Genomic DNA, 72,089 nt, shown 5'->3' with positions numbered 1-72,089 from the left:
GCCCGGCTCTGTGTGATCTCTGTGTGCTTGCCCGGCTCTAAAATGGTTCTAAATGCTGCTGTTTACTTTACAGGGTTGATTACATGTGTTTATGACTGTGATGTTGGGTTTTAATGCACATAAAATATTTTAGGACACTATTTGTTTCAGAATCTTTTTTTCTTCATTTCCCTTCTCTAAAAACTGGTGCGTCTTATGGTCCGGAGCGTCTTATGGTCAGAAAAATACGGTATGTAATACTTTAAACTAGAATATATATATATATATATATATATATATATATATATATATATAATACTCGCCTTATTTTAAGCTACTAAAGTTTATTACTGAAGTACAATCTATCCAATGCTGCCTAATATAATAGCTTATTAAGGTCAAGATGGGACTTAGAATGTCAAGATATGAGACTGCAAAACAGAATGACTGGCTAAATTAAAGCATCTTCAAACATGATCCAGAAGTATATAAGATTAGACATTATGTTTCTTAAACTGGTGGGTGAAAAAGAATCAAACTCAATAGATTCTTCCAACATCTTGTTGAGTTGTGTATAATTCCTTTTCTCTCTTCACTTTGGTATCTACCATACCTTCAAACTTTGCATATTATTTTAAAATATTTAAATTTTACATTGACCACAGACTCCACTAAAATCTTAACCATACAAAGTTTAGTGGTAGATTTTAATAACTTTTATATATGTATTATTTTTAATCGAATATTAAAATACTAGACGCCTGGTGCATGAAAATTCATGCCATTGGAGGGGGAGTCCCACAGCCTGGCCTGCCCCCTCTCACAGTCCAGGACCCCTCAGGGGTGGGAAGTGACCCAGTAATCAGGGGAAGGTGATGCGCCCATCACACCTCTGCTGCTGCCACTGCCAGCAGCACAAGCTTCAGCCGGTCCTGGTTACTTGAACCTCGGGCAGTTCTGGGTGGCCAGGCAGCCAACATCCGAGGATTGCCTGTGCCTCGGGCCAGTCCTGGGCAGCTGGGGGGCTGAGGACAGGTCTAGCTGCACTGTGTGCCTTCCGCACCCCCTGGCTTGGCTGAAAAGACTGGGGGACTCCAGCAGAAGGAGGGGACTGGACACCGCCATCTTTGTGACAGCATGATGATAAATTTGCATATTCCCTCTTTATTAGATAGAATCATTTGTGTTCTTGTAGATACAGCTGCAAATTTGGCATCATTTTGTTGTTGCTACTGTCAGGGTATCAAAATAAGAAATCACAGATGTGGCTTTACTAATCTATTTAAGAGTTGCTTTTACCTAGTTATGTCATAAATACACATTATTTTAAATTGTATTTATTGCTTTATTTAGTTGTGGTATAAATATGCATCTTATAATTTTATTTGTTTCCTTATATTTGTTCAAAAAGAATATATATCTAAAGTTTCAAATGTGAACCCACTGCATATGTTTAATTTTATTTTTATCCTTTTTTATAATTCAACTAGAGGCCCAGTGCACAAATTCGTGCATGGATGGGGGTCCCAAGGAGTGTTGGGGGAGCCTCTTGGAGGGGGCGCTGAGATGCAATTGGCCTTCTGGGCAGGCCATTGGGTGCCCTTGCCTGCCCAGGGTCCAGATCTGTCTGCTGGCATTCATGCTGGTTGTCGGGAGTCGCCTGGCAGCTGCTTTCATATTGTTTCTTCCTTGTGGAGTCTTTAGGGAGGGGAAGCAGCTGCCGTGCCCAAGGCTGACTTCCAGGAGGGATCGTACCAGCGGCTGTCGGGATCATGCCAGTGACCCTGGTCTATTGGTGCCCGGCCCATTCTCTGGAGATTGGACCTGCAGGACTGCTGAGAGAGTGAGTGGCTGCCGGCGGGCTGGTGAGCTATCGGGAGGAATCTCAGCTGAGCAGCGCTCCTACTGTGGAACCCCACTGTCCACCCGGGGCAGCTCCTGTGTTGAGTGTCTGCCCCCTGGTGGTCAGTGTGTGTCATAGTGACTAGTCGTTCATATCAGTCTGGTTGTGCCAGTCATTTGGTCACTTAGGCTTTTATATATAGAGATGTGCTGATAGATACATTCTTCTGTGACTATATTCTTCACCACATAGTAGTAGTATATAGTTATCAATTATGAAATGATTAAAAAGCATAATGAGAGAACAAAGCGACTGTTTTTTTATTTCTCACTCTTGAGGACTCATTACAATATTTCCTGCCTCAAATTAAGTTTGAGGGCTTCTGAGAAGTATTCTCAGAAGATTAGAATTCTCAAAAGATTAGAATTCCAATCTTTTGGAAAGAATAATGATTCAATTAGAGTTTTATAATCAGGATGAATATTTTACAATAATGAGCTTATATGGTAAGATTTGCACTTACATTGCACTTAGATGTAGTATTTCATTTTTAGCAAATTCCAAGAACCATTCATGACTTTATTATTGTACCTGATCTTTACAAGTTCTTTACCCAAGAACCTCTTCATTGTCAATTGAAATGGAGAAGCCGTTTGATAAGTGCAGTGATAACCTGCACCATCTGAAAAACATGACGAGAGGAAGAATATCAGAACCATTTGAAAGTAAACCAGAAATCCCCATTTGTAATCTTAAGTAATCCACCTTGGAATTGATTCAGAAACCAGTCTTTCACAGGTGACCTGCAATTCCCTTGAAGCTTCACTGGAGAAATTGAGACTTTAGTAGTTCATATGATATTAAGGCATTAGTATCCTTCCACACTAGAGGGAGGAACTAAGGTTATAGTTCTAATAATATGCTGCTAGCTAAAGATGGAAACTAGCCAAAATTGCTAACTTCATTCATTCTAGTGGTAAGATATACTAAAAATAGCATTTCAAGTGAATTATTCATTAGCGTGATTATAGAAAAAAATATTTTTTAAAAAGATAACTTTAACCTTTTCTGCCATCCTCACTTAACATATTCAATTTATCAATTCAATGTTAACTTGACCAATATTTATTGAATCTGAACTGTTATAAGAATGAAACCCAAGGCACTGCATGGCAATAGAAGGCAGGTTAGGCTGTATCTCAGAGGAGCAGCACAGAACATGCTGGCTTTCGTTGCCAGGGCCAGAGAAGGCTTGGTGGCAGAGGTGAGTCTTACACTTACTCTTAACCAATAGGTGAGATTTCAGTTGGTACAGATGAGAGTAACAGACAAAATGAATGCAAGGGGGCAATATGGGGGTGAGAAAATGAATATATTGTAGCAACTTCAGATCACTTACACAAAAGGGAAGTATAAAAATAGATGTTTTTTGTCGAAACCAGTTTGGCTCAGTGGATAGAGCATCGGCCTGCTGACTCAAAAGTCCCAGGTTTTATTCCGGTCGGGGGCATGTGCCTTGGTTGTGAGCACATCCCCAGTGGGGTGTGTGCAGGAGGCAGCAGGTCAATGTTTCTCTCTCATCGATGTATCCCTCTCTCTTCCTCTCTGTAAAAAATCAATAAAATCTATTTTTTTTTTAAATGTCAGCAGAGTCAGACATTTAGTTGTTGATGATGGTGATAGTTCTTTTGGTGGGGGAGAGTGGATTTAAGTACAGTGAAGTTGTTTTCCTTTGAGAGACAAATCAAGTTCACAGAAGAAAGCAGAAAGAAATGGTATGAATAATTTAGCCTTGGTAATAAAATAAAAAAATCCTCCTTAGGGTTAGGAACCATTTCTTCCTCACTAAGAAAGAACATCTAAGGTAACAATAGCTATTGTGTGCTTCCCTACTTTCCCGCTCCTCAACCTAAAGTATCTCAGCCTCTAGAGTCTAGACCTATCTTTTCATGAATACATACATTCATTTCAGCGTTTATTGAGCACCTACTATCTGCCAGGAACTAGATGTGCTAGATGTGGTGTATACAAAGATCACTTTTGACATACCACTGCCCAAGCCTGGTGCCTGGAACATGTTGATACTCAATAAAAGTTTGCTGCTTTAAGGTAGAGATGAGGAAAAAAAGAAAAAAAGAGAAAGCATTTTTAGCTACCTGTGAATTTCTCGGTAAAGTAGGATGGTTATTATCTGGTGAGAATGGGAAGGGTAAGTAGTGAACTAGATGTGTGAGCAGAGAGACCTGAGTGCCTGCTAAGGAAAGTGTGCTAAGGAATAAATGGGAGTTCAATATCAAGATTGCAAAGCAGCAATGGCAACCCTGGAGCAGGGTAGATTGATCTTGTGGTAGGCCATAGTATACACACAGTGGAATGACTTTCTCCAAGAACAGTTTTAACAAAATTCTCAAGAGTACAAGAAAAAGATCAGGGAAACATATAGGGGTAGACTGGTGATTGATGGTGAGAACCGGCATGGCAGAAAGATGGGATTTAATAAATGCAAAGTGGAGTTTCTCATTTTGCTAACGGCAAACCCTCTCTCCCCAAAATAACTTGGTGTTACATGACAACCCTCCCCATATTCTTAACTTATAAAAAATGGATTACTAAATTCCTGTCTTATTCTAACACTGCATTTCAACATGACTACTGAAAAAATTTTATCGTTAGTAAACCTGTTTTAGAATTGTTTGTATTAGAATGTTCAGAGAAGGGTCCACTGCTGATAACCTCCTATCCTAAACTTTGACAAAACTACATAAAGGGAAAATGTAAGATGGTATGAGTTAACATTAAGTAAATAATAGTTACTTCTCTATTGTGCAATTCTGGAAGTCCTAGACTATAAACCCTATAAATTCTGTTTTTAAATAAATGGGAGACCCTTTCAGAGGACTACATTACATATATTCAAATTAAAGAACAGCCTCTTCTGATTTTGCCATCATCATGCTCATTTATGCTGTTTGTCTACTCAGAATTGACTTATCACATGTTTTTGCATATTTGAAATGACTATAAGAAAATATGGCAAAATGACATTAGTTTATTCAAGAATGATATGACTGAATACATCACAATGCTAAAACTCTGTGACAGAGTTAGCAGCACTTACCTTAAATCAATTTTCTAACCCTGGGTTTTCCTCAGTTTAGGTTGGCTCATAGTCCTAAATGGGAAGAAGCTGACCACTCTGGTTAATCTCAGTTCCTCTTTAGGAAGTCATGTAGGTGCTCAGTACAAGCTGTTACATAGTAGTCAGGAAAGTACTATTTAAGAGAGTAAGAACTGAAAAGCTCTTCAAGCATATGGACTGTCTTTTCGTTTGGGAACTCTAAATTTCTCTGGATAGGATTGATTTTACACCAGACAATCATCTACTTCTGTGCCTAGACTCCGTACGACCCAAGGATGGGTCTGTATCTGGCTTATTCACATCAGGATTTCCATTGGTACCAAAGCGTCAGACACATATTGGTGCTGAGGAGGAAGGCAGCCAGGAGGTCCAGACGTAGTTACCTTCCACTGTAAGTAACTATTGTATAATAGCATTCTCTTAGGCAGTATCTTGAAAGGGACAGGCCCTGGAAAAAAACATCTGCACTTTAACAACTGTCTTAATAATAGCACATGTTATTAAACACCAAGGAACTTTTGGAACGACTCACATTAAAAAAATTGCATTCAAATTATAGGTAATCTACATATGAAATCACTTGCAGTTAATGTGTTGCTTTAATAGGCATACATTTGTTCAGGTAAATTTTGGTATTTTCTCTGGCTTTGATTTAACTAACTCGCCTTTTAGAGAAAGTTGTTGTAAAACTGAACGTTAAATTTCAATAATTCTCTCTCTCTTCTTTAGGTAGATGCTGTTGTTGCCTGGGTATAAGGATAGGAGGTAAAAACAGATTAAAGTGTTTTGTTTATTGTAATAGTTCAAAGCAATAACAAAACAGATAATATAGTTTATTATCTTTAAAACACTTTCCAAGTGTTTGGGACCCAATTTGTATTGACAAAAATAAATTAGATGAAATTGGCCTAAAAAAAGAAAGAAAGAAAAAGAGCTCTCCATATGAGAGTTCAAAAGATGAACTATATTACCCTTCAGTGATTGATAATAACAATAATTTACCTAACTACTTTGGTTTATAGTTTACAACATGCTTTCATATACTCATCAATTGATTTGAACAATTTATAAGTTAAGTCATGCAGTTAATACTAACTCATTGATTTTTTTTTATTTCCTTGATCATTCAAGTAATTCACAGTCATTGTAGAAAAATTAAAATACAGGAAAATATACAGAGAAAGATCACTCCAAATCAATCATAGATAATATTTTGGTAAATTTCCTTTCAGTCTTTTTTCTATAAAACTATTCCAGTATTTGACTTAACACTCTACCAGTGGTTTTCAACCTTTCTAAAGCCGCAACCCTTTAACACAGTTCCTCATGTTGTGGCTCTACAGCAGCGGTTCTTAACCTGTCAATCGCGACCCACAGGTTGAGAACCACTAGCAGGGTCACCTAAGACCATCGGAAAACACAGATATTTACATCAATTCATTAACAGTAGCAAAATTACAGTTATGAAGTAGCAATGAAAATAATTTTATGGTTGGGGGTCACCACAACATGAGGAACTGTATTAAAGGGTTGTGGCATCAGAAAGGTTGAGAACTACTGCTCTGTACTGTTTATCTCACATTTTTCTTTTGACATTATAACAAGCATTTCCCACTTTCTTTGAGTCTTTAAATATTATTTTAATAACTGAATAAGATACTTACGGTTTTTAAATATATATAAACAGGAAGATATTTTGGAGATATATATATATATATATATATATATATATATATATGATCAAAACATTTTTGTGTGCATTTCAGAATATTTTTAGGGTAGATTATAAGATAATATTTACCAAATATTAGAAGGTGACACAGGATCAGAAGAGATTTGATTTCATGGTAGTCACCCTTATTGCCTTTGAGAACAATCCTACTTTTACAATCCCTAAAAATCTATAGAAAGTTTTCCTTGCATCTCTCTTAAATGTTAAAGACAGAAGCTCTTAATCACAGTTTGCACTGTCTCTTCTCATTATGTCCTCTGGTGAAGAAAAGAAATAAAACATGTAGCTTCTATTTTAACATAATAATATATTTAAAAAACATCAATTTTAATTTTAATTATCATTCTTTTTTAAAAATATGAAGATCTTAATAATAATAGTAGCAGCCGACTTTACTGAGAAATTACTATATGCATGGGTACAATGTGCTAGCAATTTACACCTGTTCCCTCAGTGAAGATAATTGCATGAATGATAAAGAGTAATCACCTCAACAACTGTAGTGAGCCAATTTATCAACACAGGAGGTAAGTACAGGCTTCCCTTAAATAAATGTAGAGTCTACATTGTAGACTATGAGGAAAAACTACTGCTAGTCAACCAGAACATATACCAAGAGATAGTTTCTAATCTGGTGTGATATTGGGGAACCTCTAGTTAGATACTATTAAAATGTGAGAGGGAAAACAATTGGGAGAAAGAGAGTGATACGGTACACTTTTCATTTCTTTCTTTTTAAAGTAATAGATGGTTGAAAAGAGAAGGGGTAATGATGGAAATATCCATCAGAATTAAAGAGAGGAATATAATCAAGTTACCTGAAAAAAGTGGTACAAATACTATGCTTATGATATGGCTAACAACCCTTCTGAGAATTTTTTTATAGTATGCAATTTCATACAACTCTATAAAGTAGGTAAAATTATCTCTGATGAAGAAAAATAGATACAGAGACAAAGAAGTATCAAACAGACTGTCAAACTTCAGCAGGAAGGTAGAGGAGGGTTGGGGGGCAGGTAATAGATCAACCAAATGAGTTATATGCATATAAGTATAACCAATGACACAGACACTAGGGGGGTGAGGGCATGTGCTGAGGGAGGCAGCAAGGAGGTTAATATGAAAAAAAGGAGACATGTTTTACTATTTGTACTACTTTAAACAATAAGTACAAATTGGTAGTTACAAGGTAGTCATGGGGATGTAAAGTATAGCATAGGGAATATAGTCAATAATATTGTAGTAACTATGTACGGTATCAAATGGTGCAAGATTTATTGGATGACCACTTAGTAAGTTGTCTAATCACTAGGTTGTACCCCTGAAACTAATACAATATTTTATGTCAACTGTAACTGAAAAATAAAAAAAAAATTATTTAAAGTAAATAACAAAACAAAACAAAACAAAAACAAAAGAAAACTCCTACTAATCTAAGAAAAAACTGACCAGCAAATGCTTGACAAACTATAAAAGCCTGGGTTAGAAATATCATATAAATACATTTAATATTTTAAAGATGTAAAGGAGGATATCAACAGCAAACAAAAACAGGTAGTGAAACAATACACATTAACTTAGTAATTAAGGAAAATAACTACTTATACATCTTATAAATAATAACTATCCTATATAACAAAAGCCTAATATGCTAAGTGTCCAGTCAGCTGATTGGCCGTTCAACCAATCAAAGCATAATATGCTAATGATATACTAAGTTTGTTCAACTGCTTCCTATGACGTGCACTGACCACCAGGGAGCAGACGATCCAACCAGTAGGTTAGCTTGCTGCTGGGGTCCGGCAGATCTGGACTGAGTGAGACGGGCCCAGAAATGCCCAGGAGCCCTCCCAGGGTCCCTCTATGGCTGGCCAACCTCCCGCATCTCTCCCTGGCCCCGATTGTGCACTTGTGGGGGTCCCCCAGCCATGCCTGTGCCCTCTCACAAGCCGGGACCCCTCGGGTGATGTCAGAGAGTCAGTTTCAGCCTGATTCTACAGGCCAGGCTGGGGGACCCCACTGGTGCACAAATTTGTGCACCTGGCCTCTAGTATTTAAAATAAAAGGCTCTGATGATGAGAAAAATCACAGACAAAATGGAGATAAAAATCAAATTCATGAGCAGGAAGATGGGACTGAGGAAATCCCTCAGCATCAAAATATAAAAAGACATAAAATATAAAAGAAATGTTAAGAGACACTTAGGACACACACATTTTCAGGAGAGAAAGAGAATGGTGCATGGGGAAAATCTTAAGAGAAAAAGACAAACATTTTGGCAGAAAAAAAAAATCTTTAAAAAAAGGTGTCTTCCGGCCAGCCAGGCGCCAGCAAGGAACCGGGCGACGGGGCCCCCAGGGGGGGGTGCCCCCGAGCCTGAGACCGCTGAGCGCGGGCAAAGGAGCTGAGGCGGGGGGCTGCTTCCTGGGAGGCGGTACCAACCCCGGCAACAGGCTGAAGCAGTGCAGGAGCCCGCGGAGAACAAAGGGGTGCCACAGGCCAACTTGCTGAGATTCCAGGACGGGGAGGAAGAAACCAAAGAAGTTCTCAATGTGAAGAAATCAAGGGAGAGCAAAAGATAGTAAAATTACTTAAGAAAGAACACAAAGAAGATCTTGAAAAATCAAAGACTAAGTCAGAACTCAACTCAGCAGCCAACATTGCAACATAACTGCGTTTTTAAAATAAAAATAATTTTTAAAAAAGCACAGAATGTTGGAACGGCGGCAGCCAGGCCTAGAGTGGTCAGGCACAAGGCAGTGGCAGCCAGGCCTGGACTAGCAACAGCCAGGCCCCAGAGCAGCAGCAGCCAGAACCAGAGCATCAACAGCCAGGCCTGGAGCAGCCAGACCTGGGGCAGTGGCAGCCAGGCCTGAGGCGGAGGTGGCCAAGCCCAGGGTGGCCAGTCCAGGAATACCCAGACCCGGAGTGGCCGGGTCGGTAGCAGCCAGGCCCAGAACAGCAGTGGCTAAGCCCGAAGCATCCAGGCCGGGAGCGGCCAGGCTCGGAGCGGCCGGGCCCGAGGCAGCCGGGCCCAGAGCAGCCGGGTCAGGTGCAGCCAGGCCCGGAGCAGCAGCTGCCAGGCTGGTAGTGGCCAGGCCCGGAGCAGCTGGGTCGGGTGCGGCCAGGCCTGGAGCAGCGGCTGCCAGGCTGGGAGCGGCCAGGCCCGGAGCAGCCGGGTTGGGTGCGGCCAGGCCCAGAGCAGCCGGGTCAGGTGTGGCCAGGCCCGGAGCAGAGGCTGCCAGGCTGGGAGCAGCCAGGCCCGGAGCAGCAGCTGCCAGGCAGGGAGCAGCCAGGCCCGGAGCAGCAGCTGCCAGCTGGGAGCAGCCAGGCCCAGAGCAGCCGGGTCAGGTGCGGCCAGGCCCGGAGCAGCGGCTGCCAGGCTGGGAGCAGCCAGGCCCAGAGTAGCAGCTGCCAGCTGGGAGCAGCCAGGCCCGGAGCAGCCGGGTCGGGTGCAGCCAGGCCCGGAGCAGCAGCAGCCAAGCCTGGAGCAACCAGGTTGGGAGCAGCAGTGGCCAGACCCGGAGCAGCTGGTTGTGGAACGGACCAGAGCAACAGAGGCCAGGCCCGGAGCAGCCAGGCCTGGAACAGCTCGCTCCTCGCCTGCCCCCGCCCCAAAGCTGCCTCTCAGACATGGCTGGAAACTTTTGCTGGAACTTGAGGGTTGGCTGAATCAAGTGATGAAGGCTTAGATCTGGATGTGTTGAGTTAGTATAGCGCTGGGGTGTTGATCTGTGAGTGCCTTGGGTGGGGCCTGGATGAGGCTGGTTGACCTATTTGGAAATGTCTTTTGTGTGAAGTGTATCTTTGAGCATGTGGAGGTATTATTGATATGAGAAAATGCTAAGTAACTGATTTACTATCTGAAAAGGGATTTACTATCGGGGAAAGGGAGGAAGAGACTGAACATAAACTGTGCACCTATGGATGAGGACAATGGGGGAGGGGAAGGGAGTGGAGAGTGGGGTGGGAACCTGGTGGAGGGGGGAAGAAATGAGGAACCTTTGTAATAATATGAACAATAAAGATTGATTTAAAAAATAAAATAAAATAAAAAAATAAAAACCAGTGTCTTCAGATATTAAACACTGATCAAATGCTGATCAAAATTAATTGGGGGGAAAAAAAACCCTCATATCTAAACTCATGATGAAATTTATGAGAAGTAAAGTAAATCAAATTTCTATAGAAAAAAAACAACACAGAGACTATTAAAAGGAATGAGAAAATGTCATTATATTGATCACCAATACTGAGGTAAAATAACAACAAAAACTTTGGGCCTAGAAATCTTTGGCAAGTCAAGTTATCACTCAAGAAGGAAAACAAAAATAAAGGTATTTTCAGACACATAAGAATACAGAAAGCTAAACACCCACAGATCTTTGCTTTAAGATGTTTAGAGAAGTGGATCTGTAGCCACTCTTTTAAATGGTGTTAAATCAAAATCAGGAAGTGAACTTTTCAGAACAGTAGAAAATGAGAGGTTGAGCCATTATCCGAACAGTGGCTTTCCCCAACACCGTCTCCCTACCCTTATGAAAATGTAGCCATGCTGGTATGAAAATATAGCCCTACTTGATTAGCAGGAATCTGGCTTTCTGAATTCTGGAGGGTGTTAGCTGTGAGAGTGTCACAATCACTGCATGACCCATAAGGTAATCAGAAGCCCAAATAAGTCTAGCAAAAGCAGTGATAGGCCTCTAGTTCTGATCAAGATAACTAGCAAGAAGGAAAACAAAACAAAACAAAACAAAAAAACTTTTGCAACTTTTGTTTCCAGGCATTGGACACAGGAAGCATCAGACTGTGATCCCTGAGAGAAAAGTAACAAATACACTGAACCCTACAATTGCAGCACTTTATGGCCTATAGACAGATTCCAGTCTGCATCACAAAAAGGTAGAATGCAAATAAAGCCTGTTGAGGAGATGGTGATAACAGCTTGCGGAGGCAAAGCAGGCATAGAGTAGTAGGGGAAAAGGAGCTCTGCAGAAAAAGAAAGTTCTGGAGACCTGCAGAGGGGCCCCGTTGAATCTTTGGTTGAGCATTGATCTGGATACATGTGAGAGGAAACTACCCAGAACTAGGAAGTAATAGGCAGAACAATTCCCATTGCTCACACTGGGATGAAAACAGTCCGTGTAGTTACCAACAAGAGTGGAAAGCTCTTGCGATGAAAGGGGCATTGATCAGAATACTCAGAATGAGTATTACCTTAGTTACTTGGATCTAAATTATGCCTTGGCCTAAGGCTGCTCTGGACATGCCAAGACAAAGCTAAAAAACAAGACTCAAAAGCATTCAACGGATTATACATAACTTAACTGCATGCCAAAATAAAAACTTATTTAAATGAATATTTCATCCAGAAACCAACAGTGTAAAATTTATAATACTTTGCAATCTGCAAAATTAGAAAAATATGACTCATAACCATTCTACCTAATAAAATAGTAATATGCAAATCAACCATCACTCTGCTCAAGTCACACCCATCAGCCACACCCACCAATCAATCAGAGCGAGTATGCAAATTAACGCCAACCAAGATGGCTGCAGCCACAGAAAACAGTTGAGAGGCTTGGGTTTCCCCAGCAACAGAAGCCAAGCTTTCCGCCTGTCCTAGTCTGCCTAGGTCTCCACTCAAGGCTACAAAGTTTCAATTATAGAAGATACATAAAACCAAACAGAAATGGCAGCAGCCCTGAGTAAGCAGGGACTTGGCTCCGCTCTAGGCTATAAAGTTTCAATTGCAGAAGGTAAATAAATTCCAGACACCAGGGCCTCCACTTGGGTCACCAGGGGTCGTGGCCAGCCTGCAAACCACCACAGGCCCCCCCATGACCCAAGGGAACCCCCACCCTGATCCAGGACACCCTTCAGGGCAAACCAGCCCGTCCCCACCTGTGCACCAGGCCTCTACCCTATCTAATAAAAGAGTAATATGCAGATCCAACACACAAGCTGGCAGCTCCCATGTGGTCAAAGATCCTGCCCCCATGTGGACACAAGATGGCCACCACAAGATGGCCAGCAGGGGAGGGCAGTTGAGAGGAACCAGGCCTGCAAGAAAGGGCAGTTGGAGGCAATCAACCATGCAGGGGAGTGCAGTTAGGGGAGACCAGGCTGGCAGAGGAGGGAAGTTGGGGGCAAACAGGCTGGCAGGGGAGCAGTTAGACATCAATCAGGCTGGCATGGGAGTGGTTAGGGAGTGATCAGACTGGCAGGCAGAAGCAGTTAGGGGCAATGAGGAAGGCAGGCAGGCGAGCAGTTGGGAGCCAGCAGTCCTGGATTGTGAGAGGGATGTCCGACTGCCCGTTTAGATTGTGAGAGGGGTGTCCACCTTAGATAGGCAAATAAGTTTAGCTCAACAAGCATGTACTGAGAAATTACTCTGCTATAAATTGCTAAGCCTTAAGTACACAAACATGATAGATATAAATGTCCATAGTTAATGGGGAGACAGATTTGTAATCAAATAAATTTCAGTATCAATGTGATAAGTACAATAATGAAAGTATATACGAGTTGTAGAAGTAGTTTAGCAGAAAAGATAAAATCTTTATGAGAAGGAATATGAAGAAAGACTTCCCAGAGACTTCTGAGGTGGAGTTTGAAGGAGGAATAGGAGTTTTCCAAGCAGACAAAAGGCAAGGATATAAATTTAAAAACATGCAGGCAAAAAAAAAAAAAAAAAGTAAACCTTTGAAGTAAAAACAGTTTCAGGAGTCGTAAGCACCAGATGGTTGATGGTAGAAAATGAGGCTGGAAATTTAGGCAAAGGCTAAATCATGAGAAGAGCCTTCGTTGCCATTCTAAGGAACTTGGACTTACCCAACAGGTGATAGGGAGCCAGAGAAGGCAAATAACATTTATTTTTTTGTTCTCTGCATTGGGAAAAATTTGTACTACCATAAATTGAACAAAAATCTTTTGAGCACATTTAATGTCTCAGACATTATGCTGGACACTGGAGTGTCTATAATAGAGTTGTACTTTAAAAAAAAAAATCTTCACCCAAAGATACATTTTTATTGATTTTAAAGAGAGAGAAGGAGAGGGAGAGTAAGAGAAAGTAACATTGATGTGAGAGAGAGAAGCATTGATTGGTTGCCTCTTGCACGTGCCCCAACCAGGGCAACCTGGGTGTGTCCTGACCAGGAATCAAACCCACAACTTTCAGTGTACCTGACCATACTCCAACCAACTTAGCCACACTGGCTAGAGCTGTAAGTTGTGCTCTTAAATCTCCTCACAAAGGACATTTTTTTATTATAAGGTAGATAGCCTACATTTCAACTACTGTTTCTATCCTCTCAATAGCAAAAATTTGCACGATAGTGTTTCTGACTCTTGCAAATGCCAAGATCAACAAACACTTTGAACCACTTCTGCTGAGCAGGAGATTTTCAGCAACTCACTTTATAAACTGTAGTCTTCTACAAAAGGCAAATGATTTCCTTTCTAAAATTTACAGCTTTCATTATATTCTTGCTATATATTACTATTTATAATATTATTATATTCAATGAAATCCACATCTTTTCAGTCTACAAACTCTTGTTTAAAATAAATAGAAGAAAAAAAAATTTTTTCCCCCAAACTGGAGATAACAGGCATCAGGAAGAAGTCAGTGGTCCCTAGAAAGAGTTAAATTCCAAGTATTATCTATGCTAAGTATTATTAATGCTAAGATATAAGTGGAAGCACAGAATTACTTTGTGCATCTGTTAGCAAGATATGTCCTAAGGTATCAGAAAGCCTAAGAGAGCTAGTAAGGGTGTTATGCTTAAAACTGGAGGCAATTAAGCATGTGTGGTATGATTTGATAGATTATTTTGGGGATCTGGGAATGCTCAAAAACATTTCCATATAAATTAATGGTAATTACATCTTGGCTTTGCACTATTCCGTTTTATGAAAGGTTTGATAAGAAAGTACCACTGTTGGATATTGGGGAAACCTGTATATAAATCAAATGTCTGTCAATTAATTCCGTATTAGGAGTTCAAGGAAACAACTAAAATTTGAAATTTCAAGAAGAGTTATGGCACATAAAGAAATAAGCAATACCTGGTTTATTAAAGATTGTATTCTTGTATTATACAAAACATGTTCCAAATGTGTTTCATACCAGTATCCTAAATATTTTGGGGAAAACACGCACACACAAAAAGCCCCCACAAACCATCTTCATATCTAGATTAAAATGAATGACCTGAACTTGTTAATTTGTTATATAATAAAAACTTCTAATTGACCCATTACAATTATTCTGTTCTTAACAAGAGAGCCACAGGCAAAGAAAATATGCTAACATCCTGAAGAATCATGCCTTTCCGTTAGATAGGGGGACGAGTGGCTTGAATGAGAAGGTTGCTCAATATGGGATTATATATTGTGAAATCTTTTTCTGGATATCTCTAGATGTAGGCTGGATTGTAAATTGTATAGCTTGCTGTGAACAAGGGAACAGAAAAGATTTCTCAAGACCCTGTCAAGCCTGGCAATCTTTAGAAATGAAAGACTAATTAAGAGGCTCCCTAGGGACAGGTCAAAGAAATTTTTTTATCCCTACTGCCCTTATCCCAGTTCCTTGATGCCTTATTCTTCCCCTTTCATTCAGCCTACTTTAAAATAAGAATAAGCATTGTGCAAGTTTCACCTTTGCTTCCTCTACTGTAATTCATAGACTAATAGAATTAAGAATTTAAAATTCTTCCTCCCTTATCTTTAAACTGCTATTTTTTAAGTGCTTTAGAATAGAGCTTAACACTAAAAATTATTCTAAAACTTGTGTTTTTTTCCCAATTGGACACCATTTAAAAATATTAATCAAATATAAAAATATTTGATTATGAGATTACAAAATCCTTCAAATATATTTTCATAAAACTATCCGATAAATAACACTTAGTCAAATTTCAATTCGGGTTCATATCTTCCTTTTAATTTCCAAGATTGTGCTGCACTGCAATACTTGCGTTAAATTCTTGTTCGAATTATACTGACAGTGTTTCATTTCTTTTAAACAGTTTTAGGGTGAACGTCCCTACTGCATCCTCAGGGAATAGCAACTGATCCACGTTTTAAAACTTGACGTATTTCGCATACCATTCTCTTGATTGTAAATGAGGCATACTAGAGCATTTTGGTGTTTCTATCCTCCCGTCCCTCGAATGAAAAATTAGTGACGTTAATTTGCGTAAAATTTAAACAACCACGTGGAGCTGAAAACGTTCTGTCCAATGAGGGCAATTCCACTTTCCAAGGTTTGGAAATATCCCTGCACACCTGAGCAGCAATCTTTCCCCCAGACCACCCCACAGTGACAGGTTAAAATTTCAACTTTTAATTTGGGACTAAACATGTACCATTTCATCAGAAGTTTCCTCTTATCAGCCCTCATAAGCATCCTCTGGGCCCTCCAGGGGCTCAAGAGGCTTCCCCACGCCGACCCTCAGCGGACCACACCTGCGGCCACCGCCGCCGCAGCCAGCCCCGCGCAGGTGGGCAATCACCCACTCCCAGCCGGCGGCGTGGGCGATCCTGCCCCTGATTGGTGCACGCGCCTGTCAGTCACAGACAAAGCTTCGGCCCCCGCGGTCCCGAACTTCCCAAGGCGCGGCGTGTTTACGTCATCGCCAGGCGACGAAGGCAGCGGAGAGGAGGGGTGGGTCGTGAGCGCTCTTCTGCGGTTTGGGGGGCCTGCGCGGTGTCATGGCCGCTGCCGCCGAGCACGGACGCCCGTGCGTGGGTGACAGGAGCCTGGAGCAGAGCCGCAGCCCCAGCCTCTCCCAGGAAGTGCTCTGCGAAGTCTTCCGCTCCCTGCACACCCTGGCCGGGCAAGTGAGTGACGGCCTGGCGGAGCTGGGGCTCGGAAACCGCCGGCCCCGCCTTTCGCTCCTGGCGGAGGCGGCGGGAGGGGCGCGGGGCGGTGAAGTTGGGGGGCCGCGGCGGCCTGCGGGGACCCGTGGAGGAGGGGAGGCGGGGGCGGCGCCCGCGCCCCGCCGCCCGCGGTCGGAGCGAGTGGCCGCGGGGCGGAGCGCGGGGCCCGGGGCGGGCCGCACCTCCTGCAGCCCTTCTCCCCGGAGGGCGTGGGGCTGTCACCCCGGCTCTGAGCGAAACCGGCTGGAAAGCCGAGCGCCTCTGAGGGTTTGCCGGACTCCTCCGCTCAGGATGCCTTTTCCTCCGGCGGACTCTTAGGTTAGATCGGCCTGAGGTTTCTGCGAGAGCTCTCCGCCTTTTTGTATCGTTTGCTATGAGCCGCTGACTTTGTTTCTTTTTTCCTTGTGTCCACTCGTTGTGTGCACCAATGTCCCTTTCAAAGGGGGAGGAAAAATAAAAGGAATTCATATGAAATACTTCTAACAAAAAGTTGTATTAGTTATTTATGGTGGATACTGTTTGCAACAGGACCGTTTAATAACTAGTTTAGTTGACTGTTAAATAGCTTTTGCAGGAACGTCCTAATCAAGTTTTGTTTAAATAAAAGTACTCCTTAGGCTCTTTCAGCAAGTCACTATTTCGTTCCATGATGTAAAGTGCAAAGCAGATTTTAAATGAGAAATAACTTGGAAATAAGTTTGGCTGTTTTTAAAAAAGGAGTATCTTCCGGCTATAAAAGTTTGTTATGGGGCTGGTACTAGAGCCTGCAGTAGGCACAACAGGCGTTTGTGTTAAAGATAACGTTAACGCACTTTATGAAGACAGAGCGGTTGTCTGATTTGTGAAAATTATTTTTTAAAGCCTTGGGTGGATGGAGAATCCTTTTAAAAAAAATTACTTAAGTATTTTAAAAGGCCTAATACATTTATCGTGATTTACAGAGAGCATTGCTCTAAGTTAAGCATTCAGTTTGGTGTAATGGAACAATTATTAATAGAATGTACTAAAAGCTGTAACTTGTAAACTCAGTTATTTGCTATGGATTTATAAAAAATATTTCAAATACTTGGGGACATTAATATTTCAGTCTTAAGACCCAAAGCCTGTAAATGGTTTTTAAAGTTTGAGAACTTTTTCTGGCGTGGACATGGAACTTTTAAGCTTTGTGGGGGTTTTGTTTGTTTTAATGAAGAGATTTTTTTTAAACGACGTAAATAATTTTAACATGTCTTTTAAAATATTTGGCATACTGAATTTTTAAAACTTATTTAAAATTTTAACCATCCAAGTATTCTGTAAATACAAGTAAATATGTGATTACAATACTTTTCAGAAATATTTAGAGTAAATATTTGGCAAATTTACTTGACACAGTGTATATAGTCCATTTATACAAGTGTTAAAAATATGATAGTATCATCAATTAAATGTAACCATTTTGATAATACTCTTTAAATTTTGACATGGATTGCTTAAAGAATGGAAGCCAGTGTACTATACTTATAAAATTGCCCCCGGAGAAAATCACTATTTCTTTTCGCAACAACTTTAAAGTTGTTTTTAAATGTAATACGTCTAAGTTCATTCTGTATAGCATTATTGTATTATTAGCACGCAAAAGGAAACAAAGTTGAATGTTAAAAAGTATTTTCTATTTCAGATTTCAAATTATAACTGTTGATTGCCTAAGGATAGCCCATTTTACCAAGCTGAAGAATCATTTATTTTTAACTTGGATTTTCATGTTAATTTGACAAAGTTTTTACTGAAAATATATATTTAAATAGTTCATATTAATAGACTAATACTTTTTTTTGACAAATTTTATAGGGTAGAAATGCAAAAAATTTATATTACTAATAGGGAATTTGTTGAATAAATAATTGGATGTATTGGGATAGTTTTAAAGTTAATTTGTGACGTTTTTATATGGTCTTTTTAAATTATACTTCAAGTACACTTGAAGGCTTAGATAATTTTGCTGAATTGAAATGAGAATATGATCCAAAAATTATGATTCCTGTAAGTTATTTTCTCTAGAAAAGTTGATGATTTGCTTTGGTTAAGGATTGCTTGCTTTATCTCCAAACTATTCATAAATTTGTATTGTTGACTGTATGTAAAACCGTAGTAATAGTTTATTTCCATACATAGTGTGGTCTAACAGAGTCTTTGTATGCATTAACACAAGATGAATGTGGTAATCTTAATGTAAAACCTTAGTTAATTAATATAAACTATGGTAGTTTTCTTTTATTCATTCGAAAGACTGGGGATGGAGGCTTTTCCTCTAAAATTTTTGCTGATTTTAATATTAATTTTATATTTAGGTTCTTGGTAGCTTTCCATATACAACTTTATTCAAATGGGTCACACTTAGCTAACTTATAAGAAATTGTCATATAACGAACCGTCATAGTTTACTAGAAAAGACTGTTTAGCAGAAGATCTGGTCATTCCATCCATTCTCTGACCATTTATTTCACTATTGTAGAAAGGCATTTATTTTTCAATTTCAAATCTGTACAGCTGAATAATAGTTTAATTTTATTTGAAGTAGATAAACATGTGGTCATTTATCCCCAGACTTCTTAATATATGTGAATAATTTTTATTTAAAATTTTAAGAAATTTATTGAAAACAATAAAAATATGTTTCAGAAGACATCAGAGTAATGATATATTTCAGTTATGTACTTGTGTATATATTTCAGAGGAAATGTGTATATGAGAACTTTCATTAATGTGCCTGCCCCCTCTGGTTAATGCTTTGAGCCAGGAGTAGTAGGATTCTGAAAATAGGGCAAGCCTATTTTGGCTTCTCATCAATAGATTTTTAGATACTGGAGTATCAGAAGAGCCTCTTCTTTTTATCTTTCTTGGATGGTATCACCTGCAAGTTCGTCCCATTACACAGACCCAAGAATAGAATTAGAATGACATGTCATTCCACTTTTTAATGAAAATTGCACTTTGGCCTTTTAAAAATGATAACTAGATAGAGCGTTTTAATGTATCATTAGAAACTTGATAACTTTGAGCTAAATAGGCATGTTACTTTATAGAAATATTTTTTATGTGTGGCAATCCCATATATGTACAGTTTAATTGTGTGATTTTTGTGATGCTGCTGGTGTGCCCTTTTGAAGCTTAACCTCCGAGAAGATGTGGTGAAAATTGCAATCGATTGGAACAAGCTCCAGAGCCTCTCGGCACTCCAGCCTGCTTTGCTGTTTAGTGCTCTTGAGCAACACATTTTGTATTTACAGGTAAATTCTTGTTTAAAATGATAACTCGATATAGGTATAATTGTAGTTAAACTATAAGTTGGAGTATTTGTCAGTTCTATCCTAACACTGTATTAATAGTATTATTAATAAAAGATTACTTCATCCAGCCTGAACCCAAGTGTGTCAATTTACATAGTGATAAGGACAGTTACGGGAATATAGCCCGATAGGCAATGTGGGTATGAAGATTGAATGAATGCAATTCTGTTCAACTGTAGACTTGCACTGAAAATTCAATGCAGTTGCATCTATGGTGGGTTATAATTAAGCAATAAGACACGGCAGGTGTGTGTCATGCTATGATAATGATTCCATGCCTTGGGTGAGTTTGGAGGCTCATGGAGTGCTTTCAGTGGTTCAAGAAGTGGCATTATCCCAGCGTGACACATCCTGGAGTGTCTATTGCAATTAAACAGTTTCAGCATAGTTTTTAAAAAGAAAGTAATTTTTGTGGCATTAATGTCTCAGTGAATATCCAGTCACTATTTTCTCTCTTCTTTTTCTTAACAGTTTGAAATAATTCATACTTTGTATTAGAAGTCAACATTGAATTGTTATTTATAATAGTATTGCTATGTTATATAGTATATCAGTTCAGTAACTGAACAGTATTATGATCTTGCTGGTTTCCAATTGAACATGTCTGCTATTATAATTGATGTAAGTTTGCAATTTATCTCTAATCAAAATATAAAATATGAAGTGTTAAAAAGGTAACTAGAAGAACTGTTTGAATTGGTCAGTTTGCTGCTATTGAAATGTAAGATTTTCAGAAGAGTATTTGATATATCAATCAAAATTGTAGATACGAAAAAATAATTGGCAAGTGTTGGTGTGTTTTGATTAATGGGATAGACATTAATTTTCAACCCTCTGTTCAATGACTTTATGGAAAATTTTGACTGTTTTATGTTAAAAGTATTAGTTAACCCTAGTTTTAAAGAGCAGCAGCAATGAGCTGTAGAATTCAGTCGAGGCCTAATTGTGGTGGGAACATGAGCAGTGTTATACAAGGGCATTCCCTTCCCCCCTCTAGTATAGAGATAGGCATCTATCTCTTTTCAGCTATGAATCTTGGTAGGTTTTTTCCTTTGTTCATTTTCTTTGTAAAAATTTGATTTCATGACCCAAGAAGATACTGTGCTCTGTCAGGAAAAGCCTGGGTGTTCACTCAGCATAACACCTATGTGTTTCATGTCTGTGCTCTCTCATTCACTTCGGCCAACTGCAGTTTCAAGTGGAGAATCTCCAGTGATATAGTGATAATGCAGGGCTTTGCTGAGAGAGAGCACTGGCTCTCGTGTTAAGGAGGAAAAATACTAAGCCTAGTGTTCTGAGGAGGCATTTGAATGACATGTTAATTAAGTGGCATTGGTGCCAAAGGCTGAGGCTTTGATTTGGCACAAAATAAAAGATGAGTGACAGAGTGATTCCCTCAAAGAAAAATTTAAATTTCCTCAGGTTTTCTTTCTCTCTCATTTAAAAAAAAACAGATTGATAATAAATGATAATGGTCATAATAGTAGAGAACAGCAAATATGGTCAGATCTATGTATTCTGATATACCAACTTTTTATATTTACCTAATTGATATTAAATATTGCATTTTTGTAGCAGAAATTTATAATATATAAATATATTAAAGGTATAATTAGTTTTGATCAGTTTGAACCCCAGCAGATGGCATTGTGTTCTTCTCAGCCTTTTTTAGCAAAACTTCAGCCTCTGATTAAAGAGGAGAATACAACTGTTGTTGAAGAGATAGGAAAAGCAGAAACAAGGCACAAGAATGAAGTGGATGGCAAATTTCCCATTGGAGACCTACAGGAGGAAGAAAAGCACAGAGATTGTGATTTAGGAGATGAGAAAAAGACACAGGCCCATTTTGATCCAGAAGTAGTTCAAATAAAGGCCGGGAAAGCAGAAGTAAGAAGTTTTTTTGTGGTTTTTTTTTTTTGGGGGGGGGAGTATTATTTTTAAAATATGGTTATATTTGAATTGTTTAAACATGCATACTTATTGTTTGTAGATTGACAGACGAATATCTGCATTTATTGAAAGAAAGCAAGCTGAAATCAATGAAAACAACGTCAGGGAATTTTGCAATGTTATTGATTGTAATCAAGGTAACCACTTAGAGGAATAATTTTCATAGGAATTTAAGAACAGTTTTTACAGTTGCTCTGATCTTTCATTTGTTTTTAAAAATGAATAACATTTCGAATGCAATTTATTTCAGCAGTTTATTTAGAAACTAAGGCAGCAGAATGTCCTTCTGTATAATAATAGACTATATTGCAAAATGATTTCATTACACAGAAGTCAAATAAATGCTAATGTAATAAAAGGCTAATGTTTACCACAGGTGAAATGTTTTAGGAAATGGAGATGAAGTGTGGGTAACAGGGTTGCTTGCTCTCACTAGTAAGAAGGAACTAAACTGTATAAATTTCATGCCTGTAAATGTGCTTATGAAATTATGATGTGAACTTATATTAAGTGAACTTAGTAAAGTTAATAGTCCTCAAGAGGGAGCAGTTTTCTCACTATTTCTGAGCTGTTAGAAATGTTTTGTATCATGATAAAACCAAGTTGTCCTTTACTTTCATAGTGCATATGTAAATTTGCTATTTTCATCAGATCCTCCTTTTCATCCCCATTTGATGCTATAATGTATTTACAGGTCTGTAGGTATGCTGCAGAATACAAAATACTGTAAAGCTCTGGCATAGATCACTCAGGTATCACAGTGGTAATCAGACAAGTAGTCTTATAAAAATTATGGAGAAGAGTTCCTAATTGGAATGAGCATTTTTCTTGTTGCCTCTAATATCGTGACTAATTATTATGAATATAGAATTGTCAGATGAACCTAGAATTGACTTTTATCACGTTGGTACACTGATTCTCTTAATGAAATAATGCAGTCTCAAATTGGGTCCTAAATTCAGCATTTTCTATTAACACTGTATGTTCATATCTCTAGATTTGGTATTATTTTCTTATAGTTTCTCAAAAACAGGTGCAACAGTTGTAAAATCTCAGGTACTGCAATTCAACTGCAAGCAACCTATAAGAAAGGGTTTGTTGAGGGAGCAAGCACATGTGTCACTAATGTTATTCCTCTCTTCTCCCTGCTAACTCTATTATTATAAACCACCAGGGGATAGAAATTGACAAGAATTGAAATGCTCAGCAGGATTCCTTGGCCCATTCAATTCGTTGCTGGCTCAAAATAGTGCTGCAAGAATTGCTGTGGAGAGTGACTAGCACTATCTTCACACCACGCTGAATTTCTGTCTGATGGGTCATTTAATCTATATATTTAGAATATAGCTCCAAATGGATGATAGCTTTTTTTTTTTTAACCCTTAACCCCATGAAATGGTAGGAAGGGAATGGAGAAGTGTTGGCCCTTTAAAACATATATTGAGGTGTCTCAAAATAAAAACAAAAAAGAAAGATAAACTAGTACCTATATATAAAAGGTAAGTGACTTTGACATTTTATTCGTAGAGTTTGATTTGTCAGCAGAACTATTAAGAAAACTTAGATTGAAAAAAATACAAATGTATTATTATAGTGTGTTAGTGTGTTCCTTTTTATACTTCTCAATTTGACTTAGTTATATAAATAGTGATTATTTTTAGAAAAATCAAATTCCATGGTGAAAAAGAATTTTCTTTCTCTATATCTCTTTGACCATTTAATTATAAAATAAGGCAATTTTTTTTTTTCAGGGAATGTACTGCAGTGGATGGATTTACTTCATGTAATTTAAAACATTTTACAATTTTTGAAATGTTTATATATTATGCTAACATCTCTCTAGTAGTTTCCCTTGTTTTTAAATTTATTTCTTGATATCTAATTTGAAAGAAACTATACTCTTCACCTTAGAAAAAAATGAGAATAAATTTTGACAAGTTATATTTCCTAAAATTGTACTCTTTTGAAAGGGGTGGTCTGGAAAGAGGTAGATAGATGGCTTTTGTGATAGGGTTTTTTAAATGAATATTGGAAATCTAGGTAAAGTGGAAAAGTATGCATTAAGGTTTAGAGGTCTTTTTTGTGTGGAATTATGAAATAAAAATGTGTTAAATGTATAATTAATCCTTTTTGTTAGGTGTTCACTGATTTAATCTGTAAGTAACATAAAAAAATACTGTATCTTTAAAAAACATTTCAGTAAAAATAATGAGTTCTACTTATTTTTATGTTGAAATAAAGTGAATAATGCCTCTTTGACTTAGAATTAAAATATTCTCTAGACTATATAAATTTTTTCCCTTAGGGGCTCAGATGGTTTTTTAGGGATATTGGCATTCATTAAAAATACTATGCTACTGAATGTTGAGGACTTTTCTATGTATATAAATCTAAATCTGAAAATTGGATAAGATTAGATATTATAAATTTTAGAGGGCAAAGATCACTAAATGTTATACTGTATTTTATAGTAAATTAATTACTATTACTTAAAATTATATTTCTTATGAATAATATGTTAATTAATATGAATTATTTGAAGTTTGTCAAAATCTCCTACATTTAAAGTTAAGAGTATACTTATACTCATTTATATTCTCCTTAGAAAATAGTTGTGCAAGAACTGATGCCGTTTTTACCCCTTACCCTGGATTTAAAAGTCATGTAAAAGGTAAGTATCCTTATGTCTTTTCTATATGTCTTTATCACTGAGAGAGGCTTATGGAATAAAAATCACTTTCCTATCTAAATTTTATTTTTAAAGCAACACAAAAAATCCTGCCTTTTTTCATACTTGGGTTTGTGATTAGATGGTCTTTATGGAAAAAAATATATTTATAAAGTACTGTCAGGAAGAAAGAATTTCTGATTTTTGAAATGGAATTGTAATAGGCTCAAAAGTTTCTTAACTTAGTTTCTAGAGTTGTGAATACATATGGACCACAGACTCGACCTGAAGGAATTCAAGGATCAGGTCATAAACCAAGCAGCATGCCCCGAGATTGTGGTAATCAGGCTGTAGAAGAACGGCTACAAAATATTGAAGCTCATTTGCGATTGCAGGCAGGTAAGCAGAGTGCTGCGCAGTGTCCCATAATGTACCTTTGCAAGTGGCTAACGGAATTCCAGTTCATTTAGTTACCAATTTTCACTGGGCACCCATCTGGACAAGACGTTGTTCTGGACCTTGCTGGTGTGGCTCATTTGGATGAGCGTCATCCTGTACGATTCCTGGTCAAAACACATGCCCAGGTTTCCAGTTTGATTCCCAATTGGGGTGCATGCAGGAGGCAAGTGATCTATAGTGACGGTTTTCCTCGTTATCTGAAATCAGTAAAAACATTTAACACCACAAAATCATTCTTCTGGTTGGTGCAAAAATGAAAAAAACAAAAACAAAACATATTCCCTGGTTTCAAGGAATGTATATATCAATAGTTCATGTGTTTTTGCTCTTCTCCCCCTTCCACTTCTCACCAATTTGAGAGTGTTTATAGAATGAGAACAGGCTCCAAATATACCCTGACATTCTTAGTTTATTAAAATCAGAGATGGAAACTAATGTAGTCTTTTTTCTTGCTGCCAAATTCATAACTTCACTGTGACCACTACTCATTCCTATCATCCACTGTGCTAGGTACAGGGTATTGATAAGTATAATTCTAGTCCTCAAGGAACTTCCAGTGAGGATAAGCATATCTATCTATTGATCGATCGATCGATCTGGATGGATGGATGGATAGATAGATATAAAAGGCTAATAGATAGGTAGGTAGGTAGGTAGGTAGATAGATAGATAGATAGATAGATAGATAGATAGATATAAAAGGCTAATATTCTAAGTGTCCCTCCAACCATCCAACCAGTCACTTTGATGCTCACTGACCATCAGGGGGCAGACACTCAGTGCAGGAGCTGCCATGACATGCACTGTTCATTTACAAAGAAAAGGTACCGTGGACCTAGCACCAACAGAGCAACACTCAGCTCCCCCAAGTAGGTCACCCCACCATCACCCCAGAGTGATAGCCCACCAGATTCCAGCCAAGGTTGCTGAGACCCGATGGTGCAAAATGCAGCCCATAGCCCAGCCCAACTCAGAAATGGTTGCTATGGGCACCAGGTAATGACATCACATAGCAACACCTGGTTTCCTCTCCCTAGCAACCAGCCTCCTTGGAGTTTCTTCAGCCCAAGGACACAATTTGCTTTCTAGCCAGTTAGAAACATTTTACACTTTTTTTTAATATATATATTTTATTGATTTTGTACAGAGAGGAAGGGAGAGAGATAGTCAGAAACATCAATGAGAGAGTCATTGATCAGCTGCCTGTTGCACACCCCCTACTGGGGATATGCCCACAACCAAAGTACATGCCCTTGACCCGAATCGAACCCGGGACCTTTCAGTCCCCAAGCCGACGCTCTATCCATTGAGCCAAACTGGTTTCGGCAGAAACATTTTACTTTAACAAAATGTCTGTGAAGCATTTTTCCATGCCTCATCTTATTTGATTCTCACACAAGTCCTGGAATAGGTAGATAGGAGATTCGGTAGAATCCTATTTTCTTTTCATTAGCTGGACAATGGAGATTTAGAAAGTTTAGAAACTTGACCCGAATGAAAAGAAGAAATGGTGGACCTTGAAAATGACTTAAGATTTTCTCAACTGCACAGCATATAGTCAAACACTGCTGCAGTTAAATATTTTACCCTTCGTTCTCCCTGTATGATCTACAATAATAATCTGTTGTATTGATATTTACTGCTGTGTTGCTGACAATTACCTGAAAGAAAAGTTGGGGTGCTTCACTGGAATGGAAAAAGTTTAGCAAAATCAGAAAGCAGGTCTAATTAAGCAAGTTTATTCTATATCTATAAAAGGCTAAGTTAACTCACACATGCATGATACATATAAAGCTCTCGCTGGCGCTAATCACACACGTGTTTCATTCTGTCATTGTTAATCGTGAGTTTGGTTGACACTTATTATTAAGAAAGGTCGAATAGCAATATTAAAATGTTCTAATTAATTTCTTTTCAATGTGCACGAATGCGTGCACCGAGCCACTAGTAAGTAAATAAATGCCATTGAGAAAGTGAACTAACATTTAATGACTAATACTAAGTGCTAGTCACTCTAAAAATATGCATATGTTAACTCAATATTTAACAGTACTCCTGTGAGGTGTTGGTGCTGTTGTTGTTGTTAGATAAATAAACTGAAGTTCAGTGAGTTCAAGCCCAAGATAGTAAGTGACAGCTGGAAATCAAGCCTAGATTGGTTGCAAAGTCTGCGTCTCCCTCCTCATTTAGTCACCAAATTTTGTTGATTCTGTCTTCAGAATATCTCTCAAATCTACCCACTTCTGTCTGTCTCCCCAGCTACTACTCTAGGAAGTCAGTATTATTTGTCTTAGACTAATGGAAGGATGTTAACTGGTCATTTGCCCTTGGACTTTCTCCTTGAGACAAGTTTTCTCCCTTATGGCCCAATTGTTTTTTTTCTAAAGCTCAGATCTGATCTTGCTACTCCCCCGCTAAAAATTCTTTAATGGTTTTCTGTTGCATATATATATATATATATATATATATATATATATATATATATATATATATATATCAAACTTGGTACTTATTCATTCATTCCACAAATAGCTGTTAAGTTCCTACTATAAGTTAGGTACTGCTCTGGGCACTGAGAATACATGTGAACAAAAGTTCTAGTATATAAACTATATGCTGTACTAGGAGAGAAGGGCTATGGATAAAAGCAACTTAATAAGAGAAGGGAAGGGAAATTTAGATGGGTGGGGTAGTAATTTTAAATAGCATGAACTACACTTATAATTTCAGTCACATTTCTGGGCTTCCCATGCTTTCCAGTCATTGTGCTGTAGGGTTTTTACCCAGGCTTTTTCTTCTGCCCCTGCTTTTCCCTCTTGGTCCCTCTCTGGTGTGGATTACCCCTTATTGCAGCGGTCACCAACCTTTCGGACCTCATGGACCACTAGTTGGCAATCACTGCTTTATTGTATAATCTCAGCACCTGGTCCTCCCTGTCTCCTCTGCTAGATAGTAAGATCCCTGAGAGCAAACTTGTTAATTAGGTTCATTGTTTACCTAGTGCAGTGTCTGACACAAAGCAAGCATTCAGGTGTTTGTTGAAGGAACGATTGTTCATTTTACCTTTTCAGATATGTGCCATGTATGGTAGGGACACAAAGTTAGTGTTCAGCTCTCAGGGGAGGTCAAGGGATGGTATCCCTGGTAAAGGCACATTTGAACCCTTGAAGGGTTAGTAGGGATTTTTCAGGAGCAAAGGATTCCAAAAAGGAACCTCATCTGCAAAAAACATAGGCACAAAATATGATTCAGGGACTTTCAGATTTCAATCTAGTTGGAGTATTTCCTGATGGAGTTAAGAGAGAAAGAGAGAATCTTCCAGGGACAAAGAAGGCCTTAGGAATAAGGTAACTTGAGCTAGGACCTGAAGGTGATGAGAACAGGCTTTGTGAATATGGAGGTAGAGGGAACCACAGGTGCCGAAACAGAGAGAGTACGTGGCCTAGTTGAGCAACAGAAGAAAAAAAAAAGAATCAAGTGACTGGAATGATAGGAGTTTGGCAAGAATGTCCAAACTGTGTAGGATCTGTAGACTATTGCAAAGGCTTTGGCTTTTAATCTGAGTAAGATGTGGTTTTGAGCAGAGAAATGACATTATCTGACGTACATTTTTAAAGTCTAGTCTGTGAGAATAGACTGTGTTGAGAATAGACTGTATGGGAGCAAGGCAGAAGCTAGTAGATCAGTTTGGATGTGGTATTGATGCAGGGAGAGATCGTGGTGGTCTGGACCAGAATGGTTGCAGAGGAGGTGGTGAGAAGTGAAAGGATTTGGGATAAAATCATAGCCTTGAAATTTGAGTAACATTACTTTACCACCCTCCACCCTAGAAAATTCATTAGTAAAGAAATATTATAAAGTTCCTTCTTAGTGCAGTTCTAGGTTAAAGGAGAAAATATGGCATATAGAGAAAAACATAAATGGAAGAAAGTGACCAACCAGATCTGAAATATCATGGCTGACAGGTACACATAAGGAACTGTTTGACATTGAAATTGGGACTCAAAAGAACTATTGACCCAGAAAGGAACTCACTACGACTGATTCATTTGCCTCTCAGCATAACCATTATGGCTTGTCTCAATTTTGGTTCTTATAAAGGTATTTCTTGTATCACATGATCTAACGCATCTAGGGGAAATAATGAGCAACATAAACTGATGAACAGAAACAGACCCAGAGACAGAGAAGCAGCGATCAGACTGTCTAACCTCAGAGGGAAGGTAGGGGAGGGTGGTGGGGGTAAGGGAGAGAGATCAACCAAAGGACTTGTGTGCATGCATATAAGCCTAACCAGAGGTCATGGACAACAGGGTTGGGGGGCATAGTGGGGAGGGTTTGGGGATGGGAATGGGGGGATGAGGACAGTTATGTGATACCATAATCAATAAAGAAATTTAAAAAAATAAATGGAAGAAAGTGGTATTGGATATTGCAAACACTAAATTGAATTGTCAGTTATAACTGCATTTCAGAAATACAAATTGTTCTATACCGGAAATATTCAATATCTTATAAAATGAATTTAACATAAAACAAAACTCCTAGCAATATAGGAAGCATAAATGGGGCTTGGGGAGAGGTATAGTATGATAATATATCCCATAGTGTATAATAGGAAAATGTGAGCTAAGAATTTCATTCTAATGTACTCTTGTTCATTTATTTTCGTAAGTTTAAATATTTCCCATTCCTATGCAAATGTATCTTTGCATGGTATTTTAAGAATAAAAATTGTAAGAAGAATTGTTCAGTAGTATCTCAGAATGTTTTTAAATGTATTTAGGTGGTCCTGTGCCAAGAGACATTTATCAGAGAATTAAAAAACTTGAGGATAAAATCCTTGAATTGGAAGGCATCTCTCCTGAGTATTTTCAATCTGTAGTAAGTATAAGTATCTTTTAAAAATAACTAAATGTTATTTTATTCTAGGATTCTTTATTATATAACAGTTTACTCGTTGATATCCTATATATGAGATGCTTAATAATTCAGAGATGAATAGAACATAGTTCTATGTAAGAGATTACCTACATCTTTAAAAAATGTTATTCCAATTACTGTACTATAGATTCATAATTTTTTAAAGGGGTGCTTTTGTACCCAGTTTCTCAAATTTAAGCCATTTTCATGGTATGATAAGTGAGCCTGGATAATAGTCCATCCTGTCACTCTGAATTTGCTGTCTTATAAAACAAAAGCTTCTTTTGGCACCTTGCTCTGTCAGTTATCCCCTCTGTCTCTTTAATCCTTCACTCTTTATAGACTCCTTCCCTCAGCTCATATGTGTTTACATTTCTACCCCATACTAAGCACACATGCACCTCGATCTGCCACCCTGCCTTTTTCTTTATGTTAGCACTGCACTTTTTGAAAGACTAGTCTATATTGTCTAATTCTTCAATTCAGGCATTTATTCATTCACTCAGTCATTCTTATCTCTTTTCCAAGGAAAATATGAAATAATGTGTTGATAAATACCTTATTGTCACATCATCATGTTTCAAACAAATTGTTCTGAGCTCATTGTATTTCCCTCCATCTTCAGGGGTGATTATCCATAACACCTGCCTTTTTTGAGGGCTGGATGTTTGTGTATGGTTTTTTAAAGTATTAGATAAAACCAAAATGTAAAAGTAAACAAAATTGGTTTACTAAATTTTTAGGTTACTAAATTTTTAGTAATATTTTTCTAAAACTTTCTGAAAAGTTATATAAAAAAACTCATATTTTAGAGCATAAGTCACTGGTGAAATTATATTTAAATTGTTTTAGGTATAGCATCAAACTTTCCAAAGTCTTAAATTGGGTATTACAGTGAGGAACAGAAAAGAATTTTTTCCAGATGAAGAGAAAAGCAAGCTACACAACAAAAGTGAGCAGTGAATCCTAAGATTAAAAATATATAGAGTGAGTTTTAGTGATTTACTTCCTTCAGTGTGAAATGAGGTTTATTAAAGTACTAAGGGCTAAAGCAATTATTAAATTATACAACACCAGTCAAGTACTTGTCACCTACTTAGCACATGGTAAAACCTCAGAGAATATTACCAGTTATTTTGTTTCAGAAACTATCTATGAAGTAGCTGTATAAATGTGGATAACTCACACAATTCCTTTAGCCTTCACTTGTCCAATTTAAGATTTGTTGGTTGTACTACATAATTACAAAGGTCTTTACACTTTTAGAATTTTTTTTTAATGTATCTTTCTAGGAAACGTCATAGAGACTTTATGCCTTTTCCTAAACAATCTACCATAAGTTTTCCCATTCTAATTGCCTTCATTCTGTAATCTCTAGGCAGGTTATTCTCCCAGTTCAGTTTCTTGTTAATGTAATTCTTGTTAATAATAGACCTAACCTTAGAAGAGAGTGCTATAGTGTTAGATGCCTTGGGTGAGAACTTGCCCCATCATTTGCTCTTCTCTCTGATTTTGATTCTGTTATATCACTTGGTTAACAAAAGAACAAGCTCATCAAATAGTAATCTTATTTTGGGGATCTAATATACACAGGGTAGAATGTTCAGGGCATTTGGTTAAAGAAGTGAAAGTAGTTGGATTATAGAGGACCTTAAATGCTGTACCCAGAAGTTTAAAGTATCTAAAGTTTAAATGCTGTTGAACACGAAAATGACCTGTTCAAGTACTATTTAGAAGATTTTTCTAATATCGTCCTGGGAGGTAAATGAAAAAGGAGACTAAGAATAAGACAGTATTAGGTGTGAAGTGAGATCCTGCGTTATGGACATGAGAATGAGAATAGGAAAGATTATGCAGGAGACAATATAAAAGAGAAGTTGACAAATTTTGATAATATGTCGAGACAGACTAAGAGTGAGTCCAGTTTCTGGTTGGAAAAATTATACCACCATTAATAGAAATAAGAAAATCTGAAGGGGAGCATATTTTGGGGGGAAATGTGAATTTAAAGTCATAACAGATAAGAATAGAAATATCAGGTAAGCCTTCCAAGGTGTATGCCTTAGACTTGCCACAGCTGGAAAAGCCTGTGTGGAGGAGGTACAATAGTTAAAACACAGAATGGGTAAGAACACTGAGAATGTCAGAAGCCTGAGGTCTGAAACTTGGTGACTACCTAACTTCAGGGCAGGAAGCATTATAAAAGTAATGTGATTAAAACTAGTGCTTTTAAAGAAGATCCCCCAATCTACTATATAATACGTATTTGATTAGAAGGATCACTTCTGGATTATTATTGGAAACTAGAGGCCTGATGCACGAAATTTGTGCTAGAGTAGGCCTTTTCCCGGTTGCCAACACCGGCTTCCCTCTGGCACCTGGGACCTGGGCTTCCCACAGCCGCCCACAGGCACCCGGGACCCAGGCTTCCCTCGAAACTTCATCCGGAAGCCGTCGTCTAATTAGCATATTATGCTTTTATTATTATAGATGACATATTCAAATTAATAGTGAGCTACAAAGAAGCACAAAACACTGAAAGGTTTAAACATTCAGATTGACTTTTTCCCCAAGGCCTATGTATATAGATGGCATAGGCCCCAAGCCCAAAGGGAAAAAAAGATTTAATACTCACCCTTCCTTACCAGACAGAATGAATATGCCATCTCTGAGAGTCACACTACTCTCTTGAAATAGAACCTGCTCTAGGAAAGTCCTCTCACGTGAGAGTTGAACACACCCTACAGAGAGCATAGCACGTAATTTGCCACTCTTACCATCCTCATGCTGGGATTACACACATGGCAATGCGTAATTTTACATGTCCCTCAAAAGTATACAGAAAGACTACAAAGGCATCTCAGCCTTCTAGCTTCTTAAGTTAGAAAGTACAGGAAAGTTGAGCTCATTAAATTTCTTAAGGATTAAACTTTTGATAGAAATTAAGTTCTAAACTCTGAAAAGATTTTAATTGAAATGTGTTTAATCCAGATTCACATGTAATGAATTCTAAACGCAGGGAAGCCTCTCACTATTGAACAGAGATTTGTTATCATGGTAATATTGATGCATAGCACATGAAATGGGAAACATTACCAGGAAAAAAAGATATAAATTGCATTGGGTTTATAAAACAAAACTAGACCATTTAAAGTTCTGTTCATTTATGAAACAGACATAAAACTCTTTAAAAATGTTAACATATATATGCAGGAATTACTGCAAAGATTAATATTTGTTGCCCCTTTAATACAATCATTCTAAAGATCTTTACCCTTCACATTCAACATGGAAAGATATGAATGTGGTAATGTTTTTTAAAAATTTAAGGGCATCACTTAATAGACCATTTAAAGGTAATAATGTTTGTGATTATTTCCAAAGTATTGCTTACTGATTTTAAATTATGACCCCTGAAAACACTAAGTATAACATGCTTCACAAGTATATTTCTATGGCACTTTGTTCATTTGATAGCACTTATCACTTATAATTACATGTTTACACATCTGTTTTTCACACTGTTTTGAATCTCTGGAGGACAGGAATTGTCTTGTTCATCTTTTAACACACAATGTAGTATGCATTGAATAAATGTGTGAATGAATGGATAGGCCTTGGCTGATAGTTAATTATTGAACTTTTGAAGGTGTGTAAACTTTGTTTCACAGCACTGACAGGCGGAATCTTAATTCCATTTTGTAATGGGAATTTCGGGTTCTCAGGGAAGTGTCTCAGGGAAGTGTCGGAATAGGGGAGTGCTAAAGGCCAAGTCAATAATCCATGCATGGTGGGCCTGAAGCATGAAGGGAACAGCTGGATCCAGCTGGAAAATTAAATTGCAGGCATTTTGGAGAGCCTTGAAGGTCCCAGGAACTGGTTTGCATTTCCAGTGTCTCTGAGGAAAAAAACATACCTGTAATTTAGGTTCCTATCTGGTGGCATTATGAAGTATGAGTTAGAGAAAGATTGGAGTCAAGGAAAGTAGTTTAGGAAGCATCATTGTCCACACAAGGGAGAAATGAAGGTCTGAATTAGGGCAGTGGGAGTAGAAGGGAAGAAACATTTAAGACACTGCCCTGTAAAATCAGTCCTTAACAACTGGTTACACGTAAGGAAGGGTCAGAGAGGAGACTGACTTACCTCTGAGTTTCCTTAGAGCCTGGGTTCCCCAGACCTGTGTGTGTGTGTGTGTGTAAGTGTAATCACCTCTTCATCAGGACATGGGCATTGTAAATGTAGTTATAAATTACCTGGTGAGGTGAAATAATAGGAGGATAGTGGCATTTTAAAAAATTATGTCTGTCTAGCTATTTATTTAGTGTGCTCTCAAATACTTCTCTCAGGTACCAAAACATGTTAAAAATGTCCACCTTGTGCCTAAAAACAATACATTTTAAAGCTAGTCCAGTGTATTCACAATGTATGTGTTTCTAAGTGTTCTACTTGTCAAAATATTCTGCTCAGATCTAAGATAAGTTCTCAAAGACTACATTTTACTGTTTTTAACCATTGATTGAACCATTGATGTCCTCATTTTCCTCATTCTGATACTTTTCACTTCAGTGTCATAATAATAATCTGATTGCTCAATGACGTGGAAATTATAGATTAAGCTGTTCGGAAAACAAGGGGGAGTATATTTTCATCTGGCGGGTGTAAAGCCACCTCTTGGGAGGGTAAGAGACTGAGCAGTGGCCAACTTAAACATTAAGCCCTTGCCCGTAGGCCCCACAGAGGTATTAGCTCAGTTTGGCAAAGGAAGGAGCATGTTTATATAATAGAAGCAGTTTTCCCCATATTTAATAATTCTAACACTTGAATGGTTTCCCACTTATAACACTGCAAAGAGGCACACCTCAATGTTCTTTGAAACAGCTTTTGACACAAAGGAAAGTGTGACTTTTCACCTTCCCTCTGATCTCAGTGGTCAGAAATGTTCATGAGTAAAATTTATCTCCTACCTTGACAGTTTCTTTCTTAAATGTACTAATTAATATACTAATTTACCTTTTGAAAGCTCTGCTATCAGGTAAATCATGATTGTCAAAGAATTGGGCTCGTCCTGTCTAGTATGGCTTAGTGGATGCAGACTTAGTGAATCCAGTCAAGGGCACATGTCTGGCTTGCAGACTCCATCCCCAGTGGGGGGGGGGGGGGGGGGGGGCGTGCAGGAACAGCCAATCAATGATTTTCTCTCATCATTGATGTTTCTCTCTCCTTCTTCTTTTTCCTTCTCTGAAATCAGTAGTGTGTGTGTGTGTGTGTGTGTGTGTGTGTGTGTGTGTGTGTAATTTATTTATTTATTTATTTATTTTTAAGAGAATTGGGCTCGTCCCCGGTGAGCTCTGCTTAGCGATGGCTTTTTCCTCAGGCAGACAGCAGGATGACTACAGCACTTTCTCCTGTCCAGGCGCAGTGGTATCCAGAAGTGAGGAAGTTTTTTTCAGGAGTTCTCCCCCTAATCCCCAGCAGGCCCTCCTTTCTCATTGGCCAGAATTGGGCCCATGCCATGCCCGTCACAGGCAGGACCGGTGGGGGGACCTGCATTCCCCAGAGTCACACACAGGAGCGGGTGGTGCTCACACAGCCCTGTCCCCTTGTAGTCAGTGTGTGTGTGTGTGTGTGTGTGTGCGCGCGCGCGCTTCACCCCGTGGCCTGGCGTTCCACATTCCCTGTCCTGTCTGCTCTGCCTTTGATCGGTATCCTGGGGTGGAAATGTTAGAAAAAAGGAAACTAAGAGCATCCTCAGAGCACCTCTTTCTACAAACACTCAGCCCCATAGAAGCTGAGAACTAATGGGGAAGTGTGTGTAGCCAGGGACAAGCTTGTTGCTGTGATGTTACTAGTATATACTTCGAACATCTTTGGAGGGTAACTTCCAAAACACAAGTGTATGTTGGTTGCAGATAATGCTTGGTGAGTTGTGGGCTTTGTTTCTGCCAGTACTCTATAATGGAAACTTGTTTGTTTCTTCAGTAATCTATAAAGGGAAATTGTTTAGATTTTATAAGTATTGGTTGTTTAATTTTCTTTCTTTTTTTTTTTTTTTTTTTTTTTTTCCTTTAATCTAGAACTTTTCTGGCAAAAGAAGAAAAGTTCAACCACCTCAGGTAAATTATTTCATTTTCATTTTAGCTTCTGAAATAGTTTGATTAGTTTTATACCTTTCTTAAAAGTTTCTACTATGGTTGCTTTTTAGGTCATACATTGGAACTTAGAACTAAAAAAGGGCAGCATAAATTAATGAAGTAATTTTATTTCAAGGGCATAGGATAAGTCAGATGGGCCTAATAAACATAAGAGTCTATATTCATCTGTTAATGGTAGAAGGATATATCAGTTACAAAATGCTGAAAAATAGTAAATGCTTAAGTACTGTGATTTAAATCTCACTCCTTCCCCTTTTGAAGCTGCCACTCATTAGCAGCATCTAAATCAAAGAAGAATGTTTGCCAGAGGCTGCCTTCAGCCCAGCCTTGTCCATAGTACTTTTATATGAACTAGAGGCCAGGTGCGCAGAATTTGTGCATGGGAGGGGAGGTGTGTGTCCCTTGGCTCAGCTTGCACCCTCTTGCAATCTGGGCCCCCTTGGGTAGGGTGCCTAGGCCTGGCTGGCGATTAGGGCCTATTGGGGCTCTCCTTCCCCCGCTGCTGGCAGCCGTCCTTGCCCTGGCCGTTGCCACTGCTTGCCATCTGTGTGATGCTGGCCCTCCCTCCCCCGCCACTGGTCGCCTCCCTCTGCGGACAACAGGCGTGGGGTGTGATTGCTTGGCCTGCCTGGGCCTCCATCTGTGGGGCAATCGCTGGCCGGCCCCACACACCCGCCACAGCATTGCTGGCTGGTGCCTGGCCTTCCTCTTTGGGGCAATAGATCGAAGAGCCCCTTCCCCACATCGATCACCCTGCAGAGGGTGGCCTGGGCCTCCCTCTTTAGGGTGATCATGGGGCAATGGCGGCGTCCCCCAACCAGTTGCATCACACCCACTTTGGCTGGCCTGGGGCCAGTGTGTGTCATAGCATGGTTGTCCGAAAGGTCGTCCAGACAGTCGTTCTGCTGTTCTTTGGTTGTTCGGTTCATTTGCATATTATGCTTTTGTTGTTATATATTATTATAGATTAGTTTAATCATAATTTATAAGGTTTGCTACCCTTCAATGGTGGTGATATAAATTTAAAGTGGGGGGAAAACTCTAAAAATTTGTTAGGTTGGCTTATTTTTCAAGAGTAGCATGTTACTTATTTTTTTTTATTGTACAATTTTGAGTAATTTTTGAGAGCATCCATTTTTTCCAGGAGAGGTAGTTGATTGCAGTTGATCCATAAAAAAAGAGAATTTCTAGGTATTTTAAGCACTTAAGCTAATCCTAAACTTTAATTTTTTCCCTACTGATTATTAATATAATCAGTAGTTTTTTAAAAAGTTTTTATAATCTTTTCAAAGTATAAAAGGTCCAGGAGAGCTTTCATTAGGAAAGGAAAGAAAAAATAGAAAGAATTTTAAGCCTTGTTATTATATACCTTAAAATTTATGATAGAGTCAACATATATGGTTCAATTTTAAAATTATTCTTAGAAAAAGAGACATTTATCATGCTTTTGGATATTTTAAATATTTATAGTTCATTTATCACTTTATCTGCATTGAGATACTTCAGAGTCTTATTCAGCAATTTGTGTTCTTATTGTTTACAGCAGAACTATTCCCTGGCTGAGCTTGATGAGAAAATTAGTGCTCTCAAACAGGCCCTGCTTCGGAAATCAAGAGAAGCGGACTCCATGGCAACTCACCACCTCCCATGAAAAACTCGTCTCATCTTTGTCATTTTACTTTTTTATATACTTGTGTATTACTTACCCTGCAATTAATTAAATGGATACATATTTATCAATGTAGACATCCCTCCGAAGTCTAGGTTTATTTTCAGACGAGTCCAGCTTGCAGCAAGTAATCTTCCAATATCCCAATGAATTATGAAATAGTTAATGCATTGAACATAGCATTGTCAGAATTTATTTCCTTCTGTTTTAAAGGAGGTATTTTGGAAATTAAGAAACTTAATTTGAAAATACATCTTTGTGTGTGTGTCCCACAGAAAGATTTGTTTTGAATAGTGATATTTAAAAGCCGTATTTATATTTGTAACACTGATGTTAACCAGTTTATTAGTTTAAGTCAGTACTTTGTATATAGTAGGCATTCAATAAAAATTAATTGACCAAAATGAATTTTAAATGAATGCATACTTTTTTTTTCAAATGTCAATTTTAATGTAAATAAACAGTAGATTCTGCCTTTATTCCCTTATTGATTGATTGTATGACCTTGAGTAAGTTATTTGTCTCTCTTTGTGCCTTAATTTCTTTACCTGTGAAGTGGGAGTGGTAATAATAGAGTGTTTGTCATGAAGAACAAACAGGTGGAATCATGCATGTACGACTTTTGAAACTGGCCCAAGGAAAGTACACAGTAAATGTTAGCTGTTATTGTTTAAGGCTACTTAAAACCAAGTCTGTCTTTGGTACGTTGTAAAATACTACAAATTATAGTCCTTTTTCCTTGAGAGCCTCACTTTTTTTACAGTACCTACCCTGGTTAATGTTAGGTGGTACATATAGTTCCATAGTTGCAAATTAAACACTAAAAAGATGCGGCTACAATCAAGGAGCAGATGTTTAAATCAAGAATCGTTTGGTTGTAAGAATCAAAAGTCTTACCTAAAGTAGTTTATAAAAGGAATTGTTGAAAAATACACACAGAAATCTTGAACTTAATTGCAGAAGTACAGATGAGTGTTGTGGTGTCTGGAAAGTTTAGCAGTTTATCTCTGTGTCTGTAGCTGCCTCTGGCTCTGTTTCTTTGTCTAGGTCTGTCTGTCCTCTTCCCTCCTTGTTTTCTGCTCTCCCTTTGTCTCCCTCATTCTTTTTCTCTTACACAATGATCATCTATGCATCTGCTTTGTTCTCTATGAACTGGTTTCTCTGAAGGCCTCTTCCTTTCTGCTTCCCTGCTCAGGTGACTGGTAGTCCTGTCTCCATAGCCTTGGCTTGCTCGTGCCTTGCCCCTGCCATGGTGCACACGCTGAACCCAGTGCTGCAGAATTTTGCAGCTGACCTCTGCTGATTACCTGTCTGAATCTCTTAGGGCTCTCAGTCAGTTGTGGACAGGATGGTGGGGCAGGAACCTCTAAGACTGCAGTGTGCACACCATCTTGCACAACCATTGTGGAAGCCTTGAAAATGGGGTTTCGAAATCATTCTCAAGAAGTGAATGTGCTCTAGGCCAATACCACTGACTCTTACCACTATTCTCTGTAGAGGAAACTCATTCTACAAGACAGTTTTGCTTAAAGTGCTCCAGTATTTCAGATACAGCCACAAATGCCTGTCCCTCAGTCTCCATCTGGTCTTTGTAATCACCATCCTGCCAGAATGACCCCCTCTGGGTTTTCTGGCACACTTTACTACCATCACATCACCAATGAAGCAGGGAAACCGTCAGTAAAAACAATCACTTAGAAAAACAGGCTGACTTAGAGGTGGGCAAGAAACTTAGAAAGCAGGATGACATACAGGTCACTAGTCTACCCCTACATGAATGTCGAGTCTGTTTCTTGACTCCCTTGGCAGTAGACAAGATCCTAAGTCATGTCGGACAGTCCTAGGATCTGGCCATCAGAAGGATTTTCCTTTTTGCTATTGTCCTGCAGGCCTGCTCCTCTAAAGGACATTAGAGTCCTCTTCTCTACACTTCAGTGAATTTTGTCTGGTGCCGGCATCCTTTCCCCCACTTGAGTCAGAGCCGCCAGAAGAGATGGTACCGGTGCCTGGTCAAGAGTAAAGTTCTGGTGATGGCTACTTCAGTTAGTGGCTTTCAGTCAGTGTCTTTCTTGAGTGTATCATTGACTAAAAGGCATACCAGGAATTTCTGTGGGAGTAAGCTTACTCCCTTAATCATCAGGCTACCTAATGACTGCCCTTGCAGGATTTTTGTTACTTGGCTCTTAGACCCATTGTTCTTAATAGTCCTGTCCTCAAGAGAAGAAAGGAGAAAAAGGGACTGCAAAGAGGTTTGCAGGACAGGACCACTTCCCTGGTCTCTCCCTAAGTAGTCCTACCCTCCACAGGTTACATTCCAATCTAGGAAGTGTTTTCCTAGGAGTTGGCAGTGGGGTAGTCTATTGGGCTTCCTCTACTTCTAGCTACTGCTGGATACCTTCTTTTCAATTGCTAGGCTCCTGAGCCCTGAGCTTTTCCAAATTCGCAAGGGTTACCTAGACTTGGTTTTCAACAATCTGAGCAGAAAAGGGTTTCTCTTAATGAAACATAAATATGTGATTTCCTGTTTTTCCCTATCTGCTTTTAACCAGACAACCTGGTACAGAAAACCCTCTTTGCCACTGAGTTTTAATTATCTCTAACACATTTCAACATTTGACAGAAGCTTTACCTTTTGTGACATGTGGTTTCTATCCTAAGAGATTTTAGACAATTGTTTAATTAGTTTGCCTTTTTTTACCTCCATGCTACCAGTTTTCCACGGAACGGGGAAATAAGGTACTTCCAGTGATAACTCAGAGTTTTAGTAGGCGCTGTCACCCCTGTCGTTCCCACATCCCCCCGCTTTGACTCCACAGCTAGCTGTACATTTTCACTCAGAGGTGGTTACTAGTTCATTCCTAGCTCAAAAGCACTAAAATTTTGTCCAATGGACCTGGATGGTACCTCAATGGTTAATGATTTTCAGTTAAAGCCATGAGAAAAATAAGTTATTTCTGTTTTAGGGATTAAAAAAAAAAAAAAAATTTTATTGATTTTTTACAGAGAGGAAGAGAGAAAGATAGAGAGTTAGAAACATTGATGAGAGAGAGACATCGATCAGCTGCCTCTTGCACACCCATTACTGGGGATGTGCCTGCAACCAAGGTACATGCCCTTGACCGGAATCAAACCCAGGACCTTTCAGTCCACAGGCCGACACTCTATCCACAGAGCCAAACCGTTTCGGCAAGGGATTTCTTGTTTTCAAGAAACAGAAACCCAATTCTGACTTCAGTGAATGGGTTTTGTTAAAAAATGTGGATAATTCAAACTGCAGGAGTTTCAGTCAGGTTTTGTCACCTCCTGCCCATCACTGGATTATGTTGTCCCAATTGTATACTCTCCACTCCATTTTAGCTGGGCTTCTTTGAAGATGTCTTCTTTCCTGCTTCTTTGCCATTTAGCTGTCTAGAGTTTGGGCTTTGTGGTGCTGCTAGCTCTGACCTAGCTCTGGCTCCAGTGTCCCATGTTTGTTTCTTATGCTTCAAAATCTGGAAAATGAGTAATTTGTATTCTTAACTTGGGTCAACTATCCACCCCTGGACCAGTTAATTATCTGTGGTTGAGTGTTAGGATTTCCGAGAACACTTGCCCAGGCCTTTGTGGAATGAGGGGCAATTCCAACAAAGAAAGCATGGACTGGGAACTCTGACCCTGTGAGCTAGACTGATGAACAGTTAGTTGGTCTTTATAAACTTAGGATTCTTTAACCATAGACGTACCATCCAGGTCCATTGGACAAAATTTTAGTTTTTTGAGCAGATCTACCTATAAGAATTGATATTTAATCACTTTAATCATTCCTAATATTGTCCAAAAGATAAAGAGAAAGTTTACTTTTTAAAAATAGAATAAAACTCATAGTTTTCAATTCCTACCTAGGTCCATTGGATCCTTGTATAATTCTAAGATATATCATGGGATCTTAGTAATATAATTTTTCTACATCTTTTTAGATATTTTGATCCCAAGAATTATTTAACTATCACTAATCAGTTATTCCCAAATGGAACAATGATAGAATCACCTAGAAGTGGAACATAATAGTAAAATAAATTGTCACTATTGCAAAATCCTTTAGTTTTCATATAGCATTGCCCAAAGTGTTGTATCATCTTTCAAGAAGATATAAATTTGGAGAGAAAGCACCTGTAAGGCTTTCAATGAATACAGGTGAGAGTTTATAATTTTTCATTTTAGTGATAATGGCAAATAGAAGAAAATAATTTTCACACTTATTAAAGGAATCACAAGGTGAATGCAAAGAGACAACTGTACTTTAGATTTAATGATACTGATGAAATTGATCAGTAAAGCAAAATCTCAGACCATGACTTAGATGCATATTTTAAATGAGTTTTTTCAAACTGAAGAAAAGATGAATGAACCATATATTTCTAAGGACAACATGGAAGTACCATATTCTCATCCACTTATTCAACAGGAAGGGCTTCATCATACAATATTTTACGAGAAGCCAGACCATCTAATTTTGCTAAATGGATTACATGGCAGTATTTTTTCACCTTTGTTGGTGTTTATCCACCAAAATCTACTTGATATACGTAATTTCTAAGTTGAAACATTCTGAAGACAATTTCCTAAGGTGACTAAAAGGAAATAAGTGTTAAAGAAATGAAAAAAAAATGGACTGGTCATTCTAATTGACATTTATAAATCCAAAATTTTTTAATGTTTTTTTTTTAATCACTACCCTTCTTCAATAAATCATGCCATCAAAGTTTTTAAAAGCATTGCATTTTGGTGATGCAAGTGCAAGAAGAAACAAGTAATGATAAGCTAGAACCTAATAGAAATATATTTGAAATCTGGAGTCACTATTTACAAGATGAGTATGTACCAAATTCATGCATAACAGAAGATGTTACATTCAACCAATATTGTCTAAAAAAATCCTATATAATAAAAGCATAGGTGGTGTCATGTGATATCATCACAAGATGGCCACCACAAGATGGGTGATCAGGCGGGCAGGGGAGGGATGTTGGGGGCAACCAGAACTTCAGACAAGGGCACTTGGGGATGGCCATTGGGCCAGCAGAGGAAGGCAGTTGGGTATGACCAGGCCTGCAGGGCTGGGCAGTTGGGGGCGATCAGGCTGTTATGGGAGGGCAGTTGGGGATAACCGGGCCAGCAGGAGAGGGCAGTTGGGGGTGAATTGGCCAGCAGGGGAGCAGTTAGGTGTCAATCAGGCCAGCAGGAGAGCAGTTAGGGGACAATCAGACTGGCAGGCAGAAGTGATTAGGGGCAATCAGGCAGGCAGGTGAGCAGTTAGGAGTCAGCATCATGGATTGTGAGAGGGATCAGGCCTAAACCGACAGCCAGACATTCCCCAAGGAGTCCCAGATTGAAGAGGGTGCAGGCTAGGCTGAGGGACACCCCCCTGTGCATGAATTTTGTCCACCAGGCCTCTAGTCTATATATATATAGTCTATATATATAGTCTATATATATATATATATAGTCTATATATATAGTCTATATATATATATATATATATATATATATATGGCCATTACATAGGAAACAACTGAATGAACAACTCAACAGGCTGCATGGGGCTACAGGCCTGCAGGGGGGCAGTGAGGGGCAACCAGGCCAGCAGAGGGGGGCATTAAGGGGCAACCAGGTTGTCAGGGGGGCAGTTAGGGGCAACCACACTGTCAGGGGTGCAGTAAGGAGTGACCAGGCCGGCAGGGGGGGCCACTAAGGGGTGACCAGGCCGGTGGGGGGGGGGGCAGTTGGGGGTGACCAGGTCAGCAGGGAGGCAGTTAAGTGTGATCAGACAGGCAGGCAAGTGAGCAGTTAGGAGCCAGTGGTCCCTGATTGTGAGAGGGATGTCCAGACTGGTATGTGTGTGTGTGTGTGTGGGGGGGGGGGGCCTAGTCAGACATCCCCAGAGGGGTCCTGGATTGGAGAGGGTGCAGGCTGGGCTGAATTTCATGCACCAGGTCTCTAGTATAAAATAAAAATTGTTTACTATGCTTAAATTCTTATTATAGTTTCTAATTAAACTATCTCCTCATACTTCTATAAATTTTTCATAAAATTTCTTATATATATTTTTAAATTTTTTAAACTCATTGGACTCAAATGGTAAATGATGACTTTTTCTGATATATTAAGCATTGATATATTTTAATATCTTAAATATAGATAAAATCATTTTCAAAGGTTTATTTTCTATATGGTTTCAAGAATTTAAAGACATTAGATTACTCTCCCAGGAAACTTTAGTTAAGAGGAATGAATAAAACTGAGAAAAATGTTGGATTATAAAATGTTCACATTTCTGCTTTTTAAAAACCTAAATGTTTAAGTAGCTGGCAGAGTGCTTTCTCTACGTAAAAAGTTGGGATATTTTAAAAAATGACCCATCTTTATAAGATAAAATACTGCAAGTGATCTTACTTATTTCTTATAACTTGTAGCCATTGGTAAGCACAGAATTGTCTGAGAAATTTTATTTATTATAAGTACTACTAGAGGCCCAGTGCATGAAATTTGTGCACATGGGGGGGGGGGGGGCCTCATGTATCCTCGCACAATCTGGGACCCCTTGGGAGATGTCTGACTGCTGGTTTAGGCCAAATCCCACAGGGATCCCTGAGGGGTTGGGCCTAAACTAGCAGTCAGACATCCCTCTCACAATCCAGGACTGCTGGCTTCTAACCACCTGACTGCCTGGTTAGCCCTAACCACTTCTGCCTGCCTGCCTGATTGCCCTAACTGCTCCCCTGCCTGTCTGATTGCCCCTAACCACTCTGCTTCCCTGCCTGATCACCCCTAACCACCTCTGTCTCAACCCCTGCCACACTGGCTTTGTCCAGAAGGTTGTTTGGCTGTCCAGTCTAATTAGCATATTATAATATTTTTTTCTTTTTTTTTTTTTTATAAATCTTTATTGTTTATATTATTACAAATGTTCCTCATTTTCCCCCCTCCATTGCTCCCCTCCACCAGGTTCCCACTCCATCCTCTGCCCTTTCCCCACCCCCCATTGTCCTCATCCATAGGTGCACAGTTTATGTTCAGTCTCTTCCCACACCCCCATCTCCCCTTTTCCCTGAGAATCTCCAGTTCACTCCCCTTCCATACCTCTGATTCTATTATATTCAACAGTTAATATTGTTCATCAGATTTTTTTTTTTTGGTTTTTACATTCACTTGTTGATAGTTACATATTTGTTGTTCATAGTTTTTATCTTTATTTACTTTCTCTTCCAAAAGAACCCCCTTCAGCAATTCATATAATTCTGGTTTGGTTGTGATGAACTCCTTTAGCTTTTTTTTTATTGGTGAAGCTCTTTATCTGGCCTTCGATTCTGAGTGATAGGTTTGCTGGGTAGATTATTTTTGGCTGTAGGTTCTTACTATTCATTACCTTGAATATTTCTTGCCATTCCCGTCTGGCCTGCATGGTTTCTGTTGAAAAATTAGCTGACAATCGTATAGGTGCTCCTTTATAGGTAACTACCTGCTTTGTTCTTGCTGCTTTTAATATTCTCTCTTTGTCTTTTGCTCTTAGAATTTTAATTATGATTTGTCTTGGTGTGGTCTTCTTTGGATTCCTTTTGTTTGGAGTTCTGTGCGCTTCCTGGACTTGTAAGTCTAATTCTTTCACCAGGTGGGGAAAGTTTTCTGTCACTATTCCTTTCAGTATGTTTTTGATATCTTGCTCTCTCTCATCTTTTGGGACCCCCATAATTCTGATGTTGGTTCACTTGAAGTTGTCCCAGAGGTTTCTTACATTATCTTCAACTTTCTGGATTCTCTGGCCTTCTTGCGTCTGCGGAGGAGTGTCTTCTGGCTCTTTATGTTCCAAATCTTTGACTTGATTCTTGCAATCTTCCATTCTGTTTTTAGGACTCTGTATAGTATTTTTTATTTCAGACAATGTATTCTTTATTTCTTGTCGGTCCCTTATTATTTCTTATTGATCCCTTAATATTGATATTTCTTATTGATCCTTATTATTTCTAGTTGATCCTTTTTCATATCCTCATAGGTCTCATTTATTTTATCGGCCTTTTCTAGGAGATTCTTGAACAACCTTATAAGTGTGGTTTTGAACTCTATATCCAGTCATTTTTTGTCCTCCATTTCTTTCGTTTGTGATCTATTTCCTTTTCTCGGCATTTTCGCATCTTCCATGAGTTGGTAGTCTTAAAAGTCTCTGTGTTCTGCTTGGATGGGGCAGAGTTTCAGGGTGGAGCCTACAGCCGTGGCTTCCGCCAGCCATGCCCTATGCGGCTCCTGAGTCTCAGTGTTTCTCAGGGTCCTTCGGTACTCACTGCAAGCACTTCTGAGTGAGGTGCCCTCGAGTTTCGCCTGCTACCAAGCAGTCTAGTCTCTCAATGAGCCCAGAACTGGGGTTCAGTTTATTTGGAAGTGGGATTGGAAGTGGGGTTCAGAGCAGTCTGGAGCTTTTGTCTCCTTCCCGCCAGGGCAATCTAGCAGCAGAATCAACAGTCTGTCCTCTGGGCGTAATGTGCATGCCTCCAGGGGCTCTGCCTTTCGCTGCTCCCCTGGGATTCCGTCTCACAACTCAGGCTCCCTCTGTTTGAGCCTGGGTCCCCAGGGTCTGGCCTAGAACTGGGGTTCAGCGCTGTCGGGTCCGGGGTTCAGCACAATCCGGAGCTTTTATCTCCTTCCCTCTAGGGAACGCCAGCCAGGCACTCAGCCGCCCCCTCCTCTCCGGCTCTGTCCTCTCCGCGCGCACCGCGTCTCCGTACCTCAGGCTTTTACAGCTCCTCCGCTCTTCCTTCTGGTTTTCTCCTTGCTTCTCATTGTAGAATTTCCAGTCAGTCGACTTTCCTGTAGTTCTGGGTAATGTCCAATTTATATTTTAGTTATATTTTATTGAAATTGTTGTGTGCGGCTGCGGCTAGGTGTTTACCTGTGCAGCCATCTTGGATCCTCCTATATTATAATATTTTATTACTATAGATTTTCTTGACTTTATATGGCCTTTCTAGGATGACCTTTATCTACACTACTATAAGTCACTAGGGAATAAAATTTTCCCCACGTTATCTTAAAATTAAAAGTTTAGATATATTGATATAAGTTTAGACTGTCAAACAGAAGAGGTTAATAATAGATTTTTGCCATTATAAAATTGTGAAATTAGTTATTTTAAAAAAGAAGTATGAACTATTTTAAACACAGGAAAGTACTGACAATAATTATATCCGACAACCATGTCTCACTACCCAGCTTTAACAAATGTTAACATTTGCTATATTTACTTTAAATTTTTATTTCAAAAGAAATAGACCAAGCACAGACATAGCAAAAATCAATCCTTCCCCTTCCCCCCACGGGAAACCACAATTCTGAGGCTGGTATGCATCATTCTCATGCATTGCTAAAGGATTATTTTGGTTTTAATGTGTTATATTAATTGTATCATATTTAAAACTTGCTACTTTTCACTGATTGTCTTGAGTTTTAAGCATATTGATTTATGTAGGTCTACTTTACCAATTTTAACTGCTATTTAGTATTTCAAATGTATGAAATATTGGTTCAGATCCCAAATGAGGGAACCTTAAGTTGTTCCCACTCTTTATTTCTTGGATGGCACCCTGAACTATGTGTGGTGGCCTCTGGAATAGGTAGCTTCAAGCACATAGCTTTCAATAATGGCAAGCAAGCTCTTCCAGAGATTTCCTGAAATGTAATTTTAAAACAGGGATGCACATTATCAAGTTATTTATTTATTTATTTATTTATGTATTTATTTATTTATTTATTTATTATGGATAGAACCAGATATATTAGTGGTAGATAGAAAAGTATAACTAAATAAATATATGTTCATTTTTTAACTGTGACAATTAAGTTTCTTTCCTGCATTATCTCAGTTGATTTAAACATTTGCAGTTTAAAAGCATAGACAGTATGCTTTGAAATTCACTTTTGCTAAAGAACTCCAGCCTCCATGTGGCAGCCTATTAAATAGGTGCTATTCACTGCTTTTTTTTTTCTTCTTGCCGAAGAAAATGGAATCCTGATCTCATTTTCCTGTCTCAATAGAAAGACAAGCATAGATGAACTCTCATGCCATCATGCCAATTAACAAAGCTAGAGGGAAAAATATGCCTGATGCCTCAAAAGTCATGGCCTCTGAATGCTATTTGCCTTTATAGGGTAAAACCAGAAAAAGGAAATTGAAAGGGCATACTGTCAACGTTAGTCTACTGCCTGAAAAGGTGCCATTATAATAAAATAAAAAAAAATAAAAAAAGAGGGAATTATGGAAAATCAATTTATTCATTTAACATTTATTGAATACCAAGCACTATAATAGGGCTGGGTACATACTGACACATATATGGAATCTCTGCACTCAGAATGCTTAACCCCTGTGTGTCCTTATCCACAGCATTGACAACAATCCAGTTGCTTCTTTTCAAGAAAACTGGTGCCCAAGAAGCATAGCTAACATGATCAAATGAATATATGAATGAAAATAACCAGAAAAGCTAAACATCATTAGGGCTTTTAAATCACATTGTATACAAATTACAGACAAATCCTACTCAACTGGCTTACATACGAGAGGGTTTAATATTATACCAAGTGTACTGGGGAGCGTGGGAGGCCTCCTCCCGGCTGGCAGCTCGTGTGCGTGGGCTTCTTGTGATATCCTGAGAAAGGGAATTCTTTGAGACTCGAGTTTTCTGAGCTTTTGCTTCCATGGAATCACTCCCCTGGGTTTCCAAGGTCCTCTTCCCCCCAGTCCTGCCATAGAGGAATTGTAGCTGTGACTTTACCAGGGCTAGGATCAGAACTGTCGTCCGGTTTCCTTCCCATGTCTTCCCAGTTCAATTCAGCACCAGAGTAAGAATGAGATACAATTCAGTCCATCAGTCCATTGCGTGTGGGGTTGCCGTGGCCATGGGCATATGGGCAAATGCATGGAAGCCTAGTGTCACAAGAGCAATGAGACTAACTCCTTTGTTTAGGGGATTATGAATCTCCACATTTGCCAAACTTGCATTGGCTCTGCCCATTCTGGCCAATCCTTTACTGACAGGAAAGTACCTTCCCTAGTCACCCCAACTCTGCATGTGCATCTATCCCCTCTTCTTCCTTTCCTATTTTTAACAACTAGCTAATTATAACAGTATCAAATGGAATAAGCCCACTTTTGGTTAATTAATTAGTTCATCATTACTGAAGACCCAGTTCTCCCCAGCTATCTGCTTTATCACCTTAGGCCTTCATGGCAGCAAGGTGCTGCCACACTTCCAGGTGTCACATCCAGATAAAACAATGCAGGACAGTCTACAAAGTATCTCCTCTCAGGTGTCTTTTGGTTTATGAGACATACTCTTACAACTCATTGGCCAGAACTACAGTTATATCACATGCACTTTCTTAAAACAATCACTGGCAAGGGAATTACATTTTCATGATTGGCTTAGACTACTTTAGCTCAATTTAAAATATTAAGCAACCACACACCAAATGTTCTCCACTATTAACTGAAAACAACAAATACAAACAAACTCCAATTTTAGTGCAAAGCTCAGGGATATACAGACAATAGTATAGATGGAAAATTATACTAGCTATCTGCAAAGGGGAGGCAAGGCCATCATTGGGAAGTGCCTGTTCCCCCATAAAGTCTTCCTGATAATTTCTGGCTCTCAGCAAAATAATTATAAATCTGAAACTTCAAGTAGGAAATAAAACAGAAATTAGGCATTATTCAATATTTAAACTGTCGCCCAGCTGGTGTGGCTCAGTAGCTGAGCATCAACCTATGCACCAGGAAGTCTGTGGTTCCATTCCTGGTTAGGGAACATGCCTAGGTTGCAGGCTCGATACCCAGGAGGGGAATGCAAGAGGCAGCCGATCAATCTTGATATTTCTCATCGATGCTTCTCTCTCTCTCTCTCCCTTTCTCTCTAAATATCAATGGAAATTTTTTAAACAATTAAACTGTTGTTCATTTCATTAATGAAATACCATCACTGAAAGAAAACTCTTCTTTCAAGAAATAAAAGTATGTCCCTGACTCTTATATTTTGCTAATAAGCCAATTTTGTCTTCTGTCAATGATAATGAGAAATTCTTCTCAAATTAAATAATACTGCTGACAATAGGGAAATAATCCCTTGAATTTGTAGAATATGTTATGTTTTTAGAATGCTTTCTGACACATTAATCTGAATTATATCTTATTCTTACTCTAGGAAGGGATAAACAGCTGCATTGATTCTTTATGTTTTAGATATGAAACCTGGGACATATCAAAAGTTAAAAGATTCAGCCAAAACCAGTTTGGCTCAGTGGATAGAGCAGCAGCTTGTGGACTGAAAGGTGCCGGGTTAGATCTCTGTCAAGGGCATGTACCTTGGTTTTGGGCACATCCCCGGGGTGGGGGGAGGGGTGCAGGAGGCAGATGATCGATGTTTCTCTCTCATCAATGTTTCTATCTCTCTCCCTTCCTTTCTATAAAAAAATCAATAAAATATATTTTTTTTAAAAAGTTAAAAGATTCAGAAGAAGGCATAAAGGGGATAAATGGTGATGGAAAAATAAAATAGCATTTAAAAAGTTAAAGGATTTGCCCAAAGATTACATGGCTAAGTAGTTAAAGGATGTGGATTAAAACCAAATTACTTCATTCCTAATCCAATGCTTCGGAGCTATTTAACAGTTTCATGTAACCTAAAATTATTTGACATTGTAAAATCCTGTTTAAAAATCGTTTTAAAAAATCAGAATCTCTCCTGTGAATAAATTAAAATACGATGTCTTCTTTTAGATCTTACTTTCTCCAAGCTAGCCCCAGCTTTTAGGGCCCTAAAATCTAAGCCCCTTAGATAAAGATGAGGTTCAAAATGTTTGTTTTCCAACTGTTCCTATCACCTTCTATATTAAGAATGCTACATAGTCCATATAAACTCAGAACTCAGCTGCCTTTAAAATCCTATTTATGACCTGCTTATGAAAGAGCCAAAAGACACATTTTAAAAAACAATATTACCTAAAACAGGACTCTCAAGGACAAAATTGAGAAAAATCTTCCCACTTTCCTGAATTTCAGGAGGGTAAAAAGTGAAGATACGTTTTAAATGTCACCCCTCATCCCTATTTTTCAAAAGTGATGGTCAGTGATAGGAAATTAGACAAAGCAACAGGCTCAAAGAGAGATACTTTCTAAGTAAAATTAAAATTTCTTTAAGGGGATTGTGGCAAGCCATTTCTCTTGAGGAATGCTGATCTAAATGGAGATTACAAAGAGTGCATAATCTCCATCTTCTGCCAGGACCAGACTCCTGGATCAAGTGGCCCACTTACAGTCACTGCTTAGACATCTCCAGTCATATCAGACTCAGCACTTGGGATTTTTTTTCTCCGTTGCTCCCGTCACATCTTTAACAACTCAGTGGATGGCAACTCTCTTCTTCCCAGGCCCTCAGACCAAAAATCCACCTTCAACTCCTATCTTAAACTCATATCTTCCTTTCATACCCCACATTCAATTTGTCAGAAAAGTATGTAGTCTCTTCAAAAAAGATTCAAAACCCAACCATTGCTCTTGGCTTCACTGCCACCACCCCGATGTGAGTCACCATCATACTGAGTCCCTGGGGTCCCCCTGCCTCTGCCCTTGCCCCTCTGTTCTCCACTTTAAACACAGCAGCCAGAGGGAGCCCTTAAAATCAGAAGTCAGTGCACATCACCTCTGCTGAAAAAACCCTGCAATGGATTCTTATTTCACTCAAGAGAGAAAACACATCCTTCCTAAGGCCAACAAGCCCTACCTGAACTGCCGGTCCCCTTTCTTCTCTGACAATCTCCTCTTTACTCCTCAACCTCTGCCATCCTGGCATCCTTGTCACCTGGAATGCACCTGCTATGCTCCAGCTCCCAGCCTGGATCCCTCCTCCCCTAGCTTACTGTCACACATCCCCTTCATGTCTGCACTCAGAGCTCTCTCAGTGCCCTCAGAGGTGCCAGAAAAAAATACAAGGCACCAGTTAAATTTGGATTTCAGATAAACAATGAATAGCATCATAGTGTAAGTATGTCCCAAATACTGTGTGGGACATATGTATACTAAATACTTAATCATTGTTTATTTGTAATTTACATTTAACTGTGCATCCTGCTGTTTTGGTTTGGTTTTTATCTAAATTTGGCAACCCCACAATGGGCTCAACCCAACAAGTACCTCTGGCTTTCCCTCTACCCCAGGCTCCAGCTTCCTCTCCCCAGCTCTATTTTTCTCTTTCCTTGTAGCACTTACTTTCTTCTAACAAACTATATAATTTGCTTAACCATGACATTTATTATCTCTCCTCCTCCTCTGTAAAATCATCTTCAGGTGAACAATTCCAGCATGATTTACTAGTATTTGATGCTTAAAGAATTTTATTTTTCAGCATATTCCTTTCCCACTGTTTGTTGGAAGTTTTTCATAAAAACACTTGGGGAAACAGAAGCACTCTTACTCTCCACTCCTACTTTTCTTACACATCTATACATTCGCATATATATGTGTGTGTATATATATATGCCTAATATGCAAATTATCCCCGCTGGAGTTCAGAAAGTTGAGACCTGCCCTCTATAAGGGACAGCGTTGGTTAGTCTGCCTTTACCCACCTTCTTAGGAGCTCATGTTCTTGCCTCTACAAAAAGCTGCAAATACACTTACAGTACAGCTTACTTAGGCAGCAGATGGGGAGGGGAAAGGCCAAAGTGACATTGAATAAAAACAGAACAAAGGAGAGAAATGACCAGCTAGAGGAAAAGGGAAAATTAATTTAAAAACAAAATTATGAGGAATTACCCTTCTCATAAGTGCAAAAAAGGTGAGTCACTTCTTCAATGAAGAGATATGAAGCTTGGAGATGATCAACTGAATTTTTTTGTAATACCACAAATGCAAACAAACATGGTTTCTATCTATATATATATAAAAGCCTAAGCAACCAAACAACCAAATGACTGGTCAACCGGTTGCTATGGTGCACAATGGCCACCAGGGGGCAGATGCTCAATTCAGGAGATGCCCCCTGGTGGTCAGTGCACTCCCACAGCCAACCTCTCCCAGCTGGCCAACCTCCTGTGGCTCCCTCTTCCCAGCCCAGATCTAAACCTCCCCTAGTCCCTCCCTCTGGCCAGCCAACCTCCTGAGGCTCCTCCCCCAGCTGGTCAGCCCCAATGGCCCCAATTGGGCCAGCCAGCCAACCTCCTGCAGCCCCTCCCCCGTCCACCAACTCCCATGGTCCGCATCGGCCCCATTGTGATTTGAAGGGCACAGGAAGTAGCTTCTTCTTGAAAGAGGCCTCCCTACTACCTGGTAGAGAGCTCAGAGGAATATGCCCGGCTGCATCATTACCTGACACGTCTCATTAAATGGCTCATCTGCTACCAGAAACTTCAGGGAACGGAACAGAGTTGGTGAGGGGTGTGAGGAGAGAATGCTGGCCCTCAGAGAAGGCCATTCAGCCAAGTAGCAGGTGAATCTATTTAGATAATGAGAACGAGGGCTGTATATCCAATATACATAGAGTACTGTGTATGTACATTGTCAGTGCTCAATGTTTCTTGGATAATTGTTGAGGTGTTATTAGAAGTAGGGATTAGGAATCAGCCTTTAAACAAATGCTTATTTAACAGGTTTCCGCTGGCTGTATCTGAATAAGCAAAAAAGTGCTTAGTGATGTTAAAGTGATTATATATATATATATATATATATATATATATATATATATATATATATATATCTTCTCCATGGGACATGGTGTGAGCCATGTGTGATCTTTTCTCTCCTAAATGTGGATCAATGTTTTTGTGCCCTTTTTTCTTATTAACAAAGCAGCAAAGAAAAAATACAGAAGAAAGGGAAGAGCACCAAAACCAAATTTAGTAATTCTCTCAGCCCCATCTGGCCTCCTTGGGCTTGTCGGGAGTAACACTTAGGCAGGCTGGCCGGCCAACTCTAAGTCAGTACCCCAAGGTAGCCTTTGCTGAAGAATATGTTTGCTGAGAGACTTACAATCTCACTGGCATCAGCTAGTGGAAATAGAAGTGTGGGGAGTCTTTGAAAACTCCAGTGCAATCAACCAGCAGCCAGTACAGTAGATGGGAACGGGAGGCAAGAGAAACATCCCCGCTGCCAGAGCATTTTGCAGATAATTAAAGCAAAGACTTTAATTTGCAGCAGGACGATTCTTAACGTACCTGACACAGGCCTCGAGTAGAGCTCTCTCAATGTCTCTTCTGGAGCAGTTATGCTATTAGCTTTCAGAATATCCTACATGGAGGGGCGGGGGGGGGACCACTTTTTTTCCAAGCTGTTCCATTTTTCATTTATTAAAGATCTTTGAGTTTAAAAGTTCACCAAGAAACCCATCATGCTCCCATCTCAGACATACCCCTTGTCTAATGGGTAGTAGCGAGGTCACTCTTTCAGACACTACAGCCCACATTACTTAAATATGCAGACACCCTGTTTTACACTTGGAACAGGCTGTGCAATAAACCTACTTGATCTTATTTTATTGTGTGCCTCAGGAATGTATACAGAATTTTCTCCTTTGCCATAGGAACGGATTTCTTCTTTGCAGAGCAGGAAGTGATTCAGCTCTAGGAGGCTAATTTCTTATAGTTGAGTGCAGGATCTTAATAAATAAACCAAAAAGTGAAGTGCTATTTTGAACAGCCCTCACACCAGCAGGAGGAATTGGTGAATGAGGAACCATGGAAGACTATTCACTACATACCCATTTACTCCAAAATATTATTTGGATCAGCTTTGGGTATTTTTAAATAAATTATAAGTGATTCTTCCATCTGTATTAATTAAGAGCATACACTACTCCTCAAGTGTTTTAACTCCCCCAGTGCCAAGCCTAAGTCCTCCGGATTAATTCTGATGCATAAAGAGCTTTAAAAACATAACAATGGTAAGCAACAACTCAGAGTGATTAAGAAATCGAGATGTGTGCAGGTGCTAGTAAAAAAAAAAAAATGCAGGAAGATGACAAATGGAAATTAGAAAGATTGCCCAGACATACTGTCAGAACAAGCTAAAAATTTAAGGCTTCAACTATGCTGGATTTATATCACAACTCACTTTAGGAGAAACTGTGCGAGGAGGAGGGTATGAAGAATATGAAATATGCAAAACTTTTAGCAGAGGGCCTGGCACAGAGTAAACACACATACACACACACACACACACACACACACACACACACACACACACAAAATAGTATGAAACAAATGCAAAGCAGTAACAAAAGACGGGTGGAAAGAAATTTTTCTGTGGTCATTTTAAGTAGATTTGCAGCACAGAAAGGGGACTTAGGTATCTTTTGTCTAGGCTGGTAGCATCTGATGAGATGTCCTAGTTATGTGTATTACTCAGGGATCTCCAGAGAAACAGCCATTAGGATGGATGAATAGACAGGTAGATAGAGACTGATTATGAGGGTTTGGCTCACATAATTATGGAGACTGACGTTCAGTGATTGCGAGCGAGAGACCTAAGAAAGCCGGGGGTGTAGTTCTGGCCCAAACCCAGAGGCCTGAGAACAGGAGCACCAACGCCCCAGGGCAGGAGAAGACTGACGTCCCAGCTCAACAGAGAACAAACGTGCCCTCAGCCCACCTTTTTGTTCGATTCAGGCCTTCAACAGATAGGATGACATCAGCCCTCCATGGAGAAGGTGATCTTCTTTATGTGTAAATGCTAATCTACTGATTCAAATGTTAATCTGTCTAGAAATACCCCCACAGACACACCCCAAAATAATGTTTTACCAGCTATTTGGACATCCCTTAGCCCAGTCAAGTTGACACATACTGGTAAAATTAACGATCATAATATAACTATCAACTTACAAAGCCTATTTCAGTTCAATCAGTCAAATCATTCTCTGTATGGCAGCATAATACCCTCTTTCTGTAATACAAGCCTGTTTGTTTCTTCATGCACAGGTTTTTCTCATTTTGGAGTGCCTCCAAAGCCATTCTGAGAGGAGGCCACTGCAATTTCCAACACAGGCTCTATAAATGGGAGGCTTCCCAACAGGAGAGAAAACAACCAACATTTAGCAACAGTGAAATGTCTTGTTTTATCAGAAATAGAGAACCAGGACCCGAAACCCATGCCTTGAGGCTCCCTACTAATGATCTCCCCCACAGTCTCAGGGCTAGAAAAGCATCTCAGTCATTCTGACTTTTATCAGAGAAGAACAGCTTCAGAAAAGCTGAATTTTCAGATTTTGCTTATCTTTATCCCAACATGCAAGTTTTCTTTGTTTGTAGAAAGAAAAATAATTTAGGTTTCTTGACAAATGCCCAACAGAAAGCTTAAGCAGTGTTTCCTTTGGCCTCTCTCACAGTAAGCCCTTGACCACAAGTTCAGGCTGGTTTTAATTAAACTAAATACATACTTACTTTATTCCCAGGGTACTCAATGTTTGCTTCTACCCAACATATCCCAGCAATTGGATTTTTCAGTGAAAAACCAATGCAAGCTAATTTTATGGAATAATCTCTAGGAGGAAACAACCCATATGAATACAATTCTCTTTGTGGATCTTCAATTAAACTATGCTGTGTTGTGAACAAAATACACATCATAACTGGGAATAGAAAGGTATTGTTTCAAACCTATTATGCACAAATCATCTAACTTTTCAAGGTTAATGAGTGTAATTTACCCTCTCTGGTTACTAAAGGGGTTATATATGATGAACAAACTTAAGAGTTCATCCATTTCATTCCTGTCGCTGATTCACCCACATTTGTTTGGCTTTTATGTTCATGTAATTGGTTTGTATAATTCTGTCCAAAGCAGATGGGCAACTGCTCATGACCACTTGCAAACCATTTAGATTATTATTATACTGATGTTTATTCAAGGACAAATGGAGAGAACATAAAAGGTGTGATGTTCAACTTAGCATAATAATATCGCGAAAAAAAATCTATTTGGTCTCAGCAGTAAAATAGATTCTCTCTACGAATCAGCTTCATAAGTGCAAGTGAATTGCTTCTGTCCGTGTGGCTGGATTCGCTACCCACATTAATGACGGCACAGTGTTCTAGTTCCAGAGTACACTGCAAGCTCTCTAAAAGCATGATAGGACAGACATCTTCAGTGATGCCTGATGTTAAATTTCACACTGAAGACATACTTCTCACACTTTTACCAGAGGATAAAAAATTATAATCATCTGTTAAAAGTAAGTATAGAGATATATGTTTGATAATCCAGAGAGCCAAAGTCTATTCAAATAGTTCACAAATAGCACTGATCCTAATTTTCTTCAATGAATAAATTTTTCTATTTTACTAATATCAATATATACTATGTTAAACCTTACACCTTTATAGTCTTGCTTTGAATTTACAATTAGTACCACTGAAATAATACAATATCTATGTATGACCTTTCAGTTTTCTTTTCTGAAAAGTTACTATACAGATTTATATAATTTTTCTATGTTTAGATATAACATTTTCATAAATCTAAACAAGTTTAAGGGCCAGTGTTTATTATGTAAATAGGAGAACATTCTTCTCTTCATGCCACCAGAAAGCTAATTAAAGCAATTTCCCTAAAATCCAGATCAGTTAAAAATGCTTTGGAAAGACTGGAGGGGTGTTTTAATTTTTCTCCTTAAGTGCTAATTTATGATAAACCTAGTCTACAAATGCAGACCAGAGATGTCAAGAAGATACTGAAGATGTGTGCAGAAGAAGGCCAAGCTCAGAAAGGTGTATCCCTAAGTGACTGGAAGGAAAAACCAATGATCTGTAATCTTTTACTGAAGATCGCTGTGGCTGCGATCTGTTAGAATTTCACTGATACCATTTTCTTTCTCCGGGCATGAGGGAGTCTGCATTTCTCAGACACTTTGCTGCTAGATAGGGACCTTGCAACTGAGTCCTGGCCAAATGAACCTGAATGGAAGGGCTATAAACCATGGGCATGATGCAAGCCATTTTCTGGTTTGGCCATAATATCTCTAGTCTCTTCTTACCAGATTTTCTTTGCAGTTCAAGTGTACATGGGTCTACTTTAACATTTAGATAGAAATTTAGGTGAATAGGATAAAACTCTCTAAACCAGAAAACTTTGGCATGCTTCAAGAATGAAAGTTGTTTAAACCATTCTACTAAAAGCTATGATCATCACAATAGCTTCATTTCTTAAAGACTATGCATACACACATTACTGAGTGTCAAGGATTAATATACATAAAATAGTTTTTTAAAAAAGCTCAACCAGACATTATGTAATTTTTTTTTATGACTGTGCAGACAAGTCAGAATTCCGGATGCTTCATGTTCACCATTCAGAACAGAAGTGTTCCTTTAACAGTATAGTTGACGCAGAATGCAAGGTTGACTTGGTTGAATTCTGAACAGCCCAGGACATTCCCTAGGTTGTATTTTGTGTTTGTGTGGATGGAGGGTTGGGGAATAAGAGGATTTTATTTGAGATAATTAGCAGAGGCATAGGATTTATTTTTTAAATATCAAAAAATCATACTAATGGGATTTTTCTGATAATGCCCCCTTTACAGTGTTGATTTGCTTATTTGATTGTCTTCCTAATGAATTCCTGTTTTTTTAATTTAAATTCTTTATTGTTGAAAATATTACATATATCTCCTCCCCCCTCCCCTGCCTCCCTACTATTTATGTTGATTAATTATGCTCAGATGCATACATACAAGTCCTTGGGTTGATCTCCTACTCTTTCTTTCCCCTCTCCTGCTTTTCCTTCAAGGCTCGACAGACTGTTCAATACTTTTCTATCTCTGGATCTATTTTTTTGTTCATCATTTTATGTTGTTCATTAGATTCCACAAATGAGTGAGGTCATGTGATATTTATCTTTCTCTGACTGGTTTATTCTGTTCAGCATAATACTCTCCAGTTTCATCCATGCTGTTGCAAATAGTAAGAGTTATTTCTTTTTTATAGAAGCTTAGTATCCCATTGTATAGATGTACCAAATTTTTAATCCACTCATTTGCTGATGAGCACTTAGGCTTCCAAATCTTAGCTATTGTAAATTGTGCTGCTATGAACATAGGGGTGCATATATCCTTTCTGATTGGTGTTTCTGATTTCTTGGGATATAGTCCTAAAAGTGGGGTTACTGGGTCAAATGGGAGTTGCATTTTTAGTTTTTGAGGAAACTCCACACTGTCCTCCACAGTGGCTGCACCAGTCTGCATTCCCAGCAGCAGTGTACATCCTCTCCAGCACTTCCCTTTTTTGATTTGTTGATGATAGCCATTCTGAGAGGAGTGAGATGGTACCTTATTGTTGTTTTGATTTGCATCTCTCTGATGATTAGTGACTTTGAGTATTTTTCATATGTCTCTTGGCCTTCTATATGTCCACTTTTGAAAAGTGTTTATTTAGGTCTTTTGCCCATTTTTTGATTGTATTGTTTGTCTTCCTTTTGTTAAGTTGTATGAGTTCCCTATAAATTTTGAAGATTAAACCCTTATCAGAGATAACATTGGCAAATATGTTCTTCCATCAGTGGGCTCTCTTGTTTTGTTGGTTGTTTCTTTTGCTGTGCAGAAGTTTTTTATTTTGATATAGTTCCATTTGTTTATTTTCTCCATTTCCATTGTCCTACGACGGCAAACTCATTAGTCAACATAGCCAAATATCAACAGTACAAGGATTGAAATTTCTTTTAATATATTTTATTAATTTTTTTACAGAGAGAAAGGGAGAGAGATAGAGAGCTAGAAACGTCAATGAGAGAGAAACATTGACCAGCTGCCTACCGGGGATGTGCCCGCAACCAACGTACATGCCCTTGACCAGAATCGAACCTGGGACCTTTCAGTCCGCAGACCGACGCTCTACTGCTGAGCCAAACCAGTTTCGGCTGAAATTTCTTTTAAAAGCCAAATTTTTTAAACTTAAACTTCTAATGCCATTTTTTCAAAATAGACTCACCCAGGCCATGGTATTTTGTGGAAGAACCACACTCAAGGGGCCAAAGAGCTGCATGTGGCTCTCGAGCCGCAGTTTGCCGACCACAGTCCTAGGAGATGTATCGGTAAAGATATTGCTACATGATATGTCTGATATTTTGCTGCCTATAGATTCTTCTAAGATTTTTATGGTTTCCCATCTTATGTTTAAGTCTTTTATCCATTTTGAGTTTACTTCTTGTGTATGGTGTAAGTTGGTAGTCTAGTTTCAGTTTTTTGCATGTATTTATCCAATTTTCTCAACATCATTTATTGAAGAGACTGTCTTGATTCCATTGTGTGCTCTTGCCTCCTTTGTCAAATATTAATTGAGCATAATGGCTTGGGTTGATTTCTAGGTTCTCTGTTCTGTTCCACTGGTCTATATGTCTGTCTTGTACCAGTACCAGGCCGTTTTGAGAACAGTGGATTTGTAATATATCTTGATATCTGGTATTGTAATCCTTCCAACTTTGTTCTTTTTTCTTAGGATTGCTGCAACTATTTGGGGTCTTTTTTTATTCCATATAAATTATTGGAGAGTTTGTTCTAGATCTGTAGTTTTAAATAAAACCCTAAAATGCAAAATTTTTATTGCTTTTTTTCCTTTCTGTGATACTACTTAGACAAAAACACTTTTAACTTTGTATTTGTTGCAGATGAATGAGAATTTATTATATATACATTAAGTCCATTTATTCATATCATAAGAACTACATTTATGTTTGCACAATGATCTACCTACCACTAGCTTCTTTCTGTAAGTGAAGGATTATTTAGATTTACAGAAATATAAACAATGCCATGCTTTGTGCATGTTAACATTTAAAACCTCAACCTAAAAGTTAACAGATTTTATAATGCAGGCTGAGATATTTAAAAAAAAAAAAAAAAAAAAAAAACTTACTCCAACGTGAACTTTAAGTTTTGCATTTAAGCATAAAGGATATTTTCTTATATTCATCTCTTATTCACTTGGATATTTATAACTTCAGATCCTTTGAAATGTTTTCTTTCTTGCATTTAATGTACCCTGATTTTTTGCTTAGGAAAATATATTGCCATACTTACCAATTTTCTGAGATGTTCCTTAAACAACTTTACCTTATAAACTGCTCAGCACCACAGTATAATGGTAACTTTACAACGAAGTTATGTATTTTTGTGCTTCTTTTCCCTTAAGTGAATAATGATTGGTTAAAGAATAGTTTCTTCCTAAGAAGGCTTTTGAATACCATGGTCCATAATGCCATCCGATAACCTCAGAGAGTGAATGAGCTTGTCACTAGGACATGTAATCCTTCAGGCAAAGAAGAAAATATGTTAAGACATAATTAAATACTTACTTTTGGGGAAAATATAGGAAAAGAAACTTCATCTTTTGTCGAACACACTTTTGTTAACCCAGACTTTGCCAGATTTGAAGCATGTCAAAACGGGTCTTTTCCTTTGCCATTTAAGAACCAAGAATGCACACTCATTGTTCAGGACCGGTTTCCGCTTGCATGTGACAAAACAGCCAGTTGGAGAGTCAGCTTCGGTCAGTGTCTATTTAGGGCAAAATGTTAAAAAAGAATGTCCTGCATTGGGGCTCAGCAATAATGAACATGGCTAAATCTGAAAATTAACAAAAGAAAGTGAACAGCTTTTTAAATTCTGAAGAACATTAGATTCTGGTGTCCTTTTTGTTCTGATTGTTGTGGCTTAACACTCTGAAAAGACCACCTGTTAGGCAACCATTTTGTGAGTGTATTAAATGCAGGGATTGCATAAAAGAACACTTTCCAAAATAACCTTGCATTATTATTCACTTATTTTATAGTAAATCTGCATTCAAAACCTGCATTAAAATACGAAGCTTTTCTCCTAAGTGGAAATTAAAGCTATAAGTTTGATGTAAATGCATATTCAACTGCAAATGCTTGATTTTATGGTCAAATGTATTATATTTAAAAGTGAGTTCAAATAAACCTTTGATATGGCAATTAGAGAGTATGTTGAGTGAAGTGAAATGGTCAAAAGTGGTGCATAGTAGACAGGGAATCCCCAAGGAAATGACACAAACCCATAGCACATGGTTATTAGACTGACTCAGAGAGACATAATGTAGTTGGAGAAAATTACTGTTGCCTATTAAAAGAATATGATATGTTCAGCAATCCTGAAAGCACATTATACTAGAACAATGCCTCTGAATTCATGAATAAGAGAAATGCTAAAAATCCCTCCTAGACCACAGTGAAAATTAAAATATTATTGTTTTAAGGCCAATTGATGAAAATGAAAGTATATGCTTGTAAGTGATACCTAAGAAAAGAAGAAAGAGAATACTAAAATACTGTTCTAAAGTAGTCACAGAGCTGAAATAGAGACATGTATCCAAAATATCTGTTCATACACCACAGCTGAGTTTTTATGTGTTACATCTAATGTCAAAATGCACATTTGCCATAACTATATTTGAAATATTTTTAAATACTACATTATATATTTCTAAGATTTTCTAAATATTTTAATTTAATTCTGGTCATAGTTCCTATAGATTCCAAGATGATGTTTTTTAAATATATTTTATTGATTTTGTACAGAGAGGAAGGGAGAGGGATAGAGAGTTAGAAACATCAATGAGAGAGAGTCATCAATCAGCTGCCTCTTGCACACCCCCTACTGCGGATATGCCTGCAACCAAGGTACATGCCCTTGACCGGAATCGAACCCGGGACCTTTCAGTCCCCAAGCCGACGCTCTATCCATTGAGCCAAACCGGTTCTGGCCAAGATGATTTATTTTATTTATTTTTAATTTTAGCTACTTATTAATTGATATAGTAACACAAAAATAACACTCCTTTGTCACTAAGATACATCCAAAGAAGTTTATCCCTAAGTTTTTCAGTTTTCATCTACTCAAGACTTTGCCTCTATAAATGTTTTTAAAAGTAAATATTTATTTCTGTTACATTAAAAGCAAATTTTTCCTTGACAGAAAAAATGTAAGTGCTTTTTTAAGTCTTATTTTCAAAGTAGAGAGACCACTAAAAAATAAAATTTCAAGTTAAGTATGTAAAAAATTTCATTGTTGATTCATGCCAAATACAATGCCACTCTTATCAATTTTCTAATAAGTTCCTTAATTTAGAGAGACTCTTGTGTAATATAAGCTCTGAATATTAAGTCAAAGTGCCAATTTTATTAAAAATTCTTCTCTGGTTAGATTTACAGGAAGATTTTTTTTAACTGATAAATAAGTATATTTGAGTTTTATATCTTCTCTGACTTTATTTTATATTATTTAAAGAAAAGCAGAAAAGCTTACATCTTCCATATCCAAAAGCAAAGACAATCACTGGTTTTCAAAAATATTTTTTTCTTATGTTTCAGAGTACTATAAAGATAAAAATATGACATCAAAAGATAAATATGACATCAAAATATTAATTTGTGGAAGAATACAGCAAAAAAGTAAGTATTCACGAATAGGGAGAGTACTGTCAGTGAGATAACTCTTCCTCATAAAGTGGGTTTTCATGCTGAATAATTGTGTATGTACCCAAATGTCATGGCCATGTATGAGTCTGGAAAAAGAGCTTAAGATACTGAAATTATCTGGCAATTTAAAAACTTAAATCTCACATAAATTTAGCTTTCTAAAGATGTTTTCTTGATGTAAATGCCACTCAAGAGAACACTCATCATCCTTCTATAAGAAAAACTATATGGGCCGAAGCCGGTTTGGCTCAGTGGATAGAGCGTAGGTCTGTGGACTGAAAGGTCCCAGGTTCGATTCCCGTCAAGGGCATGTACCTTGATTGCGGGCACATCCCCTATAGGGGGTGTGCAAGAGGCAGCTGGTAGATGTTTCTCTCTCATTGACATTTCTAGCTCTCTATCTCTCTCCCTTCCTCTCTGTAAAAAAAGTCAATAATATATATAAACTCTATGGGAAATTGACAAATGACATCATAGTATGTCAAATCATGTCATAATCTAGTGTTAGAGACCATTGGAAGTCTGTGATTTAGCAGGTTAATACAATTTAAAGCTGGTTGTGAAGATGTTCTATACCCAGGCTAAAATATACTGTAGTCTCCTAAGAAAAATAGGATTTTACAAGCACCCTCAAAATAAAGGCAAAAATATATAATGTATAATAAATTAATATAAGAGATACCTATGTGGTAAAATAAAAAGAAGAAGAAGAAGAAGAAGAAGAAGAAGAAGAAGAAGAAGAAGAAGAAGAAGAAGAAGAGTGTCCATGAATCTAGTTAAATAGAATCATGGATATAAACTTGAGTTTTTGTTGAAAAATAGGTTAGGCTTGAAAAAAAGAGAAAAGTGTATCTTTATGGGAGTCACAATGTACTTGGAACTGCGAAGGTTAATACGAGGTAAGGAGGAGGTGAAGGGAAAAGAGAGAAGGAAATAAGAGACTGAGCAGATGAGAGAAAGGACTGGATGGAAGGTATTGTTGGTCACAGCCAGGTGTCAGAAACAAAACTAGAAAAATGGGAACTGCTTCAACCTGGAAGGGGGATAAAATATATATATACCACATAGCAAAAAGGAAAAGAAAAGAAAAAATAATAAAAAAGGCTTTCAGGTATTTTTTCTCTGTGGGAAAAAAAATAAAGCAAGCAAGAAAGAAACAGTGAAATTGAAATTTTCTCCAAAGGTGTCTCATCTAGAGGGTTTCATTGTGTCTTTCCTTTCACATCAAGAATGCAATTTTGCATTCCCTTTGTCTGTCTTGAGGCTCATTTCTAGTTTATTCCATGGATTTTTTTTTTTTCCTTAAAAGTTCTCCTTATGGGCTAAAAGAAACACATCAAAATCAGATCCTTGCCTCCTCCCTTTTGTCCTAAATTTAGGAAAGACAGGAATGTCTTATTCAATAATATTTGGGTATTTGCTCATTTTCTCTGTACCTCTCACAGCCACTATTTTCATTGTCTTTAAGACCCTCTCCTTATGAAGATAATACTAATAGACTCTATGCTGTGAACTTAACCAGTATTCGATAAAGTTCCTTCTATATGTTCATGGAATGGAATATAAATTGAATTCTTCTTTTCAACTGCAGGGGTGTGGTTCTAACCGAAGGGCATATTTTAGTCTGTCCAGGCTGCAGTGGGAGGTCCCCAGCATCAGGAGGGATGATTTATTTGAGCTATTCCAACCCGTGAATAAACTCAGATTGCAGATTTGACTCTGAAAGGAACTAAGTCCTTCCCTGACTCTTTGGCTGGTTTTGGCTCAGGGTCTTAGATCACCAAATGATTCTCACATTCCCTGGACAAGGAACTTCAATTATCTCCCTATAAAGGCAAGGGTATCAGCTATTTCTCACTTCACAAGCATATCACAAGTGTATAGACCCATTCTCTTCACTGACCAACACTACACAGCATTCATTCGTTGAGTTGCCATGGAATGAAGTCACCACCATTTAGCAGATGACATCAGCCCCACATAGTGTGCCTCGGGCTGAACGCCCATCCCCCACCAGTAGCCTCAGGCAGCAGTTCTTATCCTGGGCTTCTCTCTGGTGCCCATGGCAACCCCATCTATTAATGCTGAAATGTTACTGCAGGGTTTTTTGTTTGTTTCGTTTTTCCTGAAAAACAGTTTAGGCTTGAAACTATCTGTATCAGTAACTGCCTGTGCTTAGCAGACCTGTGCAGAATTCACAGCCAGAACTTTCCAGCCTAAATCCAGCCAGGTTCAGGAAGACACACTATCTAAAAGCTGGCTTATGCATTCTCACTGATTAAACCTGCCATTTTACAAAAGCTTTTTGCATTTCAGAATTCATTTTCTCTCTTCACTATCTACTCTTAATCGCTGATGTGAAAACTACTTTGGGAGCAAACTCTCTTTCAAATCCCTTACTTTAGATTTATATGAACATGGATGTGTGTATGTGTGTGTATATATGCAATACTTGAAGGACTATGTGTTTAAAAGTTTACACATATTCTATATCTAGAAAGTTCTACTAGTTTCTTTTCAATTTACTACTTCTCTGGCTATCCTATTTATCAAAATGATATTAGTTTAAGGATAGAATTTTAACAACCATCCTTGCATCAAAATGTTTTATAAATCACTTAGTATTTGTTTATTTGAGAATTCTTTATAATCAATTTTGGGGGGAGGGGAGACACAATATCAGTTTTTGCAAAGAAATTTGCTAGTCTTCAGGTAACATTTGAACATTTGAAAACATTTCTGGCTTAACTTCTTCCCTCCCAGTGGCGCCTGATTTAGGGGTCTTTCACTTTCACCAGAAATTGTGTATGTTCACAGTTTATTTGATCTTGCTTCTCAAATACAACTATTACTCTTTTGTCTTTTTAAAAACCCTATTTTTGGGGTCAAATATATGGTAACAAAAGGAAACTAGACTTTGAGTGAAGAGCACATGATAGAGTATACAGATGCCTAATTATAATGTTGTATGCACTTGAAATTTATATAATGCTATTAACCACTGTTAACCCAATACACTTAATAAAAAATAAGTAAAAACCTTGTTGAAAATTGTATTCGTTTAAAAATGCCTGTCTTTAAGAGGTCAAAAATCTGAATGCTGCTTCATTTGGGAACAACTTTTATAAACAGCAAAAGATTGCCAAATTCATTAGAAGAGCATGAACTTTATTCTGGAGTCACCCACTGATGAAATTCAGCCACTTGTTAGGTAAAAAAAAAAAAAAAATACTTGTGAGTAAGCGTAGCACCACTAAAATCACACACTTGGGTAAGGCAGGAAATACATGGGAATACTTTCTCTACAAGAATTGGGTGTGGGAGGCGTGTTTAGACACTGGAAAGGAAAGACCCCATGTGGGAATCTGAACCAAACACTTTGGGGCTAAATCTTGCCTTATCCTAAAAGATGGGCAGGGCCATTATCTGAGAGAGGGTCTGCCCAGCACCAAGCGGGGGCACGTCCTGGGGTGGAGAGGAAGGCTGCCTCCTGTAGCAGTCTTAGGGCACCAGCCACTGGGTCGTTTTATTCTCTTCTGCGCTGACCCACACTGAACCCGCCAGAGGGAGGGAGTAGCAGGCCTGGCAGGGCTGCAGCAGGTCCAGGGAAGCGGTGAGTCAGCTACTCCCTGGGAAGAGATGCTTTCTGGCTCCAGAAAGAAGTGAAACTTGACAGGTCTGCTAAGCACGGGCCAGGTAGTGGCAGCCGGAGTCAGCCTCTCCCTGTGAAGTGCTCTGTTAATTATCCGTGCGGGCAGGGATGGTTTCTCTCGAGCAGTTACTGATACAGATATTCAAACAGCTAATGAAACTCCATCTGCACAGGGCCTTCCAAGTGGGATGCCGGCTGAATTCATTAGTTTCAGATGGGAGGCTTTTCTTTCCTTTTCCTTTCTTTCCGTTTCTTTTCTTTAAAGCAAGGAGAAAAACCCACTGTCCAAACAAACAGGATTTGTAAGTGCTGACAAGACATTGCTATTGGAAATGGGGTGGGCGGGGGAGGATAAATGCTTTCAGGCTAACCCTATTTTCTTTAAAATGAAAAACAATGGGAAAGGTTTCTATATGTAATTAAAATCTCATTCTGAAGTTACCATTGCCACTGGCTCCCAAAGGACTCAATTAACAGGAAACTGTAAAGAATATGGTATTTTCTTTGAGACGCTTTAAGATGTGCTCCTAAGTAGACAATAGGTTGGATAGTAGCTTTTAGCTCCAAATGATAAGCAATTATGGTTCATTCCAGGGTAAAAGAAAGGGAGCTAAAGATAAGAAAACTGGGTTTGTAATATTGAAATTAGATTTTTTCAAGTGTGCATATTTACCATTAGAATCGATACTAAAATTCAGACAGAAAATGATACCTGTGTTCAAATTCTAACTTTACTTAACTAAGAAAATGGTGTTATTTCTTTAAAAAGAAACTACAACCCCTTCTCTGCCAGGTTTACAATATTCCACTCACTGCACGCCCACCTGACCAAGGTCTCCTTTCTCAGTCAGAGGTCTTACAATTGAAGACTAAATGCACAGACCTGGGGATCATTCCCCTGACACACACACACACACACACACACACACACACACACACACACACCCTCCTTGGTTTCCCCGTGGCCCACCAGAGTGTAAGTTTCATTTCAAAGAGCTGAATGGGCCTCCATAGGTGTGTGAAGACTGCAGACAGCACAGGAGAGACAACTTATGTCACCCTTCACTTCTGTTAGCGACAACCAAGCCAGTCAGTCCTGGGCGGTTTGATTAAGGACCGCTTCAGGTGCCTGCCCCTTTGAGTTGTTGAAAACTGGGCCTTAGAAATTCAGGCTCTGAAACAGCCCCCTCCTTGCCCAGGGCCCTGACAGAGGGACTAGGCCGCCTCCCCTGAGGAAGGAGCCCGCCAGCCACACCTGGGAAGGCCACAGCCCTGCGCGCTGTGAGAGCTAATGAGCAAACGCAGGGACACCTGGGATGTAAAACATTAAATTATAAATAAATAAATACCGGGAGACTACCTGTTAGAACAGAGGCGGGCGCCTGGATTTCTGGGCTTGCCCTTTGGTCCCAGACACTGGCCCTGGGAAATTTTTTCGATTTCTTCTTTTCTTACAGGCTTTTCCTTTTTTTTTTTTTTTTTTTTTTTGGGGGGGGGGGTGCCCTTAATGGAGATCTTGAACCGCAGAGCCGCTGTGTCAGAACTCAGATGGTTAACATTCACTTCTTGCTGTTTTATTGCATATTACTGTGCGCGCCCGAGCAGCGGGAGCAGATTCGGGCAATTACAATCAAGTCAGGGCACACGCCGCGGCGGAGCAACACGAGCATGATGAGGATACTGATGAGGCACTTATCGAAAACCCCACATCATCCACACTCATCAGCCACAGCATGTCACCCCAAATGAGGCATCAGCTGCCTTCAAAAGGCTCATTGCTCAGTGTTTACCGCTTCCCTCGGACCCACTTTTGATTTTACGGTCAGGGCTGGGTTCAAACAGCAGCTGCCTGCCAAGCACAGGTCTGCGGCTCCGGCGGCTCCCCCGGAGCCCGGGCTTTGTCTGGGGAGCCGGGGAGCAGGCCCGGCGGGCACGGGGGCGCCGGCAGGCAGAGAAGTGTCCAGTTCCGTTTCCCTCAAAGAGGAATCCCTGCCCCAGAAGGGGCCCTTGATTAATTTCAAGCACCAGCACACAGTGCTGGCATAAGGGCGCTGGGGGGTGGGGTGGGGATGGGAGGCAGCCTTTCACAGCTCCCCTTAAAACAGTCCCAGGGCGGGTGGGACCTCTCCCGCAGGCCCAAGTCCTGGGAAGGTCAATCCCTTTGGAAAAGACAGGTCCGACCAGGAAGGCCATTCAAGTGGTAATTTTTAATTCTTTCACCATCAACTCATTCTTGGGCGGTTGGCATTTATTAGCAATGTATAGGAGGCCTCTATTTCAAAAACTGCTTTTTTCCTGCTCTAGAAGGAAGTAGATATATATTCCTAATAATAGTCTTAAAACTACCCTTTGCTTTTACTACTTAGAACAGTTCTTTGTTGTGTTGGGTTAATGCAACGTGCAGCTAACTACCCGGGGGAATCTACCCTGTTTCCCCGAAAATAAGACAGTGTCTTATATTAATTTTTGCTCCCAAAGTTGCACTAGGTCTTATTTTCAGGGGATGTCTTATCTTTCCATGTGCTAGGTCTTATTTTCGGAGGATGTCTTATTTTCGGGGAAACACGGGTATTTGTTTACCTTGAAAAAAAAGTAAGAAAATCCACTGCCATCAGCTATTTCTCAATCTGTAGCATTCCTGGTAGGGAGAGGGCATCAGGCTGATACTTTTTTTGCACAATTGTTTTTATGGTTGGATTAGTCAGTGGCATTTATTTTAAATCTAAATGCTCTTAATTTTGTAAAAACTCATCCTACTGTGTAGACATAGACGAATTGAACTAATACCAATAAAAGCCACACAGACTTTCAATTATTCAATCTTTTGGAGGCTTTTCACTTCTTTCCCACATCCCCACTTAAAAAAATATCCTCAGCCAACAATATGTTTTTTATTTTATTTTTAGAGAAAGGAAATGAGGGAGAGGGAGAGGGAGGGAGATAAATTGATTGTCTCCTGTAGGCACCCCAACTGGGGACCAAACCTGCAAACTAGTTGTGTACCCTGACTGGGAATTGAACCCACAAACTTTTGGCTTACAGAAAGAAGCTCCAATCAACTAAGCCACGCCCTCCAGGGCCACACCCTCACTTTTGAGTTCCATTTCCACCATCCAAAGATCCAAAGTGAGAATGAGTGGTAGCACATGACACTGAGCCTGCAGGAGGCAAGCAAGGAGTAAATGTGAGCTTCCTCACCCCAAACAAATGATCTGTCCTGGAGGCAGCGCCAGAGCTGAACATTGTTTACAAGGGGCTTGATGGCGATTAGGTTCGGAGAAACGGGCCCCCGGAGCCACAGATGCTGACAAAGGTCCAGGATCCCGGGACTTGGAAACAAACCCAATGTACCTGACGCAGGTCTAGGTCTAACTGCTCCTTTCACACTGGGCATGGGTGCCAGGTGTCAGGAAGTCTCTTCCTTTTCAGTTTAGTCCCCACCACTGCTGCTTTATTGTCACTGTTTTCTTTCTTTCTTTTCTTTTCTTTTCTTTCTTTCTTTCTTTCTTTCTTTCTTTCTTTCTTTCTTTCTTTCTTTCTTTCTTTCTTAAAAAATATATTTTATTGATTTTTTTACAGAGAGGAAGAGAGAGGAATAGAGAGTTAGAGACATCGATGAGAGAGAGTCATCGACCAGCTGCCTCTTGCACACCCCCTTCTGGGGATGTGCCTGCAACCAAGGTACATGTCCTTGACCGGAATCGAACCCGGGACCTTTCAGTCCACAGACCGATGCTCTACCACTGAGCCAAACCGGTTTCGGTTATTGTCACTGTTTTCATATGTGATTCTAAAGCAACTGGCCTTAGGCTTTCGATGAGATTTTAACATCTTTATAAAAAGTGGGGAACCAAACTAAATGCTTTGATAAACTTTTGAGTTTGAGGAACGTTAATACTTATGAGAAATTAATTTACTTTTTTAGTAAGTCATTTTACCCAGTCTTTGATGTTAATTTAAAGAGTTTCCAGAAATTTTAGGAAAGAGACCCCTTGATCTATCTCAGAGGTTGTGCTGGTTTTCTTTCCTTCTAGGTCCCATTCCCCTCTAAACCTTCTAAAACTCCTTTTCATGTCCCTTATCTGATATTCCAGTTTGTCCCTTTCTTCCCAAACTCTTTAATTTCTGGTGGTATTTCCTAAATTTAAGCCTAGAAGTTTATATTACACTAGAGGCCTCACTGGAGAAGGGTCCCTCAGCCCGGCCTGTGCCCTCTCACAGAACAGGACCCCTTAGGGGATGTCCACCTGCTGGCTTAGGCCCGCTCCCCACCCCCAAGGGGTCCTGGGCTGCGAGAGGGATGTCTGCCTGCTAGGGAGCAGGCCTAAGCCCACAGTTGGACATCTCTCTCGCAGTCCCAGACTGCTTGCTCCTGCCTGCCTGCCTGCTCGATGCTCCTTACTGCTCAGCTTGCTGTTTCTTAGCCCTGTTGCAGTGGCAGGAGAGGCTTCTGTTACCACTGCTGTGCTCACCAGTGTAAGCCCAGCTTCTGGCTGAGCAGTGCTCCCCCTGGGGGAGCGCATTGACCACCAGGGGGCAGCTCTTGCATTGACCATCTGCCTCTGGTGGTCAGTGCACATCATAGCAACGGGTCATTCTGATCGTCCCACTGTAAGGGTTGCTTAGATTATATAGATTAGTGGCCTGGTGCACAAAATTTGTGCACAGTAAAAGGGAATAAATTAGAGGAAAAAAATTTAATATTGCTATTTGCCCTTCCTCTATAATAGAAATGTCAGAGATTAAAGAAAATTAGTAAAATGTATATGAAAATCTCTCTCTTGTCAGAGTCTGGGTTGCACCACAGGACCCAGAGTCAAGTCCCCGCCCACCCATGTGTGCCTCAAAATCATGCAAGACCAAGACTCGGCCAGCCCCACTCCCCATCAAGCCCTGCAAGGTGGGGGGTGCAGTCTCAGGTCCCCAGCCCCAATGTCAGGGTAGGGGGTGCGACCTCAGGTCCCCCAGCCCTGGCATGAGGGCGTGAGGGCATGACAACCGTTTGCATATTTATCTCTTTATTATATAGAATGCTTGGGTGCACGGGAAACCTCAGGACATGGTCCAGGATGGTGAGCACCAAGGCTCAGGGCAGTGCTTGGCTTTCTTAGCTCCGCAGGAGCCAAGGCCATTATGAGCTTACATTTCCCTCTTATCACCTTCGTTCTCTCGGCCTCCAGTAGGAAAGAGGAGGCTTGT

The 72,089-nt window shown here is 39.1% G+C and overlaps 1 protein-coding gene and 1 long non-coding RNA gene across 12 annotated transcripts; both read left to right on the top strand.

The window, feature by feature from the left end:
- Positions 1 to 16,344: 16,344 nt before the first annotated feature.
- Positions 16,345 to 38,408, top strand: LOC118726859 (MAP3K12 binding inhibitory protein 1). Of its 11 annotated transcripts, none has more exons than XM_036452132.2 (9): positions 16,345 to 16,545; positions 19,734 to 19,853; positions 21,540 to 21,800; positions 21,904 to 22,000; positions 24,469 to 24,534; positions 24,778 to 24,930; positions 29,777 to 29,874; positions 35,988 to 36,026; positions 37,612 to 38,408. In XM_036452132.2, exons 1-9 carry the CDS (start codon positions 16,417 to 16,419, stop codon positions 37,714 to 37,716), a joined length of 1,068 nt encoding a protein of 355 aa, XP_036308025.1. In that variant the 5' UTR covers positions 16,345 to 16,416; the 3' UTR covers positions 37,717 to 38,408. The 11 variants fall into 11 exon arrangements, with proteins under 11 accessions (XP_036308025.1, XP_045441398.1, XP_045441394.1 ...); XM_045585442.1 differs by having other exon boundaries at positions 24,778 to 24,926; positions 37,612 to 37,809; XM_045585438.1 differs by having other exon boundaries at positions 24,778 to 24,926; positions 37,609 to 37,809.
- On the top strand, positions 32,979 to 34,805 carry LOC118726903. The gene is made up of 2 exons (XR_004990432.1): positions 32,979 to 34,104; positions 34,190 to 34,805. It is a non-coding gene; the product is annotated as an uncharacterized LOC118726903 (long non-coding RNA).
- Positions 38,409 to 72,089: the final 33,681 nt, after the last annotated feature.

The sequence above is a fragment of the Pipistrellus kuhlii genome, unplaced genomic scaffold, assembly GCF_014108245.1.
Source record: "Pipistrellus kuhlii isolate mPipKuh1 unplaced genomic scaffold, mPipKuh1.p scaffold_m20_p_1, whole genome shotgun sequence".
Taxonomy (NCBI): Eukaryota; Metazoa; Chordata; class Mammalia; order Chiroptera; family Vespertilionidae; genus Pipistrellus; species Pipistrellus kuhlii.
Note: the sequence above shows the minus strand (reverse complement) of the source record. Positions and strands in the feature narration are given on the sequence as shown.

What these genes read in the sequence shown, in the direction of transcription:
- LOC118726859 (XM_036452123.2), top strand. Translation starts at nt 16,417, where the DNA reads ATGGCCGCTGCCGCCGAGCACGGACGCCCGTGCGTGGGTGACAGGAGC. An exon ending in TGTTATTGATTGTAATCAAG is followed by an intron (nt 22,001 to 24,468) that starts GTAACCACTTAG and finishes TATTCTCCTTAG; the next exon opens with AAAATAGTTGTGCAAGAACT. An exon ending in TCATTTGCGATTGCAGGCAG is followed by an intron (nt 24,931 to 29,776) that starts GTAAGCAGAGTG and finishes AAATGTATTTAG; the next exon opens with GTGGTCCTGTGCCAAGAGAC.